Source organism: Hemiscyllium ocellatum, chromosome 19 (genome assembly GCF_020745735.1).
Source record: "Hemiscyllium ocellatum isolate sHemOce1 chromosome 19, sHemOce1.pat.X.cur, whole genome shotgun sequence".
Classification (NCBI taxonomy): Eukaryota; Metazoa; Chordata; class Chondrichthyes; order Orectolobiformes; family Hemiscylliidae; genus Hemiscyllium; species Hemiscyllium ocellatum.
This window is the reverse complement of record NC_083419.1, coordinates 23,588,627-23,660,715: the sequence shown is the minus strand read 5'-3', so window position 1 is coordinate 23,660,715 and position 72,089 is coordinate 23,588,627. Positions and strand designations below refer to the sequence as shown.

Genomic DNA, 72,089 nt, shown 5'->3' with positions numbered 1-72,089 from the left:
ACTCTGTCAATTATGGCTCTTGCCATGTGGGGACAAAGTGAGGGCTGGAGAGGAGAGTAAAATGCTCCTCCATTTACAGGCACTCAGCGTATAACTGACAACCAGTTGTTGGGTCACCCCTTGCACTTTCCTCAGAAGTTTCTGCTACCCTCTCCAGTGATACTTTCTTCCCACAGATCCCCAATCCACATCGCTTATTTTTCTCCAGGAATTAATGAGCAAAGATAGGCCTCAAAGCATCAAAGTTCGCAGTGACATTACTAACAATAGTGACAATATCTTCACCCATTGGGGCTTTTGTTCACATGGGTAGTCGAGTGCTGACCAGTTAAAGTGCCCGATGTTTCTTCCCATTTCAGGAGCAAGTTGGATTGTCCACCAGTTCACCATCTGGTGAAAAGAACTGGCACCACAGTTCCTGTACTCTGCCGTGGTTTGCAGTGGTCTGAAAAACCAACGTAAGCAGGCCAGTTTCAACTTGGATTTTATTTTGCCGAAGCATTCAAAAGTAACAATTTGTCATAGTAAGTTACAATAATTCCATGGGGGGGCCTGAATGTTATGGGTTCACTTCAAAATTAGACAGAAGCTCTGATGAAAGAACAGATAGTGCAAGTGTCACTTTTCACTTTAATATGGCTCCACTTTTGTGGGTGCAATTAATAACATCCAGGTCTTGGAAAAGATAGAATTGTGCTCTTAACTAAAATTGTTCCTATATGTGAACTTGATGTGATTCAAATAACATCAATCCTGCAATATCAAAATATATTCACTGGGAATTTCCTCAAGGTCTGCTTGTAGGTCTGAGTCTCATTAACAAAAACCCTGGACACTGGGCAAGGACATTTCTGATAAATACAGCTTACATCAAGCAGAGATTCAAACCATTCCAAATTAATTGCATTGAAATCCAGAATGAAACTAAATCTAACATAGAGATTACCTGGTTCAGCTTGTATATTTTACTCACATATCATGAGCATCAAATAAAGTTGAAGGAGGTGGTGCGGAAAAGATATTTAGGGAATTGAATAGTAATACTGGAAGCATAGGGGAGAAGCAGAATTGCTTTATTTGGAATGGATGCAACAGTTACAGATGATAATATTTTGATTTCAAACTAGAAAATGCTGGGTAGCCTTGCCCTCCACCTCCGTCTCAAACGTTACAAAATCACAGATGTACTGCTCACAATTTCCAGATGAACAAACTACCCAGACATGTTCTCCACTTCTATGCCCCTTCATTTTTGTCAGCCTAGCATAAAAATACAGTTTCAGCACATTAGTGTGTTATCAGAAATCTAACTCCAGTAATCTCTTTCACTATTTTTGGTTTTGTTGCTATGTAGCTTTTAGGATGATATCATTAAGTCACAATGTCTCCAACTGTGTAGCAAAAGGGAACTGATACGCCTGAGTTTTAAGAAAATAGCCTTGGGGCTAGTTTGACAGTTGTTTGAGAGATATCTTAAGTGATAACAGTTGTTGTGATACTAGGGAAACAAAGAGAAGTTGTAGTTAGAACAAGATACAGAACCATCACGTGATAGAGGCAGCAAAAGGTACAAAAGGTATTTGGGTCAGGAATTTGGATTCCGTTTGGGGAAGTGCTGGGTTTTACTTTGCAACTTGCTCATTTCACAAACAGGGCTTGCATTGGGCCTGACGTTATTTTGTTTCGATATACATTATCCACAAGCACACTTGTATTTGAAGCCTTCTATTGAGAAGGAGTGAAAGATCATTTTAGGAACAATAGCTTGTACATTTGCCATATTTGGTAGATGAATCCTAATGCTTAACACCCTTCGAAAACAGAAGTATTTTATTGTTTATGTTTAGCTCTATTGCCTTGATGTCTAGAGTTCGATTCAGAATAACACTAATGTCAACAGCATGGCTTTAATTCCCATTCCAACAGAATTAGACATGGGACCTACCTCCATACCTGCCCCTGACATTGGAAGATAATAGAAAACAAGCACTGGCAAATATTGCCAAGAGAAATGGATCAGGATAGCATTAAGATCTCTTGTGGCACAGTGGTAGTCTTCCTTCCTACCAATCCGCTGCACCCTCCTCTCTGACCTATCACAATCACCGCATCCCTCCTGCATCCACTATCACCTTCCCAGCCACCTCCCCCATCCAGCCCCAGCCCCACCCCCATCCTCCTATTTATCTCTCAGCCCGACCCTCCTTTCCCCCCAACCCACATTCCTGATGAAGGGCGTTTGCCCAAAATATTGACTTTTCTGGTCCTCAGATGCTGCCTGACCTGCTGTGCTTGTCCAGCACCACACCTTTTGGCACAGTGGTAAACAATAGACCTGTGTTCAAATTCCACAGTGGCAATTGATGGAATTTAACTTTAATAAATAAAAATCACTCTCAGTAACCAATCATGGATTGTCATAAAAACCTGTCTGATTCACTAAGCTCTTTTAGGGAAGGATATTTGCCATCGTTAACCAGTCTGGCCTGTGTGTAACTCCAGAATCTTGGAATGTGACTTTTCACTGACTTAGCAAGCCATAAGGAACAAACACTGGTCTTGCCAACCATACTATAATCTCATAAAAAAGAAGAATGAAGGAAAAAGTGTCAACTTGAATAAGTTGTGTTTTTATGATAATTTAATATATTTGGATGTAAAAGTTTAAATTTTAAGCATTCATTTCTCTGTTTTTTATGGTTTTAGGACTTGGCAAAATTTCCAACTTCATAAACTTCTCATTAGGTTCGAGGTACAGTAGTGTCTTATCTTCTCTGATGTCTCGATTTGGGAAGCAAGAGAGTCCCAGATCTAAGGTTGCCCCAGGGCTAGCTAAGAGAAAGTGAGGACTGCAGATGCTGGAGCTCAGAGCTGAAAAATGTGTTGCTGGAAAAGCGCAGCAGGTCAGACAGCATCCAAGGAGCAGGAAAATCGACGTTTTGGGCATAAGCCCTTCTTCAGGAATCATAAGCCTGAAGAAGGGCTTATGCCCGAAACGTCGATTCTTCTGCTCCTTGGATGCTGCCTGACCTGCTGCGCTTTTCCAGCAACACATTTTTCAGCTCAGGGCTAGCTAAGGAAGGTTTGCGAGAATGCAGTGACCAATTCACATTCAACTGACAAGGAGTTTTTGTGGATAATAATGTGTTTATATTGTTTCCATAGCTCCCATAGAAATAAAGCCTGGAGCAACAAATGCTATAAGCTAGTAAAGAATTGGCTTTGTGTTCTCCTCAGGGCTAACAAAGGAAAAAAAAGATCTATTTAACCAGATTATTTGCCCAAATGTTGTGATCTTCTTTAAAACAAAAGCAAATTATCAAAGTATTGCTATTAACCTTATTGCATACACTTCTGGAAAGCCTTCTGATAGGATGGATATTAAAACCACGTGAATGTTCAAAATGGTCACTGTGGCTGATGCAAAAAATGAAAAGCTACAATTAAAAAGGAGGACAAAAGAAAATTAGATTGGAACAGAACCAACAAAACTGCATACAATACAGTAACTCTTTTCAAAAACTGGCAAGATTTTGACGATAAAAGAGCAGTTTGTTTCAGCTGACTGCCAAATGAGTAATAAGAGGGCAGAGGCTTTAGAGATCATCATCATCAGGAAAATGAAGAAGAAAATTTACTTCCAGACAGAGTACCGTTAAAGTTTGGGGAGCATTGCCACAAGTGGTTACTGAGGCTGAGACTATAACATCTCTTCAAAAGAAACTGGTTAAATGTTCCAAGAGGCATATATAGTAAGAGACAGAGAAATGGAAATGAAACAGACAGCTCCTGTTGAAGCAACGCGATGCCACACGCTCAGTGGATTGAATGTGTTATGTGTTCCATTATTTCCCAACCTTATTGTTTTACTTATGAGGATAAAATTATCATTTACACATTCTGAGAAAATATTCAGGAAAAATCTATTCGGGGACAGACCAGCTAGTCAAATGCAGTATTTGTTAATAACTAAAAATGCTTGAAATTATGTGGAAAATTGTGCACATTCTTTTCAAATATAGAATAAGTCAATTTCTTTGCTAACTAAAAAGAACAGCATTGAACTGATGGAGTAAATTGAGTGTCAATCACACAAGGTAAATATAAACTTTAATATGAAAGAAGAGGAGAACATGGGCATGCATTAAGTACACTAAAATGTTGTAATGCTATAGAGTTGTTCAAATTTGTTGTTAGGGTAAAAAATTAGGTCTGCAGATGCTGGAGATCACAGCTGAAAATGTGTTGCTGGTTAAAGCACAGCAGGTTAGGCAGCATCCAAGGAATAGGAAATTCGACGTTTCGGACATAAGCCCTTCATCACTCATTCCTGATGAAGGGTTTATGCCCGAAACGTCGAATTTCCTATTCCTTGGATGCTGCCTAACCTGCTGTGCTTTAACCAGCAACACATTTTCAAATTTGTTGTTAAGCAACCTAGTCAAAGGAATATAAAACTACAATACTGTCGATGCTGGAAACCTGAAATAGAAACAGAAAATGCTAGGGCAACTCATAGTCCAGCTGTGAATGTGAAACAAAGTGAACATTTTGAGTCCAGAAGAGAATGGGGTCAGAAAATGCTTTTTTTAATGACTAGAATAAAGAGTGTACAGACATCTTGAACGGTTGAGAGGCTGGAGAAGATTACACATATGTGATAGAGAAAGATCATGGAGGGATTTGAAAACAGGAATGAGAATTTTAAAACCTAGCAATTGCTTTACTGGGTAATGATGTTGGTCAATCAGTGTAGGAATTATCCAGGTCAGAGACATCGACTATAAAGTTTTGATGACCTGAAGTTCACAGAGTGTAACACGTAGAAAGCCAGTTAAGAGTGCACTTGAAAAGTCAAGTCTATAGCTAGGGAGAAATTGAGGACTGCAGATGCTGGAGATCAGAGTCCAGTGTGTGGTGCTGGAAAAGCACAGCAGGTTAGACAGCATCCGAGGAGCAGGAGAATCAACGTTTCAGTCATAAGCCCTTCATCAGGAATGTGGAGTCTCCTGATCCTCCGATACTGCCTGACCTGGTGTGCTTTTCCAGTAACACGCTCTGAAGTCTATAGGTAACAAAGGCATGGATGGAAGTTTTTGTAGCAGTTATGCAGATTAATGGGTGGAACTGGCTGATACTATGGAGATGCAAGTTGGGGTTTTAGTGATGGTAAAGATATGTGATATCAGGAAACCATCTTTTGATCAAATATGACACCAAGGCTGTAAACAGTGTTGTTTAGCCACAGACAATCGTCGGTGTGGAGTCAATGACTAGGACTTGTCATATAAGTAGAAGATAATGGCTTCAGTCTTCCTAATTTAATGTAAGGAAATTTCATCTCATCCAGTATTTAATGTTGGGTGGGCATGGAAGAGTAAAGGGAGACAGCGAGGAAATGGAGCTCCGTGTTATCAGCATGTTTTTGGAAACAAATGCTATAGATTAGAAGTTGCTGGCAGGATGGTTGCTGCAGTGGGCAGTTTGGTGGGTGGGGGAGGGGGTGGGGGTGGGCCGGGCTGTAGGATGTGGTGGAAGGATAGAAGACATCCAGAAATAGATCCTTGGAGGATACCAAAGATAATGGTACATCATGAAAGTGATTCTTTAGCTATAATCATGGTTCTGGATTTGGATGAGAAGGATCACTTGACCAATATCTGCCCTGCATTATTGTCCTGTTTTCAAATAATTCTCCATTATCCCATCAATTTATTGATTATTTCAGTTATGGTGACATTCTCCAGATTTACTTTCTCTCCATAGTTGATTTTCCTGCTCCTTGGATGCTGCCTGACCTGCTGTGCTTTTCCAGCACCACGCTCTCGACTCTAATCTCCAGCATCGGCAGTCCTCACTTTCACCTATAATCTTATATAACGTTGTAACACCATCTCAGAATTTACTCCTTTCAGCCTATAGTTCAGGCTGTAGCTTCTTAATCAGAGAGTCATATTTTCAAGCTCCTGTCTGGAATGTAAAGAAGAAAATCAAGGTTGTCACTCCATTACAAACCCTGAGGATATCTTTACTTGTTGGAGTGCCAGCTGGCAGTTTTCAAGTGCAAATACGAAGTACATCTTCCCCAGCACCCTCATCTCCTGAGCAAACATTGTATCCCTACACTGTGGAAAGAGGTCACTCAGCCCATCACATCAGCGCTATCCTCCAAACAGCATTTCATAGAAGCCCAAAGGCCTACCCATAACCATGCATACACTATGGCCAAGATTAGAGGGGTGCTGGAAAAGCACAGCAGGTCAGGCAGCATCCGAGGAGCAGGAAACTTGACGTTTCGGGCAAAAGCCCTCAATCAGGATTCCTGATGAAGGGTTTTTGCCTAAAACATCGATTTTCCTGTTCCTTGGATGCAGACAGACCTGTTTTTTTTTCCAGCACCACTCTAATCTTGACTCTAATTTCCAGCATCTGCAGTACCCAATTTTGCCTAGTTGATATACACCATGGTCAATATACCTAACATGCATATCCTTAAATGCCACAAGATAGCATGGTCAATCCACCTAACCCACACATCCCTGAAAACTACGATGTAGCATGGTCAATCCACCTAACCTGCATATCCCTAAACACTACAATATAGCATAGCCAAACCACTTAACCTACACAGCCGTAAACACTACAATGTAGCATGGCCCATCCACCTAACCTGCACACATCCCTAAAAACTCCAATGTCACATGGTCAATCCACCTAACCTGCACATCCCTAAACACTACAATGTTGCATGATCAATCCACCTAACCTGCACATCCCTAAATACTAGAATGCAGCATGGCCAATCCACTTAACCTGCACATCCCTAAACATTACAATGTAGCATGGCCATTCCACCTAACCTGTACATCCCTAAACACTACAATGTACCATGGCCAATCTACCTAACTTGTACATCCCTAAATGTTACGATGTTGCATGGTTAATCCATCTAACCTGTACATCTCTAAACATTACGATGTAGCATGGCCAATCCATCTAACCTGCGCATCCCTAAACACTACAATGTAGCATGGCCAATCCACCTAACCTGCATATCCCTAAATATTATAATGTAGTATGGCTAAGCTACCCAATCCACAAAGGGCGACATGATGGCTCAGTGGTTAGCGCTGCTGCCTCACAGCGCCTGGAACCTGGGTTTGATTCCTGCCTCGGGCGACTGTCTGTGTGGAGTTTGCACATTCTCCCCATGTCTGAATGGGTTTCCTCCAAGTGCTCCAGTTTCCTCCCACATTCCAAAGAATGGCTATGCAACATTGAAGTGTTTAGGGATGTGCAGGTTAGACGGATTGGCTATGCGATATTGTAGTTTTTAGGGACGTGCAGGTCAGGTGAATTGGCCTTGCCAAATTGCCCATAGTGTTAGGTGCATTAATCAGGGGTAAACACGGGGTAGGGGGATGGATTTGGGTGGTTTCTTTTCAGAGGGGCGGTGTGGACTTGTTGGGCTGAAAGACCTGTTTCCATATTGTGGGGAATCTAATCTACTCCCTAAACACTACAATGTAGCATGGCCAATCCATCTAATCTATAAATCCCAAAACACTACAATGTGGCATGGCTAACCCACCTAATCTGCATATCCCAAAGCACTACAAAGTAGCATGGCCAATCCACCTAACCTACACATCCCTAAACACTGCAGTATAGCATGGCCATTCTCCTAACCTACACATCCCTAAACACTACAATTTAGAATGGCCAATCCACCTAACTTGCACATCTTTGGACTGTGTGATGAAACTAGAACACCTGGAGAAAACCCATGAAGACACGGGGAGAATGTGCAAACTCCACACAGACAGTCACCCATGGCAGGAATCAAACTGGATCCCTGGTGCAGCATTTCTAAGCACTGACCATCTGCATTGCCAGCAAGATGGTAAGGTCTTCCTTAAAGATACAGATTGCGTCCCAATGGTATTATCAGGTGTTGACCTGCCCCATTTACCCAAGACCTGAATGGTGGGCAGGAGCTTCCCCACAAGGGCAAGCGTCTGCTGGGAACAGAAGTAAGGATCAAGAGGATCCCAGAAAAGTAAATCCTTTCTGTTCTCTGTATGTTCTGTTTCTCCAGGTCACACAAGAAAACCTTTAGTTTCACTTCTCCAGAGAAAAGATTCCCATCTTCTAATCTCCAACCAGGCTTACCCTCCTGACATTTCCATGCACTATACTTGTGTCAGTGCCTATACCCCAGGGTCTAATCAGTTTCTTGCCACTTGAGTTTAATACCTTGACAGCTTCCTATCAACTTTGGTCAGCAAACATTATAAGATAAAGCATTAATCTCAGGTCTAGGCTGCCTTGCGCATTGCACAGACATGAAAAGAAGCATACTGCCATGCTCCCATCCAGGAGTTCAACTTGAACTCAGGATTTCTAATATAATTGTGAATTCACAGTTAAGTTGATAACTTGTGCTTGTATTCTTCTAACATGGCTAGTCTCTTGGTCCTAATACATTTGACTGAACTTGTGCATTGTGTGTCTTCTCAAATTCAAAATATAATCCAAATGTGCTTTATTTTTATTCTTACTTTAAAACAAGGAATTGGTTACTGTAAATTAATTCAGAAATATAATTTCACCCTTGCTTTGAACCACCCTTAAGCCCACCCAGGAAAGGGAGAATTTAGAGTAATTAGGATGCTTTAAACCAAAATGTATAGTTCCAAGTTAAGAAACAGATGGTTTAAGGCATTATCTTTACCATGTTATGCATGCTTGTTGCAGGTATCTTTATTTTGGCCACCACATTATTTCCCATTATTAGTGCAGCAGTATCTATTAAAGTGTTGCCCAAACATTTTCCCACTGGGACCCAACTTCAAGGTTTGGAAGTTGTTGTGATTCCCCTAGTGTAGAGGTCCATCAGTATGAGAGCGCAGCTGTTTGTAACTTTGTCAGAGCTTCACAGTGGTGGGTACTGCCTCAGATCACATGACCCCAAAATTCTGGCTTGTGATTGCTTTGACTCTGACTTTGGCAAACCTGATCTATTAGACCTGATGTAGCTTTAAGGATTATGGTAACCTGAATTAAAGTGGGCCATATCATGGTATTATCAATATCCTTACCTTCCTCCCTTGCCAATTAATGCTTTCATTTTGTTGTTTTTTCTTCCATATTTTTCAGACACCGTAGTGACATTTGAATTAAAACCTTTCTTTTGAGATTTTTTTCCTTTCTTACATTGCCTTTTCAAGAGACGTTCAGTTTTAATTTGATTTAATTTGCCTTAGTTTGGTTCTTCAAGTTTTACATAAAGGTAATTTCCATGGCCAGTACGTATTGTGGAGTGCATTGGTAGCCCTGAAAACAAAAGTTTGATTTCTTAAATTTCTATTGAAGGTTTGATTTGTATTGCAGTGCTTTGTTGAAAAGCAGTAATTAGTTACATTTATTTCTTGGGTAATTGGACCTTTCTCATTGTTTATATAAAGCAATATAAAGAGAAGTAACTAGGACACTGAGATGGTCAAAATAGCCCTATCTTTGCTTTTCCCTCATGCATGTATCTACCTTTTCCTTAAATACATCTAGACTAGACCATTTGCTTCAACTACTCTTCTGGTAGTGTGTCCAATAGGCATCACCAAACTTTGGGTAGAGATCCTTCCTCTGAGTTCCCTATTGTGTTTTTGGTGACCATCTTCTAATGATGCATGTCTTTCCCACAGGAGAAGCATTTTCTATGTACCCATTCTATAAAAGTCTTTCAAAATGTTAAAAACCTGAACCCTTTTTTAAGAGACTATCCCAGTACTTCCCAAGCTTTTTCTCACCCTGATCCCATTTCGGGACTTGAAAAATGTCTTGACTCCTCAGTGAGCTTTGGGAGCTCGAGGAGAAGACATACAGTCGGTTCTGATATAATGTGATAGTTCCCATTTCACGTTGTAAGAAAATTACAAAAAAGCCCCACCATTTAAACTATTTGGACTGGAATCGCATTATTGCCAATACAGGTAAGGAAAGTTTGTGTTCTACAAATAATGGTCTAAATTCTTCAATCGCATTAAAGCGGATTCGTGTTGAAGAAGCACACATTAGAGCAAGGTGAAAGGAGGTGATCATTGCTGCCTGTACGTTGCAATTCCCTGAGGGTCCCAACCTATACTTTGGGAAGTCCTGCGATAGACCATGTCAGTCCCTTTCTGATCTGCACACCAACATATTTCAGGATTTAATCGTTGTAAACTCTTCTCTGAACTTCTCTTGTGTCCCTATAGGATGAATTATACAGCTTTTTGGTTAGGTCTAAGTTGTACTGAGTTTTAAAAGGAATTTCCAACGCTGGGCCTAGCATTCTAGTTGAAGGGCTTTTGCCTGAAACATCGATGTTCCTGCTTCTCGGATGCTGCCTGACTTGCTGTCCTTTTCCAGCACCACACGCTTGACTTTTTTCTAGCTGTGTTGTGCTAAACTCAATGCATTAATTACCCGCTACTTTAGCATCCTACATGTCGGATTCCAGCCCCATCTTACCACAGACCATTCTCAGAACAATTCACCATTTAGCGCTGATCCCACAATTCACCATTATCCTTTGTACTCATGCCAGCTTTAAAAGTCTGATTGTCCAGGGTGATCAACTGACCATATCCAAGTCCCTGGACTGGTTACAGGAGCTACCCTTTACTGAATGTGTTGGAACTCCCTGAGCAAAGACTTTCTCCCCTTAATTCAGACCTAATGACAACCAGATCAAATATATTTCCTTTGTGCCTGCTCAAAAAGGCAGGATAGCACAGAAGTAATATGAGCCTGGTATCTCTTGCTGAGGGGATAAAGCACAGAAGGGCAAGGCAAGGTAGGGATGCTGTGAGCAAGCAGCTTGGCTTAGAGTGAGTACACATCAACAAAGACCCTGATGATGCAGCCTGGTCCAGCCCATGAACGGGATATACAACCCTGAGGATATGGTGTCCCTGCTGCAACATTGCAATAACAATTGCTGTTACGACCCCAAATGTGTGTCACTGAAGTGCAGAAGCTTCCTATAAATACATTGCAGATATGCCAGGAAGGTTCTTACAGGTTGGCACATATCAGCTGCCAATATCAGTGGATTTGGGCACCATGGAGCATAGGTCTTGGTGTCTGTTGTCCAACATGGAAGTCATTCAGAGCAAGCAGTGAGCTAAATTCACCAGGTAACCACTCACCTTGGTTTCCATGAGTTTCTTCAATGTCTACCTTGTTTGGTGAGTTTCATAAGAATATTAGTGAAGTTAATTGAGCCATCAATAAGACATTTTATTTGCAATTACCCCCTTAATTGCCATCTCGTCACTGCCTAGCAAAAGACACACCTCCTTGTTTGTGAAAAGTATGAGATAAAGCAAGATGCTCTCTGTGTCAACATTAACCTCGTCAGACTTCTCATTCGATTTTGCCACAAATTTTACCAGAACCCATGTCGCTCAGGACCCTAAAAGGTTTCACCTTCTGTGCCCCTTTTTTTTAGTTAATTAGTGTTTGTGCCCATGGGCAAAATGACATGCTTAGCAAAATGCTGGCACAGACATATTGCATTTAATGGCTTCTCTTGCTGTAAGTCATTTCCACTGCATCATGTAAACAGGCAATTCTGATATAAGTGAAAGAGAAAGCTACAATTAAATCATCACATGTGCACATCCACAGCAATTTAAATCTTCATATTCCCGTGAAAATGATCTCTCCTACTGGGGTGGGAAGGAGTGGGGAGTTGCATATTTGCCGTGAAATGCATGCGTCTAATGTAAAAGACCCTCAGAGATTGTTTAAAAATGAGCCGAGTGATTTGGCCTCTAATTGTCCTCCTCATTTTAGAGATATGTTCACTTGCCTGCTTAAAATGTGTGGTCAGAGAAGCAATCTTGCATTGTCACTCAGAATGGTGCATGAATTCGCTGATGAGTGTACAGTGTCAATGTTTCACTGTTAAAGATTTCAGAATGGTTTTGTCTACGGCACAGAATGCATGGATGGTGGGCATAGCAATCACATTGCCTATATGATGGTACCAGTGAGAGGGCCAAGACACATTCAAAGCTATGCCTCATTTGATTTGATGAACAAGCTGTCAGCACAAAAGTTTTTAAAAAGCCTCTTGCCAATTAGAGAGGGTAAGAGAAAATGCAATAGTTCAGCTATGGAGTCAAGCATGAAGAAAACTTTTAAAGTAGTGGGGTGGATGATTAGAATTTGAAAATGTTGGATGAACACAGTAATCAGTGTTCCAAGTTTTTTGGGGGGCTTTTCAGACCAGAAAGCTGCTCAATACTTAATTCTCCCAAGAAGCATACACATTCTGCCCTGGGAGCCACCAGAGCTGTGTTCGGTAGATTTCTAGAAACAGTGCAGGACCCCATATGAAATATTTTGCAGAATTACATGGCTGTTTTGTGCAGGATCACTGGTCACTTATTTACACTTTCACCAAAGTTGAACATCAGAGTAAGCACCACATTTTAATATTTTATCATTCCCTTTACTCCACATAAATGGGGTGGGAGCAGATGTCAATAGCATTTCTCCCCAATTTGATTTCAAAATGTGATATGTTGAAATTAATAAATTCATTTTCAGATGCTTTGCACTTGTTGAGGTATTTCCTCTTTAGTGACTTTGTATGTCTGCCCAATTTGAAATGAGGGGAACTATGAACCCAGCCCCACCCACCCAAAATGCTACTTCCCCCAGGAAATTGAAAGTGACGACTTTGGTGCGGGTGAGTCCAGCACACGCAGTGGAGGGACACAGACATCATTAGGCAACTCTCTCTGGGTGGAGGTGGCAGAACGAAGATGAACTTTCTTTCCGCTTGATCTTTTTATTCTTAAATTATTCAAATTGCACCAGATCATGGTGACAGTTGCCATTTTTTAACCGTATTTTGCCATGTTGTTCATTGTAGAGTACAGTGACCATTCACTCATTCTTTCAAATGCCAATAGTGCAGGTGAGGCTTATTGTTTGCAGGCTATGCCTGATACCTGCCATACAGCAATTAATAATGTTGGCTCTTATCTCCCAATCGCTTTACAAGATATAATTTCAATCAAAATAACAAACACAACTTTCGATAGATGCTTCAGCTTCTAAAGATGACAATACTATTTCATGAATGTCTGACATTTTCATGCTAATTTCTCTCTCAAAGTGCTGAATGTTTTTATTCAGTGGCTGTATAATAACACGCAATTAATAATTTGCACAATACTGCAGGTAACCATTTTAACCATTGAATTCATGTTAGCTTTTTGAACAGTTAAAGCCTGCAACCTTTTCCCACTCAGACATTCAATTCCCTTTTGAAAGCTAGTGTTGAACCTACATACAGCACTATGTCAGGCAGTGCATTCCACATCTTAAACCTTTATTGGAAATGTCTGTTCACTCACAGCAATATCAACAGTACTATCTAGTCTTGCGTAGCTGTGCCATTTTCTCCCAAATTTCAATATGCATTGATGCGAGGTAAGGCTAGAAAAGGTCATTTCCCAACTTTGTTCTCCTAGTCAGGAGTTGTAGCTTGCAAAGTTAAAATTACATGTGGAACTATATATCTTCACAACTCTTGCAAAATCATGTGCATAAATCCCCGGAAGCTTTTACAATAGATTACAGGGTAAGACAACACTGAATTATGACTGAATAGCTTCAAGCTTCACATATCCAATAAACAGGCCAAGCATTTGTCCTGCCAACTGCAAATCAGATGTAGAATGTAAGCATTATAAAAATTATAAAAGAGGACATGTATTGTTTAAGTTTGAATGCAAAGTCATTTAGACCACGTGAATAAAAATCACAAAATCACAATTACGCTTTATCACTGGGTGTTTAATTTCACATGAAACATAACAAAGGACTACAGAGCTCCAGAAGAACTCGAACCTCTCCTTCCTTTGCAGGAAAAGTCGTGGTACTTTTTCTATAATGAAACCAACTTAACCAAATTAACAAAGAATTTCATCGAAGGCTTATCAGTGCTGAAAAAAGCTTTTTTTTTGCATCAAAATGTTCAAACAAATCCAGGCAAATATACATATGTACACTTTGCAATATGCAATATAAATATATAACTTGTTCACTAAATATTCTAAACCACAATAAATATCTAAAATAATTAGGCACCAAATTAACTGTACTGATCAGTTTGATAGTACGAGTCAGTTTTGACTCTTCAAAATAGGACTTTACCTCTTCAAATTAATAATTGCAAACACTTTACACAAAATATATAGCCAGTTTTAAAATTACAACTCCCTCTAGCTACCTATAGCTCATGCCAGCCACTTACTTGTGGTCACACAGCAGAGAAGCAAATAATCTCCATTTTAGATACAACTGTTGAAAGGATCGATGCTGTAACCTGTGTGTTGAAGGATAAATTCTTCTCAAACGGGAGTATATCTGTTTTTCATCAGAATTAGCAAACAGCTAAAATAATTTGTAGCAATTCATGGGTCTGACATATGTAAGTTTTATAAGTATTTTGCTAGTTTATTCATAATGAAGTGCGATAGGAATTCATGATTCAGTCATTCCCCAGTTGGGTACTAGTTTAGAAATGCGACATCCCCAGAGTCTAAGACTTGATCTCATTGTAATGAACAGTGATGAGAGTGCTGTGAAGAATGAGAATGCTCCTCTAGAACTGATGGTAAATGACTCCAGAAAAAAAGCAACTGGGATGGGATTAAGAATCAGTGTAGGGAGTGCAGGGGATGAAGAGAAATATGAAACCAAGGAGCTCAGCCTGGTATGGGGACAGTATTGAGGATTGCAGTTGCCTGTACCTGGCATTGAGAGTATTAGTGATTCAGCGAGGAAGTGGAGTTGTGGGGGAGGTCATTTTTTTTTGAATGTAGATTGTTCTTTTCAGCTCAACAGCCAGGCTATTTCATTTATGTTCTTTTTTGTTACGTGGTCCAGCCCATAAAGTTTTGGCTGATTCAAAATAGACTAATTTTGGAAAGATGACTTCAGACTTGAACCGTGTGCACATCCAAATGACATACCTTTTTGTATTAATTTGTAAGATCAGTCAGTGAGTCTGTGAAACTCCTTGCCATAGAGGGCTGTGGAGGCAAGTCATTGAGTGCATTTAAGATAGAGACAGATAGGTTCTTGATTAGTATGGGGATGACGAGGTATGGGGAGAAGGCAGGAGAATGGGTTTGAGAAACAAAACAGTCATGATCGAATGGTGCAGATTCGATGGGCCAAATTGACTAGTTCTGCTCCTATACGTTATGGTCTTATGTGAGCATCACTTGTAAGGTCAACACTTATAATCCATCCTGAACTTTTCTTGAGAAGCTGAGGATGAGCCATGGTCTTTAATCATTTAATTGATGTGGTATTGGTACAGCGAAAAATGGTTTTGGAGAGAGAGGTCACCTCTTGTTAGTCATCTTAGCCGGTATGGCAGGTGAATTATTTCTAACTAGAAATGTGTGCATGCTTGCTGCCCACACGTTGGGCTTTAGCAGTCTAAACATCTTCCTAAATTCAGCACTGCATGAAGTACCACCTGGGTTTGTGTGTCAGGGAGCTGGGGCATTTATGCTGTAGCCACAATACTCATTGATGACTCCTATGGGCAAAAATGAGAAATGCCCCCTTACCGGACTAAAGAATGTTCTCTCTAAATGTTTTCTTTTTTAAAAAAAAATTTGAGAATGTATGTGGTTTGACAAGCTACTGAATAATTTAAGATAAAAATCAGTTTGTATGTTGATTCAGTGTTGAAATGCATTTTAAATATTTGTCGTAACTTACATAAAAGTTCAAGAATAAAAAAATCTCAAATTTGCTAGTCTCAGTGATGTAGTAAGAAAGAATGCTCTGATCTAGGAAGCAAATTGATGTCCTTTAAGAAAAACATTTTTTTTTTCTGGGAGGGATCACTGAATAAGATCTGTCAGATGCAGAAAAGTATAATGTTCAGCTTTGCTCGTAGCTACTTGTAGGCAACAATATTTCAGACAATATCATTAATATGGAAAAATATAGTCTATCTACAGGATATACATGATACATGTGCCACATCAGTACTTTGCGTGCTTTTTGAGTGGCAATTATGCTCAACGTAGCAACAGACACAAAGACAGGCAAAGCTTGTTCAGAAGCTACAAGTCTGATTCAGGCATGTCAGCCATTAAGTATCCAATGCCATAGCGGCCGTTTGGAGCTGTGTCTGCTTCCGGAGTGGGGGATCCATTTTGTTTTCGGTAAATGTTGTTTCCAACCATTGGCGAGTGCATCTCAGTTGGGGTCTTGCTGTGTAGAAGACTGGCATCATCTTCTTCCAAGTTGGAGTTCTCCTTCAGAATCCGTCCCTTTTTGTAAGAGACTGAGGCCAGAGAGTTGGAGCCATCATCCATTATGTTAAAATAACGGATGATGAAGATGACTGGGACAGGGAGTATGGCGACTAACACAAGGCCAATACAGACAGCCAAGCCCCACGTTGGGTAACTCAGAAATCTGTCGGTACCCTAGGAAAATAGACAGAAGAATTCTAAAACAGACGTATTTGAATAATTTGTAATTTGCTTGTACGATGGGTTCAGCACTTCTTGGATTTTGTTTCGAATTTGCACTAATTTTCACAGGGAGTGAAACTGGCCTCTGTCAGACCCCAAGCCAGTATGACAGGAAATAAGCAAACCCATTTCCTTCATTGGAAAATGTTGCAAAGTGGGCTTCCAATTGGTTTCACATTCTTGTGATAAATTAATATTGCCCAAACAAAATTTTGTATTTTTCAATCACACTTCTCGGAATCTCTAAGACTGAGACTGACTCATCAATTCAAGCAGCCATTTTTGCAATCTAAGTGACAATGATAGATATCCAAATGAGATGCAAAACACTTTTTTTTAAACAGATCTAAAGGATTTAATATAATTAATTAGATAATTTTTAAAAATCCCATGTTCAAAATTTGTCAGGGCTCAATCTTCAAGCAGACAACTATCATGGATGACCCATGGAGTTATATTTGACTCCAAGATCAGCTGCTGATTGCACAGCTCAGCTGTCATTACTTCCACCTCTGTAACATTTCCCAGCTCCATTCATTTTGTGCACAGCTGTTCTTTTACAACTTTAGGGGCAAAGCTTTTCCCTCGCTGAAAGTGGTGAAAAAGGTTATGAAAAGGATTGCGGGAGGAGGTGGCCCTGGAGAGATATTCAGCCCCTTCTTGCCTCAGCAACTGTGCTGGTAGAGCGGCTCCTTTGGGATCATTTTCTTAGGGGAGAAAGTGAGGTCTGCAGATGCTGGAGTATCAGAGCTGAAAATGTATTGCTGGAAAAGCGCAGGTCAGGCAGCATCCAAGGAACAGGAAATTCGACGTTTCGGGCATAAGCCCTTCCTGATGAAGGGCTTATGCCCAAAACGTCGAATTTCCTGTTCCTTGGATGCTGCCTGACCTGCTGCGCTTTTCCAGCAACACATCACTTTCTTAGGGACAAGTGTTTGTAAGTTGGTCATTTGTAAATTCGAGGACGTCTGTATTTTTAATGTAAATCTAGTGCCCTCGCTTCCTTTAACTTCAACAATTTCTCTTTCATTTTACAATAGTAGTAACTTCTGCTATTGACAAATGTAGCTTTCGACAATGTTTCTCAAATTGTTGGATGGAATTATTTGAACACCGATTTTTAGTCAACAAATGAGGAGCATTTTGGGGTGACAATAGTTCGGCCTGCACCTTTACCTCCTAAGCCATTAGTTTGCCGTCTCATTCCTGATAATCTGATGGACAGCATGTTATCATGCAGAGCTAGCTATTTTCAGGTTGTCCAGCTGACACTAGGGACTCCCACAGAAACAATTTCCAACAGGACAAGGGGGTGAGGAAGGAATTGGAAAAGTTTGCCGTTGGGAAAGACGAAACAGTGTACCAAGATACCTTTATGTGGTCAACAACAGCATTCCTGCTCCACTTGCCCAACAAGGAATTGCAACAGGTCAAACGTAAGGACTTGCCTGTGTGTTGTGGTCTTTTGCTACCTTTTCTCAGCATTAACAAACCCTGGTCAGCCAACAGGCAATTTAAAAAAAAATCCTGTACTGTTAGTATTAATGGCAGGGCCAGTATTTGTTGCCCCACCCTAGTTTTCCAGGTTCTCTAAGCCATTTCATAAGGCACTCAACCATCAACAACATCGCTGTGACCTGGAGTCACATGTAAATCAGACCAATTAAGTATGACAGATTTCCTTCACTCAGGGACATTAGTAAACCAGAATAGTTTTTACAACAATTGGCAATGGTTGTCTTTAGACCAGCTTTTGATTCCAGATTCTTTTTTTAATTGCTTTCAGATTTGACCATCTACCACAGTGGGATTCAAACCCATGTCCCAAAACATTAAGCTGACAATCTGAATTACCACTCCAGTGATTTCTCTGTTACACCACCACCTCCCCCAGTCACAGTGGTACACTCAATGTGATAACATCATCACAATGTGACTCAATCAATTTTACATTAGATCCTATCGCTGTGGCAGGTGATCGTTCCATGTCTGACATCGAGCCAAGTAGTGGAGGTTCCAGTGTTAGACAGGGATGACAAAGTCAAAAGTCACACAACACACCACGTTATAGCCCAATAGGATTATCTGAAATCACCAACTTTCAGAGCCTAGCCCCTTCACCAAGCTCTAAAGGTTTGTGATTTCAAATAAACCTGTTGGCTATAACTTGGTGTCATCTGGCTTTGGATTTCAGGCAAGTTGGTATTGTGGATACAATTTGTGAACACATGCAAAAACAATTGATGCTTCATAACTACCCTCAAGATTCTCATTTAAGTACCCATTTAGAACTCAAACTCCAAATAGAGTTTTTCTGGTTTGGATCTCTAGCTCATCTATCAGTTCTTTCCTCTAAGGGGATGGCAGTTTAAACATGACAATACTATGATTACAGCTGAAAATGTGTTGCTGGAAAAGCGCAGCAGGTCAGGCAGCATCCAAGGAACAGAAAATTTGACGTTTCGGGCATAAGCCCTTCATCAGGAATCAGGCTTATGCCCGAAACGTCGAATTGCCTGTTCCTTGGATGCTGCCTGACCTGCTGCGCTTTTCCAGCAACACATTTTCAGCTCTGATCTCCAGCATCTGCAGACCTCACTTTCTCCTCCAATACTATTACAGTCAATGTTGGTCCATGGCTGAACATATTGATCAATATTAATGTTGGTCTGATATTTTTTCCTCCTGCAATGACAGATTCTGAAGTTCTGGAGCAGAGAAGGCTAATTGGTACTTCTGATTGGGAATTGCATTAATTGTCTACATATCCTGCTGTTAACAATTCAATGTTATGACCCCAAATAACACATGTGCACATATATACGTAGAGAATCACAAAGCAGCATGATTATTGATGTACACAACACTCACCAATTCACTAATCCAGGCCTCGTAGCCTGGTGGACTCAAACACATCTGGACAATGCTTGCCACAAGCAAAGCAATCAAAATAAGTGGAGAAATGTATTTCCATGTGTAATAGTAATATCTGAAAGGAGTGAATCCAAGCATATCCTTCAAGTCCTCCATGAACCTGATAAAATTCAACAGAAAATCAAATGTTCTTTTTGTACAATTACTTTTATCAGTCTATAAAACAGAAAGTTCCGGAAGAAAGAGCCTCTTATCATGTTAGTTTTATTGTGGCAAATACACCTATGGCATGTTTCTTTTTAGGGTGAGTTCAGCAGCTTTGTAATATACTGAGTGGAGAAATATTTTGGCTCTTTGTTGAGGACGTAGAAAATCTGAGGGGAGAACTTCCAATTCTAGAGGCAGAGGGGCAACATAAACAGGTAGGATGATGGCAATACCAGAACAGTGCCATCTTCCAACTGGGATTGAATTCTGGGTTGAAAGGTCAAGTTTGGGTTTTCCTGTCCGGCTGCCAGTTGAGACTTTAAGTGATTTATTAATGATCGCTGTATGAGCTATTCTTGCTAAGGCTGCAATTATTTCAACATCAAGCTGGACAAGTAAGAGTCGGCCCAACCAAATGGCAAATCAGTGAAGGTGAATAAAATAACTTGTATCCTGTCACCAAACCACTCCTTATTTACATATGGAGTGCCCTTGATGCTGATCCAACTCCCTCAGAGCCAGCTCTCAAAGTGAACAGAACCTCTGACACTCCTGTTTATATCTGCCAGCCAGGGCTCCCTGATTGGAACTGATTTACAACCCCACTCCAAGGACTACCTGGCTGACCTGGTCACAATCACTACAACCCTCCCCTCTGAATCCCAGGACAATGGCCAGTTTCCTTTGTAGCTCCTCCTGGGGCAGTTTAGCACTGGGTCAGCTTCATCCAACTCTGCCTCTGACACAGGCAGCATGTCATGCACAGTAGCTCGCCTCTTGTGCCCGGAGTGTCTCAGAAGAAATTCATTCTCCTCTTCAGGTGACACATGTGCTGAGGAAGCGAGATATGCCATGTCTATCTCAGATTCCAAGGTATCTTCAACACCTGAAGTGGGAGAACCCACGGTTTAGGAACAGTCCGAAAGGCAGTTGAGGAGCTGGGCACATTTTACACACACACCGTTTTGCATGTTTGTAGCTTTCATATTGTCCATGTGCTTGTTCAGGATCGTCACACCTACTCGAACTTTATATGTCACTAGACCTGTCCTTGCATTGACCCCATGCCTCTTAACCATGCAGGGCCATTCCCATGGTCCCTACACCAAACTTTATCCTCTGAAGTAAACTTTAGCAGAATCTTGTGTCTGGCATGGCATTCCTGATGCCATTTCACCAACACTACCTCAGGTCCAGGAAGATCGGATTTAACCTGGCTTGGAGTCTTCTGCCCATTAGCAATTCTGCTGGAGTTATCCCTTTAGTTGCATGATGGGTGGTGCTTTTATCAAATCGGAACCGGGACAGTTTGGCATCGAGAGAAGCTGTAGGCTGTTTGTTCAAGCTTGCCTTCAAAGTTTGAACTTCTCTTTCAGAAGACCATTGGATAATGGATGGTATCCAGCTGTCCTTATGAGGAAAACCATTCGACTTTAGGAAATACTCAACTTCCCTGCTAGCAAATGATGGCCTATTATCTGTGACCAACACTTCCGGGAGTTCATGTATTGCAAAAGACACATTCAGTTTTTCTACTGTAGTCCCCGTGTGTGACAAATTAACTCTGACTCAAAGTAGCTGGATGAGCAGCGTCCACAATGACTAAGAATATGAAGTCCATGAAAGGACCTACATAGCTGATGTGTAACTGACTCCTGGGTTTATCCAGCAACTCCCATGAATGTGAGGGTGCTAATTTATAATGCATAAATGAAGAGCTTTGTTAACGTCACTCCAATAAGGTGTTTTTGAATCTGAATTCAGAATGGTCAAGCATAAATATTAATCTTCACTCAGATGATCTCCAAGTTCTCCTTTAAGAGGTAATTCACTATCACTAACTCTCATTTGTGTCACTAGATGGCGTAGTATAGAGTACAAAGCTCACAAAGAATAACTGCTGCCTGTACTATGGAATAAAAACCTTGCATAACAAAACTAGAATATAACTTGATGGGAAATTATAATTGGCAGAACCAATATTTTTCAGTCACTTCTTGTTACACCACTTTTAGTAAGTTTTGAAGTATCACAGGACTGTTGGTACATACTTATCTGTGCCATAAACCCAAGCGACAACAATATTTTCCAGGATGACCACAATTAGCAGGGGTAGTGTGGCGGAGTAATCATCAAACATGGTTACAAAGTAGTTTCCAGAGCGCTGCACAAAGAGGAGACCTACACTGAAAGCCACGAGACAACAGCCAACTAGAGTAAAGGAAAATATATATTACAGACCTGACAGATGGCCAAAGTACATTGCAAATCACCTACAAATAAGCTGACTGTAATCCTGTAATTGCTAGCAGAGTAAGCATGAAAAGGAAGCAGAGTTTTAAAATTGTAAGACTTTTCCACAATGTGATACTACAAGCAATGCTCATTGAATAAAGGCACCAGTGTTCCCTGTCCAAAGCCTTTCATGGGTCCACATTGAAAATAAAATTTATACATTGTCCACTGTGAGAGTTTCAATATTTATTTCTTTCACGTACAAAGTCAGAGACAGAGAACTTGCTTGTTGGCCGATTTTGTATTTGAAGAATTGCCCTGAAGTCAAAGCTCCACAATGAAATGCTGAATCTTTCATACAATTCCCAGGCAAGATTGAGCCACTGAGTCAAAATGTATGCTGAGTAAGCAAACTTTCTATTAGCTCAGTTGTGGCTCTTAACAATTTTTCTTTTTAATAATAACAGGGGAGAAAGAACTGTTAGATTAACCATAATTTCTCAAGCTGTCAGTCGCAGTCTGCAGTCAGCATGTGTGGCTGAGTAAGGGAATTGCATTTGAGGGTTTCCATCATTGACAAATCCTGGTGAAGTTAAGTTTCAGTTTCTGAAAGCAGTGAGGCATGGATCATGGTGAAAACAGAGGAGGCAGTATTAAACATGTAACACTGCCTGCAAGCTGTTTTAGACATTTTGAACTTTAAACTACAGACTGTTGGTAATAAACTCAAAGGGCATTGATAGGGTTGATAATAGGAAACTTTTTCCCATAGTAGAGGGATCAATAGCTGGGGAATAAGTTCAAAGTAATGGGTTGGAGGATTAGAGGAGATTCAAAGAAGAATGCTTTCACCCAGTAGGTGGTGGGTTTCTGGAACTCACTGTTTGGAAGGGTCGTAGAGGTAAGTGCCATAACAGCATTTAATAAATATTTAGATGACCATTTAAAGAGCCATTGTTTATCAGACTACAGACTAAGTGTTGGTAAATTGAACTGGGAAAAGTAGATTCTTGATGACCAGCATGAACACAATGAACTGAAGGACTTCTTCGTAAAACTCTATGGCTATGATTCAAGAGGAGTCTGTTTCTGCAGTAAGTTCCAAGCAGGTTAATATCATAAGGGGTCAATCTATCCACCCAAAGAAACTTTGGTACCGATGAATTTCTCTTCTATCTAAATATGACTTTGTTTTTTGACAGCGTTATGTGACCAATCAAATATTATAAGAAAATCGACTGTTGAAAACATAACCTCTAAATGTGCAATTTTAAATGGAATGATAAAGCCGAGCCTTCCTAAATCCTGTTCACTCGTATACAACCAAATGTTAACTGTCCTGGTAAAATTATCAAAGAGCAAAATCACAGCTTATTTTGGAACAAGATGAAATGTTTCACAAAATTACTTACTGGTGAGAATTTCTTTGCGCATTTTGAATGTGTCTACAAGAGGGGTGAGTATTCCTTCAATGGTGCCAAACATGCTGCCCAAGCCCAGATTTACTAACATCAGGAAGAACAACACTGACCAGAAGGGTGATGCTGGGAAGTGCGTCATGGCCTCAGTGAAGGCAATGAAGGCTAAGCCTGTTCCCTGCACAGCCTGCAAAACAGAAAGCGAATAAAGAACATGTTAAGAATCAGGTTGTATGCATGATAAAACATTGCAGAATTATGCTCCAGGATCTCGGATCCATGGGTAAATTTGGAATTTTTCAGCCTGTCTACAGTAAAGGTTTGTTGGTGGTTCCAGAGACTGTACTCATTCAAGTATAAGGAATCTTCAGAACCCGAATCATTCACTGTGACTTCAGAATGTCATGTTCAGAATGCATCAGTTACTGACTACGTATGGCAAGAACAGATATCTCTTTTATTCAGGCAGATGTACCAGAGAGCACATGGCAGATGGAAATAATGAAATTTGGGATGGCTTATATTTCCCTTTTATTCCAATAATCTCATCATTTCCAAACACTCGCTAGGGTTGAGTGAGTTCTGCTTACACCTGCCCTCAGATTCAAAAGAATCTTTGACAGATGTTAAATCAATCAGTGTCCTACAATAAATAACTCCATTACCCAGATAAGCTTTCCTTTATCCAGAAAAGCTCTATTCTTAGATTTACTGTAGACTTACCTGGTTAAGTTCATCCTCTAATTGACATGAATCCAGGCCTAACTTTGGAAATTCCTCTTCCTTCACCTCCTTTATAATGTTGTACATCTGATGATAATCCGTTGCTGAAACATCTGATAAATTAACATGATGAGGAATGAGATCATGACTGACTGCACCTACTTTAAGCATTTCCAGGATCTTGTCTGTGTTTCTGCAATGTAACACATGGAGCCACATCACTGTGAGTAACAACATGCAATCCTTGGGTGAAACTGGTATGGAATAGGGAATCAATACCCACCTCACAATACATTTTTCATTGATAATATTCGCTTTAAAGCCCAAGACAGCAAACACTACCAGTGTTGCTAACACAGATGTAAAGAAGTTGATGAAGGAGACAAGGACAGCATCAAAATGGCAGTTGTTATCTCGTTTGTTGTAACTGGAGAAAGCAATCACACCGCCAAACCCTAGCCCGAGGGCAAAGAATACTTGGGTTGCAGCCCCTCTCCAGACCTGAGGGTCCAACATAATTTCCAACTGTGAGGTAAGAAAAGAGATTGTCATTAGTGCTCTGTGCAGACTCAGCCAATTCCATCATATACTCAAAGTACAGCAAAGTTTTTTTGCTTACAAAGCACTACAGACCATCCCCAAGATTTGCTACTGTAACATAAACAAGCTCAAACACATTCACCTTGCAGCCTTGGCATGACCATTGCCACAGGGCACTCTAAATGAACATTCAAGATATTGCCATAAAAACCAATCTAAAATTAGCTGGTGACTGCCACAGAAGGTTCCACATAAACTTCTACCTATTATTACATTTTCTGATATATCTCCCCTCTTTTCACTCATATGGTACTGCGAGTTATTTCTGCATTTTCTCTGCAGCTTTCTTATTTGCTATTCATCTGTTTAGATATCAACTGTGTTCAAACTACTGTAATGACACACCAAATGTGTTCAAATGGCTTCCAATATCATGACAACTACCATCTAGAAGGAGTAGGGAAGCAGATATGTGAGAATATCACAACTGCAAATTCCCCTCAAAGTCACTCACTATCCTGATGTGGAAATAAATCCCCAATCCTTCAGAATCACTAGGTCAAAATCCTGGAAATCCTTCCCAGTACTCTGCAGTGACAAAAGGAAGCAGCTCACTACCACCTTCTTAAGGGCAACTTGTGATGGGGCAATGAATGCTAGCCCACCCAGCAATGCTCATATCCAATGAATAAATGAACAAAAGGAGGGGATATTGGAATAAGGAGAAAGAGAACAGACATATAAATAGAGGTTTTAAATAGTGGTGCTAGGTGCCATTTCTACAAGTGAGAACTAATCGGAATTGGGACAACAGACAATCTTTCACTATGGTCTCTTTAATTAGATTGGATTTATGATGTATTTTGTAGATAACTAATTGCAGTACAATTTAAATGGTAAAATTATGTATAATTTACAATACAGAAGCATGCTATTCAAAGAAACTGGTCTTTTCTGGTGCTTATGCTTGTATACTCTACTTCCTCTAACCTCACCAGCATATTAATTTAGTCCTTTCTCCTCTCTTGCCTCTCCTTACAGACATCAATACTAATCACCTCATTTGCTCCACATAATAGCAAGTTCTACATCATAACCACACTCTGGATAATGAGGTTCCAAATTATTTACTGGTGGCTGTCTTATATGTAAGTGCTTGAGAACTTGGCCTCTTGTAACTGTTGTAACTATTTATGTTTGTCCATTTAAGTATTGCAACCTTTATAATAAGGAATATTTTGCTGATGTAGCTTTTTAATACTGTCCACAATATAACTAGTGTCTGTTGTTGAAACTGCAAACTATACCAACCATTAATTATATTGACAGATTCATTAATCACATAACCTGTACATATCTAAGCAATAAATCTTGTTTGTAATTCTTTTGCTGAGTTTTGGAATAAAATTCCCTTGTGAGGGAAATAAATTAAAATTTTAGATCTTTTTTATGATTATTGTATTAGCTTGAGTGCATAGTTTGATCTGAATAGATTTATTCCAGGACTGGAATAAACGAAGTTAAAAATCACACAACACCAGGTTATAGTCCAACAGGTTTAATTGGAAGCACGCTAGCTTTCGGTGATACCTGATGAAGGAGCGTCGCTCTGAAAGCTAGTGCGCTTCCAATTAAACCTGTTGGACTATAACCTGGTGTTGTATGATTTTTAACTTTGTACACACCAGTCCAACACCGGCATCTCCAAATCATGGAATAAACTAGTTTGTGATCACCATGAAGCTACTGGTACACTCTACCACTAGGTGGCATGCAATATAACAATTGTGTGCGCTTATCTGGAATTTCAGCACAACGTGGTACTGACAGAGTCATTATGAAGCATTTTTAAATTGAACAATAAAACTGAGCAGACCATACCTTAGGGGTAAACATGTAACGGATTCCATCCAAAGAACCTTTCAGGAGAAGACCTCGAACCAGGAAGCAGATAAGTACAACATAGGGAAACAGAGAACTAAAATACATCACCTGAAAAATATGTGGAGGTCAATTATTTTCAACAAAAGAATAAAAAGAAATCCTTTTCACTTATAGAAAATATGTGGACACTTAACAATTTCATTACTGCATTTCAACCAATCTGCATGATTGAAACTTTGTTAAATGAAAGGGTTTTTCAGTTGTAATCAGTATTGGCCTTTATTGTATTTTTAGCGTAATAATAGATTTTAATAAAGCTGGACAGTAGAAAATGTGCAGTTGACAACATTAATTAGATCCATACTAAACTAAATATGCAAGATGATCTGCAATTAAAATTACAAGATAAGGTAGCTGATTAGGAACTCTAACCTCCTTGGCTGCATGATGGCTCAGTGGTTAGCACCGTTGCCTTACCACACCAGGGACCCAGGATCGATTCCACCCTCAAGGAATTGTCTGTGTGCAATGTGCACATTCTCCTTATGTCTGCATGGGTTTCCTCTGGGTGCTCCTTCCACTCTTCAAAGCTGAGCAGGTTAAATGGGTTGGCCATGCTAAATTGCCCATAGTGTTCAAACATGTGCAGGTTAGGTGAGTTAGCCATGGGAAATGCAGGGTTACAGTAATAGGGTAGGGGAGGGGAGTCTGTGTAGGATACTCTTTGGAGGACTGGTGTGGATTTGATGGGATAAATTGTCTTCTTCAGCACTGTAGGGATTCTATGGTGAATGACTCACTTCCTGCCTTCCAAAGTCTATCTACCATTGACAAAGTTTAAGTCAAGAGTTTATTGGAAAACTCTCTACTTGCCTGGATAAGTGCAGCTCAAACAACACTTCAAAAAGCTGGCCCATCTGGCCTGCTTCATTGGCACCATGTCTACCACCTGCAACATTCATTCCTTCATTACTGACACACAGTAGCATCAGTGTGTCCCACCTGCAAGATGCAAAAGTTTAGCTCGCCTCCTTCGACAGCACCTTGCAAACTCATGACCTGGACCATATAGAAGGCCAAGGACAGCAGATGCTTGGGAACACTAGCATCTGCAAGTTACGATTCAAGCCAATCATCATTCTGGCATGTAAGTTTATCTCTGTTCCTTCACTGCTGCTGGGTCAAAATCCTGGAACTTCCATCCTAACAGCACTGGGTGTCCCTTCACCCCAAGAACTGCAGAATTCAAGAAGGCAGACCACCTTCTCCAGAGCAATTAGAGATGGGGAATAAATTCACAGGCGACTGACTGTGTGGAGTTTGCATGTTCTCCCCGTGTCTGCATGGGTTTCCTCTGGGTGCTCCGATTTCCTCCCACAATCCAAAGATGTGCGGGTCAGGTGAATTGGCCATGCTAAAATTGCCCATAGTGTTAGGTAGGGGTAAACGTAGGGGTATGGGTATGGGTGGGTTGCGCTTCGGTGGGTCGGTGTGGACTTGTTGGGCCGAAGGGCCTGTTTCCACACTGTAAGTCTAGTCTAGTCTAGTCTAGTCAAATCTTGGTCTAGCCAGTGATACTCATATTTCATGATTGAATAAAATGATTATAGCTTACTTTTTTTAGAACCTCAGCAATTTTTTCTTCCTGGAAGAAAGTGAGGACTGCAGACTCTGATCTCCAGAGTCACAAAGTGTGGTGCTAGAAAAGCATAGCCGGCCAGGCTGCATCCAAGGAGCAGGAGAGTTGACATTTCCTGATGAAGTGCTTATGCATAAAACATCGACTCTCCTGCTCCTCGGATGCTGTCTGACCTACTGTGCTTTTCTAGCACCACACTTTTAGACTCTGATCTCCAGCATCTGCAGTCTTCACTTTCTCCTAGTTGATTTTAAGCTTACTATGAGGCCTCTTCCAAGGATGCTTACTCCTTAGAAGTTCTCCTCTTCCCTCTACAACTCCTTTCTTCCTGTCAACATCTTATAAATCTCTAGACAGTAATGGGCTCTCTAACTGGTGGACACTGCTAAACCTGCCAGTCATCCTTTGACATGTTCTTCAAAATGAGCTTCACCAGCAGATTTTCCTGAGGGGGTCAGATTGTTTCCTCACCAGAAGCTCACTCTAAAACAACTAGCTGAATTTGTATCGTCCTGTTAATAAACTGCCATGTTTTCAGTCCGGTATGTTTGAAAGCAAATCATTTCTGGATTTCAGAGGTTTGTGGATTAAGGAATGATAAGGGCAAAATTAATTGCAGCCACTGTAGAGATCAGTAGTAGAGAAGCAGGAGGCTGGAAGAACTCAGCAAGCCAGGCAGCATCAGGAGGTGGAGAAGTTAACATTTCAGTTATAACCTTTCAGAGCAAATATTTACAGTTATATTGATATCAAAGTGATAGAAATGGGTAAGCTGAAAGATATCTGACATTTAAAACATAGCAGCCTGAATAAAAAGCTTTCAGCAGCTTCTGGCTACTTGCATTACATGAACAGTTGGAATGGGTAGTTCATGAATTGAGTGGGTCCAGTCAAAGAAATTCCAGCCAGTGGTGTTTCTGAAAAATAGACTTCCAGAATATAGAGGTCACAGGATATAGGTACATATTTCAAGGTTGCTTCCAGAAATTTAATTCGACAAACATTAACATCAGTCCAAAAAGGTATAACCAAAAGCCAAACCAACGAATGGATTTTAAAGAACTCCAATTAGGGCATCTTTGGCTGAAAATGTGGTTGTCAACAGTGAGGTGAAGAAACCTTGTGGGGAACAATGCAGAACTCTTAGAAGATGAACAGGTTACAGAGACAGGGAGGGATCATGCTGTGGGAGATCTGAGGTCAGTATAAATCAATAAGCATAGGCTAATGGGTGAATGGGTCTTTAGTTTCCATAGGATATGAACAGTAGCAGAACATGGATAAGGAAAAGATAGGATAGAACGATAAAAAGCAGAAGACATGCCTAGAAACTTCTAGAATCGTTCAGGTTATAAGTGACTGAAGATTTGGATGAGAGTTTTGGCAGCAATTAAGATAACGATGGAAAGGGACAAATGACACTTTGGTGCTGGGGGTGGATAGAGAGTGTAGGGTTTGAAGCCTTTTATGGTGCCAGGGAAAATGAGGGGCTCAGTGCAGACTGTATGGATTTTGCAGAGGGACTAGACAAAGATCAATGACTTTTGTCTTCCCATCATTTTACTGGAGGAAAAGGAGATTACTGAGAATGCATATTTTACAAGCAACCTCATAATAGGCAGAGCAGGAGATGAGATGGATGATACTGGATGAAGCCTATATATGTGTGAAACCCAACTCCATCTCTTTGGACGCTGATAGCTTAAAGCTGTATGTAGATAAAGATGAGAAGGCAACTTGATGCCTTATGGGTATCAAAATGTAATTATCTCAAAGTGTGTCATGAAGCCATCGATAATTAGAGTCATATAGATGGAAAAAGACCTAGTGGTCTAATTCATCCATACTGACTACGTTTCCCAAACTAAACTATTCCAATTTGCGTTTGATCCATATCCCTCCAAACCATTTCCAATCACGTACTTGTCCAATTGTCTTTTAAATGTTGTAACTGGACCAATTTCTTGGCAGTTCTTTCTACATATGAACCACACACTGTGTGAAAAGGTTGCCCCTCAGCTCCCTTTTGAATCTTTCTCCGCTCATCTTAAAAATATGCCCTCGAGTTCTGAAGTCCCCTACCTTTTGCTCTTCACATTATCTATGCTCATGATTTAAAAAAACTCCATAAAGGCATCCCGCAATCTCCTACAGTCCAGTGAAAAAAGTCCTAGGCTGTCCAGCCTTTCCTTATAACTCACCCCACCAGTCCCAGTAACATCTTTGTCATTGTTTTCTGCACCCACTCCAATTTAATAACATTCTTCTTATAACAGTGCCACCAGAATAGGACACAGTATCCCAGAAGTGGCCTCATGTATTTAGATAAGTCAGAGTGCACTGCCCTGAGGACTTCACAGACTTCACTGTCAGCCTGGATTATAGGTTCAAGACAAATAAGGTGGGGTGGGGGGGGGGGGGGGGGGGGGGGGGCGTGGGTTTGGAAAAAGTTGGGTTGTAAGTTAGGGATAGGAAGCTTTGACAGCTTGGAGGGCAATGACTGTGGCACAAGCAACTAAATAGATAGCCTATGAAAGAGTTTCTGGTGACCTTTGCATTTGCTGGTGCTGTGAGCAGTTGGAGATGCTGTGGAGAAAATATGGAGATTGTTGATCAAATGGAGAACAGGGAGAGAGCTTATTTGGGTATCCAAGGTTGATCTAGAATAATAAAATGTTTTGAAGAGTATAGAGACTCAATAGTGTCTGATGCAATTCAGCAATACCTGACAACAGATAGTTAGAGCAATTGAGAGGAAGTAACTGAACCTAGAAGATTTTTAGGGTTACAATGGCAACCAATATGCACACATGAATGGACATACTAGAAATACAAGTTACAAAGGCATAGCAAAGGTTAGAGGAAATATGACTTAGTTGTGAGCAGACAATAGAGAGGAGACAGCCCCAAATTAAAGCCTGATGTCATCTGATGGGATGATGGTACCTTTAAAGTTGGCTTGGAGCATGACTGAAAAAATGTCCACTTTGGACACACTTGTCAACTTAGGTGGTCTTTTATCAGACACTGCTTGCGTAATGGAATCTCCAGCACCAGGTGGCAACAGACAGGGAGCATACTAGACAGGGCAGCTACAGCAGTTATACCAGGACCTCCACTGAGCAGGTGGCAACAATGAGGGAACATAGCTTGAGTAGTCAAATTGACCCTCTCTGAAAAAGAAGGTGTCTTTGGGGAAGAAGGTCTCATAGGAAAAAGGAGCAGACAAGCAAAGGATTCCTCAAGCTGATGTGAACCATGTTTTCATTCATGTGCAGACAGCATCTGCTTCCTGGATAACTTTAATTTCCCTTCATGTTTGTGATGACCTGATGCTTTTAGAATAATAAATCCATGCTTCATGATTTTTGGACTGTGTGTGTGCATTCAAGTCTTAGGTTATATTTCATTTCAATAAGGAGTGTCAAAAATAGCTGTGCTGCCCTCACCATGCCACTAACTTTAGTCTCGCTATGCTAGTGCACTCTGGGAGGTCAAACTCAGTCCTTTCAGCTCTGCATGTCTAGTTATTCAATCATCTTTTTAGACTGATCTTCAACATTGTGTTGACCTCTGAATTTCTGCCGACTTATCTGCAAAATATATCTTTCTACTCTTTATTTTTTCTAGTGCTTTTTAAATGTTATGGCTTATTTTAAAAACATTGATAATGGATCACTGTCACAGTTTTATGTTGAATAAACATACCCTAGAAAGAACCAACGGTTCCACATCAGTAACTTAATTTGGGGAACAGCATGCTCTCTTCTAACATCTCCTAACCATAACAAAGGTCATCAAGATCAAGTGATCCTTCGAACTTCTCTAATGACATTTTGAGAAATCCCAAAAATATCTACTCAGCCTCAGGAACCTGGAGCCAGTTCAGTTTATGTTAAATCAACTTATATTATTATTTTCATTGAATGGCAACTTTGAAAAGTTAGCTCAGTTTAGGGCTGTTCACTATAGGTGCATGAAGGACTCACTGCATTACAGGCAGAAGAATCTCTCTATAACCAAACTTTTCATTTAAATGAAGTTCTCAGGTCTCACAAGGAGTTTCTTATTTTCATGAATTCAATGCTCCTGAAATATCTTGGACATCTTTTTCCTGTGACTATGTTCGTTCCACAATTTTCAAAATATTAGTAATTAACAGGTGTATGACAGCAATCAAACCACTTTCCAGATATGGACTTCCACAAATGTTAATCTGATGGTGGTTCTAGTGGTGTTTGACTCAATAATCTTTTCAACATATCAAAAATGGCAGAACTACTCAATGACATCCATTGGGCATGGCTAATTCACGCAAAACAAGTAGTGCTCACCAAAGGACAATGCTGGTGATGTTACAAGCATGTTTTTCTAAAATCACATAATATATTTTTTGTAGCTCCACAAATTAAGTTACTGGTTGTTTTCAACCATAGAATTGTGAGGTACTTTAATACAGTGTTGAAAATAAAGGCAACTCTAAAGGTTGGACAGTGTAAATGGATACCAGACAATTGAAAGGTCTCCAAATTTGAACTTGTTTATTGGTGCAGCAATATTATTGAGCTGGCTATGAAGAAAAACATAATTTAAAGGCGATCTATCTTCAATTATTTGGTTGACCTATGCTAAACAGAACATGAGTGCTATTGCAGGCAGGCAATACTTGAAAGGTTGTGTGAGCTTAGGGTCGTTAATGGCTTGGATTCAGTGTATTAAAGGAAGATGGGATAGAGTTCGTTTTCAAGCTCCATTAGAGAACAGGGGGTGAGGGATGGGGGGGAATTCACAATTTTGAGATGACACCAAACTTAAGAGGTGTGGTAAACAAGTGGTATAAATCACCTGCAACAGGTTAGCAGAATGGGGAGACAAGTGGCAAATGAAAGGTGATGCAATTTGGCAAAAGAGATCAGAAGAGGCGATCTCAGCTTAGTAAATGATTCTAAAAAGACTGCAGGAACAGAGGGACTTGTAGGTGCATGCATATTGATTTTTCAAGGTGTAAGGAGGACATATGAAGAGAGTGGTTAGCACAGCATATAGAAGCTTGTCGTCATAAAGATAGGACTGAGTACAAAAACATGGCTATACTGAAATTGTATATCCAACTAGGCTGTAGCATCCAGACTGATCACTGCACCTTGGGAAAGGTATGAAGCACCTTGACGGGTTGCGGAGGAGAAGACCAAACTTGTTATAGAGTTGGAGGGTTTTAGTTTCAAGGTTCAATTGGAAAGGTCAGTGTTTTCCTTGGAGACAGAGAGAATAGGGTTGATTGATAGAGATGTCCACAACTATAACAAGTTTCGACTGAATGTAAAAGGAATAGCTCTTCAACATCGGCTAACGGTCAAAGGTCTGGGACTCAAATAAGATTCCAGGCAAGGCACACAGGACAAGAAAAGGAAGAAAACTTTTGACATGTTTTCCAATCAAACTGTTTAGATATATTATTAAATGCCTTTGGACCATAGGCCTCTTGAACTCAGGCCTCCTGGCCAGAGGCAGGGGCACTACCACATTGCCACAAGAGCCTTTAGAGCAATTTTTCCACAGAGAGTGTTTATCACCTTAAAATCACTTCCAATCAGAGTGGCAGAAGCAGAAACAAATCAATTATTTCAACAGGAAGTAAACCTGTAAGGCTATAGGAAAGGAGTGGATGAGTGGGACAAACTTGATAGCCCAGCTGAGATTTGTAGAATTTCAATAGACCAAATGGCTTCCTTCTGTGTCCCAAATGATGATGATCATGGCAGCAACAAAGCTGGGGACAATTCCACAATAATCATTTCCCCCCAACCAAAGTTGACATTCTTCAGGCACTACCTGGTGGGTGACTGGGTCCAAGGCATCTTCAAAGCAGATGATCCACCTCCAAGACCTGCCAGCTCATCAGAGGCTAGCAGCTCTCTATTACCAATGGCACTACCATGAGCAATAGCCACTGATATCACTCCTGTCACATCTAGAAGTAAACTTATAACTGAACGCTTTGAGGAATATAGGGAGGATCCAACAGGAAGGAAGTGGGTCTGTTTAAAAGGAAAGTGGAGTCTTCTCATATGAGTCTTCCTTGCCATATGATCGTTCCTTTGTTTGAAAAGAACTATCCAGGTAATAAAGAATTCCCCCTTAGCTGCATGTTTGCTTTGCAGGACTTTTCTGGCAGTTTATACTCATGCATGACCCCTTCTGGCTGCTGGGTGAATGCCAGCTACAATACAATGAGGCCAGTTCAGGCTTCAATTTGCGTCCTTCTTCCCAAATCTTAATCAGGGTAGCTGAGAAGACAAAACGGTCTCCACACTTCTCTTTCTCATTCCATTATACACCAGCCTCACAATACACCAGCCTCCTTGCCTCAATCAGGAGGGTGTATTTACAGTCCATCTATTCTTGCTACATTCTGAGATTAACCTGAAAGAAATCTGATGTAAAACAAGGGAGAGAATAACTGGTTATCTCAATTTCTCATCAATTTTAGGGTCTAGAAATCAGACTGCTCGTTTTTTCATCTGTTTAGACATTTCTATAATTACAGGCATATTATTGAAACTGCATCCACATGAATATTTATAATATTGTTAGGGCAAGGAAGGGTGTTTTATCGATGTAGTACATTTTCCTCGGGGAGCTGAGTAAGAGCTAATTAATTCTGCAAGTAAATGAATAATGCAGCTTACTGTATAATACACACTGAAGTGCATTTGAGAGGGATAAGGAAGCACATTTCTAATAATGTCATTCTTAAAGGCTGCTGTGTGGCTGGTTGTTCACTTAGTTTTAAATTACCCGACGCATGTTTAAGGGAGTGGTAAATGCAAGACGACCACTCTAGGTTTCAACTGAGCAAGCGGTTCAGCTCGAATTTCAAGAAATTAAAACCCAAAAGACAAAACAGGAGCACACGAAAAAAATTTTGTAGAAATTCCCAGAGACATACACAAAAGAATCATCAGTTTGATGTTTTAGTAAACATATTCCCTTAACTTGTGTATGAAATGAGATTTGCCAACTAATACATGCATGGTTAAAAATTATATTTTTTTAAATTATGAATTTAAAAAGTTTCTTTTTAACTGATCCAGCCATAAATTTGTCATATGCAAGAAATTGGGTGTATGATTAAATAAGCATCAGTGGAGTGATTTAGCAATACCGGGCAGATGGCATCATTAATGAACTGACTAGATTGTGACCTTACAAGCAGACATCTGAGCTAATCTCATTTAAATCCAGCCTACTTCACTGTGTATGCTTTCACAGCCAGGTAACTCAGGAGCTCCTTTGAGTCAAAACATAACGGACAATTATGATCAGATTTATTGTTTTGAGGGGAAAATTAAACTTTGGAAATTTCAGAATCCAAATCATTAGAAATGCTGGAAATACTCAGCAGTCAGGCAGCAGCTGTGGAGAAAGACAGATGTTTGGGGGTCTGTGACTCAAAATGCTGTGTGACCTGCTGAGTATTACCAACATTTTCTGTTTTTACTTCAGATTTGCAATGTTTGCAGTATTTTGCTTTTGCCTTGAGAATGGCAAAGGAGGATTTTCAGGTGAATTAATAATTGGACTTTGCTGAGTTATTCGAATTATTTTATAGATGAGAACGAGGAGCAAAATGAGCCCATATACTAGTTTAACAAAGATGTTATTTAAGCAATTAAATCCATTTTTTCTCCAAAATCACAGACTTCCATCATGGTTTATTTTAAAAAGTCATTATAAAGTCTGGATGTTAGAATACATATTGCTAATTATCTTTTTTTAAAATCAAAGTACAGCTTTTACAAGACAGCAGATGAACAAATCAATCCTATTGTTGAAAATGAAGACAATGGAAAAGTGCATTTCTGCTAACTCTGTGAAGACAGATCCCAGATCATTAGAACCTGTTTGTTTTGTTATATCATGGGAATATCATGCTGGAAAACAAAACTCCTTCACAGGCCCATTGCTTACCCTGTTTGTTTAGAGTAGGTTTCCTTTTGTTTACCATGTGTAGCCAGGCTATCATGTATGTTATGACTTCCATATCTTTCTGTTAATTTGCTTCTTTGTGTGGTCTAATTGTCGTGTTTTATATTTTATAAATATTCATCCACCATGCTGCACAAAGTAATTCTTATCACACCCCCTAACCAATCACTTGCAAGGGAAAATAACTTTTAATAAAAAAAACAAACGGGATATTTTCTTATCCCCATGCACTGCCCCCTATATCCCCTTCAAAGAAAAGGCAAACACTGAATCGTCACACAAATCATAAATATATCTAGCATTCCAGCTCCAATTCCCCTGCCTTAATTGGTGTTCTGAACTTGGGATAGAGCCTTCCTTCCTCCCTCCCACATTCCACGGACTTCATGATTGTCACACAATTACCTGTCAGAGATGTTCAGAAACTCCACCATAATCAAAGACAAAATGCATTTTCAGGGGAAACATTCCAATCCTTTGAACTAGTGCACTGCTGGGATTCAGATCCATTAAAAAGTGATGCATTTCTTTTTTTCATGTAACACAGACTCCCTGAGGCATACATGCTTGGGGATTTTGTCTCCATTGAATGAGCTCCTGATTTTATTTTAGTAAAGCTGCTGTCGGGTAATCAGAGAGACACACACACATACGAAAAGGTAAATTTTCATCTTCAATGCCAGTGTGATTTTCCGATGAGACCAAACTCCCATCCTCTGTAAAACCTCTCTTGCTTTTCTTATTTGCCTGGTTTTCCCTCCAGGTATTATTCCATGATGTTAAATGAAGGTAAAGGAATTGATCCAACTGAGTTTGGGTGGGAGGAAGAGTGTGCAGGGGACGGTTGAGTGAGGGGGTGGGTGTGATGGAGGGAGGAGCTGGATCTGTGAGAGTCTAGAACCAGGGTCACAGTCTCAGAATGAGGACCAACCCATTTAGGAAAGATAGGAGAATGAATTTCTTCATCCAGTTGGAATGGTCTAAACCAGGGAGCTTTGACTGAGTATGTTGATGTCAGTGAGTATGTCAAAGACAGGGATTGAGATTTCTAGTTACTCAGGATATCAAGCAAGTTACAGATAGAACTGGAAAACGGTGTCTGTAGATGATCAGCCATGATCTAGAATGGTGAAAGAGACTTGAGATGAATGGTGCATTCCTGTTCCTAAGTCCTAGCAGAAAGTGAGCACTGCAGATGCTGGAGATCAGAGCTGAAAATGAGTTGCTGGAAAAGCGCAGCAGGTCAGGCAGCATCCAAGGAGCAGGAGAATCGATGTATCGGGCATAAGCCCTTCTTCAGGAATGAGGAGGGTGTGCCAAGCAGGCTAAGATAAAAGGTAGGGAGGATGGACTTGGGGAGGGACGTTGGAAATGTGATAGGTGGAAGGAGTTTAAGGTGAGGGTAATAGGCCGGAGAGGGGTGGGGGCGGAGAGGTCAGGAAGAAAATTGCAGGTTAGGAATGTGGTGCTGAGTTCGAGGGTTGGGACTGAGACAAGATGGGGGGAGAGGAAATGTGGAAACTGGAGAAATCTGAGTTCATCCCTTGTGGTTGGAGGGTTCCTAGGCGGAAGATGAGGCGCTCTTCCTCCAGCCATGATGTTGCTATGGTCTGGTGATGGAGGAGTCCAAGGACCTGCATGTCCTTGGTGGATTGGAAGGGGGAGTTGAAGTGTTGAGCCACAGGGTGGTTGGGTTGGTTGGTCCGGGTGTCCTAGAGGTATTCTCTGAAACGTTCCACAAGTAGCCGGCCTGTCTCCCCAGTATAGAGGAGGCCACATCATTTACTGCAACCGCTGCACCCGATGTGTGTGGAGGTGCAGGTGAATTTGTGGTGGATATGGAAGGATCCCTTGGGGCCTTGGAGGGAAGTGAGGGGGAAGGTGTGGGCGCAAGTTTTGCATTTCTTGCGGTTGCAGGGGAAGGTGCCAGGAGTGGAGATTCGGTTGTTGGGGGGTGTGGACCTGACAAGGGAGTCACAGAGGAGTGGTCTTTTCGGAACGCTGATAGGGGAGGGGAGGGAAATATATCCCTGGTGGTGGGGTCCATTAGGAGGTGGCAGAAATGACGACGGATGATACGATGCATATGGTGGTTGGTGGGGTGGTAGGTGAGGACCAGTGGGGTTCTGTCCTGGTGGTAATTGGAGGAGCGGGGCTCAAGGGTGGAGGAGCGGGATGTGGAGGAGATGCGGTGGAGGGCATCGTTGATCACGTCTGGGGGGACATTGTGGTCTTTGAAGAAGGAGGCCATCTGGGTTGTACGGTATTGGAACTGGTCCTCCTGGAAGCAGATGCGGCAGAGACAAAGGAATTGGGAATATGGGATGGCGTTTTTACAGGGGACAGGGTGGGAGAAGATATAGTCTAGGTAGCTGTGGGAGTTGTTCGGTTTATAGTAAATGTCCGTGTTGATTCGGTTGCCCGAGATAGAAATGGAGAGGTCTAGGAAGGGGAGGGAGGAGTCTGAGACAGTCCAGGTGAATTTGAGGTCGGGGTGGAAGGTGTTGGTAAAGTGGATGAACTGTCCAACCTCCTCATGGGAGCACGAGGCAGCGCCGATACAGTCATTGATGTAGCGGAGGAAAAGGTGGGGGGTAGTGCCAGTCCTGAGTTGGGGTAGGGCTAATTGCAAGGAATGTAGGTAGCGGCACATGGCTGCCAGCGTGGAGCGGAGGATCCGGAGGGAGGTCTGTTGCTGGAGGCTTCGGATTTGTTGTAGGTACTGGTTGTCCTGGTTGGATCCACATTTTGTTGATCTGAACATAGTCCTGAGTCCGTGCAGGGTCAGTCGGTTCCGTACTGGTCCTCACTCTGAACAACTTCTCTTTCCAATCCTCCCACTTCCTCCAAACCAAAGGAGGAGCCATGGGCATCCACATGGGCCCCAGCTATGCCTGCCTCTTCGCAAGATATGTGGAACAGTCCATCTTCCGCAGTTACACTGGCACCACCCCCGACTTTTTCCTCCGCTACATCAATGACTGTATCCGCTCAGCCTAGTGCTCCCACGAGGAGGTTGGACAGTTCATCCACTTTACTGACACCTTCCACCCCGACCTCAAATTTACTTGGACCATCTCAGACTCCTCCCTCCCCTTCCTAGACCTCTCCATTTCTACCTCGGCCGACCGAATCAATACGGACATTTACTATAAACCGACCGACTCCCACAGCTACCTAGACTACACCTCCTCCCACCCTGTCCCCTGTAAAAACGTCATCCCACATTCCCAATTACTTCGCCTCCGCCGCATCTGCTTCCAGGAGGACCAGTTCCAATACCTCAATGTTCCCCCAGACGTGATCGCCGATGCTCTCCACTACATCTCCACTTCCCGCTCCTCCACCCTTGAGCCCCACTCCTCCAATCACCACCAGGACAGAACCCCACTGGTCCTCACCTACCACCCCACCAACCTCCATATGCATCATATCATCCGTTGTCATTTCCGCCACCTCCAAAAGGACCCCATCACCAGAGATATATTTCCCTCCCCTCCCCTATCAGCGTTCCGAAAAGACCACTCCCTCCGTGACTCCGTTGGTGACCCTCCAACCCAATCTCCACTCCCGGCATCTTCCCCTGCAACCGCAAGAAGTGCAAAACTTGCACCCACACCTCCTCCCTTACTTCCCTCCAAGGCTCCAAGAGATCCTTCCATATCCGCCACAAATTCACCTGCACCTCTTCACACATCATTTACTGCATCCGCTGCACCCGATGTGGCCTCCTCTATATTGGGGAGACAGGCCACCTACTTGCGGAACGTTTCAGAGAACACCTCTGGTACACCCGCACCAACCAATCCAACCACCCGTGGTTCAACACTTCAACTTCCCCTTCCCACTCCACCAAGGACATGCAGGTTCTTGGATTCCTCCATCGCCAGACCATAGCAACACGACGGGTAGAGGAAGAACGCCTCATCTTCCGCCTAGGAACCCTCCAACAACAAGGGATGAATGCAGATTTCTCCAGTTTCCTCATTTCCCCATCCCCCACCTTGTCTCAGTCCTAACCCTCGAACTCAGCACAACCTTCCTAACCTGCAATCTTCTTCCTGACCTCTCTGCCCCCACCCCGGCCTATCACCCTCACCTTAAACTCCTTCCACCTATCGCATTTCCAATGCCCCTCCCCCAAGTCCCTCCTCTCTACCTTTTATCTTAGCCTGCTTGGCACACTTTCCTCATTCCTGAAGAGGTGCTCATGCCCGAAATGTCAATTCTCCTGCTCCTTGGATGCTGGCTGACCTGCTGCACTTTTCCAGCGACACATTTTCAGTCCTATCTCCTAGAGCCAAAGACACAATGGTGGTTTGGAGTCCAGAGGGAAAATAAGCAACCAGATGTCTTTGCTGCTGCCTAAAAACATTTCAGAGACACCTGGCTTATTTTAGGTGTTACCACCACATTCAAAGAAAGAAGGTGCACAATTGGTGAACTGATTGGCAGCTTGTCATTTGGTAAGGTGGAAAACCTGGCAGTACAGGTATCTCACAAGGGCATACAGTTTAAGGAAAGCAATGGGAGCTAAATAGAATAGCAGATTTGAACAGCATGCAAAGCAGCAAAGAGATGGACTTTATAGCAAACTTTAACGCTCGGAACTCTCAAGAGACTAAGAAAACCTGTGTGAAATGCTTCCCTTTAAAGGATCCCAAATAAACAGTGTTACAATAGACTCTTCCTGACTTATGTCATCTATGGTTTATGGGCAAATTAAGAAAATACGAGCAGTCCCTGGGTAGTGAATAGGTTCCACGCTGAAATCCATTTCCTAGGAAGTTTATTTACAAGTTGGAGCACAATTCAGGATAATAGAGAACAACTGTTCATAAGTAAGGAAATGTCTATATGTCCCATCTTTAAACTTTAAAACCATGTCACATTTGTGAGAATGGGCATTTGTGAGTCAGATGTCTATAAATTGGGGAGATCTTCTAATCCAACAGTGCAAATTAAAAAATAATGGTTCATATCATTTGACTTCTTCTTGAATATTTTAATTACTTTTCTCTCTGCTTGCATCTAGAGTTATAATGTACTGACATGAACATTGATTCCACTTTTCTGGGAGGCTGGAAAATTACTGTTTGAAATACAGAAATAAGAAAGGTACATTATTTTGATGGACACTTTTGTACCGTGTTCTATGAGACAGAAACAGAAAAACAGCTTGGAAGTAGAAGAAGCTAAAGTCAAACACTTAATTCAGGGAACTAGAAATGTTAAAGTAAGGTTATATCATGACCCCAAGAGCCGAAGCTGCAGCTGAGGTATTCTAAGTAAACAAAGCACATAGTAACATCAATTCTTGTTAGTGAAGTCTGGAATGATAATGTAGTGGTCAACTTTACATGCCATCTTTATTGTCATTCAAATTAAAATGGATCTGTGATTTAGTAACAAGTCAATGAAAAGAAGCTGAAAAATTACCAAGGGTAGTAGGGTACAAATAGTATGTGTCTTCAGCAACTCTTCCATTTCAGTGTAACAATTGCTTGATACCTCCTGTGATGAAATTTTGTGTACTTCATCCCAGGTTGAAACCAAGAACCTACCATAAACTGATTGAAGCATGATGTTGTGACTTTTTTTCCTAACTGCATTATATATATTAAACTTTTCTGAGTCCAGGTCATGAAAAGTCAGGAAAAGTTTTTTTTTCACCGTTTGGCTAGATTGTGTCAAAAACACATCACATCAACATGAAAGGCTTGAATTTGAAGTGTGTTTTGGATTGATTAATTCTCTGTTAAGAAATAGGGAAATATTCTTGTTCCAAAGATCAAAAAATTTAACCAGTTTCACAATTCTTTGTGTTAAATGAAGTTTGGATTCTTACGAGTAATGACTACAACATAGGCAGTGCTCTGAATCAAGCACAATGATCTAATCTGTATGTCTCTTAAGCAAGACTCAAAATTTTCAGGACTGTAATTTTTACTTGAGAATAAAAGAGTAAATACAATTTCTCATATTTTCAAATGTGACCAGAAATAAGTTGACTCACTGCAAAAATAGGCAGATCGGAGGCAATCTGGGAAAAGATGGAAAACTTAATACTGACAGAGTCAAGAAAAGCACTAACCTTTCCTGAAGATTGAATGCCTTTGATCATGGCAAGACAAACCATAAGCCAGGCTATGAAGAGGCAGATAGTCATTTTCCAGTTCAGACCCCCACTCTCTGAGATAGAGTTAGATATATTCAGCGCCTCTCGGTACCAGAAATATGTAGTGGCAGAGCTTTTCTCACATTCAGGCACAACAACTGAAAAGACAGGAAGACATCCACATTTGTTCAAAAGAGTCATAAAAGGTGTACAACTCGGAAACAGACCCTTCGGTCCAAATCTTCCATGTGGACCAGATATCCGAACCTATTCTAGTCCCATTTGCCAGCACTTGAGCCATATTCCTCTAAACCCTTCCTATTCATATACCCAATTAGATGCCTTTTAAATGCTATAATTGTAATAGCCTCCACCACTTCCTCTGGCAGCTCATTTAATACAGGCACCACCCTTTGTATGAAGAAGTTGCCCCATAGATTCCTTTTAAATCTTTCCCCTTTCACCCTAAACCTATGCCCGCTAGTCTGGACTCCCCCATCCCAGGGAAAAGAGCTTGTCTATTTCCCTATCCATGCCCCTCATGATTTTATAAACCACTATAAAGTAACCCCTCAACTTCTAATGCTCCCAGGAAAACAGCCCCAGCCTTTTCAACCTCTCCCTATAGTTCAAACTTTCCAACCCTAGCAACATTCGTGGCAATATTTTCTGAACACAATGCCATCTCCTAACAGTAGGATATTATTCAGTCCACTGTGTCTGTTCAAGCTCTTCAAATGAGAAACATTAACTAGAGCCAATCTCCTGCTTTTATCCCATCACCCTTGAACACATGCTCAAATAATCATCCAATACTCTCTTCAAATCCTCTCATGAACATGCCTCCACCACAATTTCAAGCAGTGCTTTCCATATCCTAACTATTTGCTACCTTTTCTCACGTTGTAGCCATGATATGGAGGTGCTGGCATTGGACATGGGTGGACAAGGTCACAGGTCACACGACACCAGGTTATAGTCCAACAAGTTGATTTGAACTCTCAGGTTTTTGGAGCATTGCCCCTTCATCAGATGACCTGACAAAGGAGCAGTGCTCCAAAACCTTGTGATTTCAAATAAACCTGTTGGACTATAACCTGGTGTCAGGTGACCTCTGACCTTTTCTCACATCACCTTTGCTCTTTTTGCACAAAGTTTTGTTGGATACTCACAGGTCTGGCTGCCATTTTTTTCCAAGGGACATTGATCCCAGGGCAATGGATGCTGAAAGGACTTTGACAAATAAAAGAAGCTCCACCCAATAATAACATTATAGTACAGAGCGACAAAGAAGCACACCTACAATGAAAACAGCAAGAAGTATTTTATAATCCTTTCAGTGGCCTGAATACAAGACATCCCACTGATTTTTTCTTATTAACAATATTTTCAAAAAATTCCTTTCCATTTAGACCAATTATAATCTGCAAATCATGCTGTGCTGAAATAGCATTTAATTGTAAACATCAAATTCCTTTCACGGCATAGTTAACACTGTTGGAGATTTGATGTGAATGCATTCAATTAACGCATTCTATGTTATTCCAATTTTCTAGGTTGAAAGTTATTCGAGCCTGTCAAGTATGTAGCTGAGTCATGACCATCAAATCTTTGAGTATGTTTTCTACCCTATAACTTTCAATGATTGAAAAGAAATTTCCGAAGTAATTTGTTTCACTTGTTTAATGACTAGTCATTGACGAAAGAAGGACAGCAATTGTATTAGCTTGAATCAGATCTCACATGTTTAAGTGTAGAAAAGCAATAAGAATTCTGTGGGCCTTATGCTTTTTAATCAAATGTGATTCATTGAATAGGTCAGTGTGGAAGTGTGAAAATAAAGCTGGGTTGTGTCAGTATAGATGAAATTGGTGCTGTGTATTGTGTATATGAAGGACCACTAACAGAATGAAGTCGCAGTACAGATTAAACAGGAATCTCCAATTTGTATCTCTTCTGTAACTAACATCTTGGGAAAAATTCAATTTCCTTCCCCTGTCATTATATCAAACATGCACACTTAAAAATAATTCATTCTGTCATTGTCAACGGAACATATTTCCTAATTAAGTTCAGGATTTACAGCAAAACAAAAGCCGTCTGGCCGGTAATTGACCTCTTGGTCTGTGTCATACAATAAGTTTCTAATTGGTCAGGAAGGCATGAAGAATCAAAGCCATCATTTTTCCTTAAAGGTACATACAGAACTCTCAATATTTATTTGATCTTGGAAGAAAGTGTTGGAGTCCAACTGTTTTTTGGACTTTTCAGGCAAGGAACTTATAGATTTCCTTGACGTCCTGCAGAAATTAACTGCAAGATGTTTAACATTTTTTCAATATTTTTCTCATTTCAACCTTTGTTCAGGGTTCAGTTGACCTGTTAGGCAGGGAAGCAAATGCCATGTAATGTGAGCATTCTGACCAGACAGGAGAGGGCCAAGTTGGACATCATGAGGAACTTAATTATGAGAGTCAAAGTGGAGGAGTCAGCCCATTTCTTTAACATTCTTTCACAGGATATGGGCATAACCTGTTAGACCACCATTTATCAACGACAGCTCACTGTCAGTGAAAAGGAGGTGATAAACAATGGGAGTCTGTGCCAAAATGTGCTTGTTGGAATTGAAGAAGAGTCCTGTTTCTCCTAACTCCATGATGCAGAGGTGCCGGTGTTGGACTGGGATGGACAAAGTTAAAAATCATACAACACCAGGTTACACGCCAACAGGTTTATTTGGAAGTACCAGTGTTCAAAGTGCTGCTCCCTCATCTGGTAGCTAGTGGGGCAGGATCATAAGACACAGAACTTATAGCAAAAGTTCAGTGCCACGCAATTAAAACGAGATATTGAACAAACCTAGATTGTTATTAAGTCTTTCATCTTTTAGAATGAGCGTTGCAGGTTTCAGTTCATTAATACGTAAATCCCAGAACTTCTTTTAAGTCACATTCTTGAGATAACTTAAGGTTATCTAGGCTTATTCAATATATCGTTTTAATTGCATGACACTGTGATCTTTTGCTATAAATTCTGTGTCTTATGATTCTGCTCCACTAGTTATCTGATGAAGGAGCAGCGTTCTGAGATCTAGTACTTCCAAATAAATCTGCTGGACTATAACCTGGTGTTGTTTGATTTTTAAACTTTCTCCTTTCTCCTGCAGTGCAATGAAAATACCTGCCTCAGGCATCTCACCTCCTTTCAATTTCAAGGCTCCTGAGACACAGAATTCATGGCAAAAAAATAACAATCAGGTGAAATGGAAACAGATGTACTCCTCACCCATCTCTATTAAAAGCAAAAGTGGAACAGCTAGGTCTGGATTTGAAAATTTAAAAGCTTTGTTATCTTCCCACCCACCTTTAGAAAGTTAAAATTGATTAAGTTGCACACAGCTGTACTTCAACAGCAAAACAATACTATTTCCTGCCTTTCACATTAATTCATTATTTCAAGAAATGCATGAATGTACCTGGATTACTGATTTATGGTTCTGAAACTAATTAAACTATATTTTTATTGCAACCAAAAATGGAAGGTTTTCCCATTGGAATGGTTGGGTCGTGACTTTCCTGAAGCTGTAAATAGTGAAGCTCAATAATTATATCTGTTTAGCTATGCCTTAAAGATTTTAAAATACAGAAAATACGGAGAGGTATGAGAGACAGTAACCCAGATTATAGACAGTCAAGGATATTAGGAGTGTGGTTCTAGAGTCTGGGGCTCCAGGATTGGGAATATTGGTGATGGGTTCCTGGGTTTGGAAGTAAAGGGACTCGGGTATGGAATTTATGGAACCAAAATCTGGAAGCAGTGGGAGGATGCTCTGAAGCTGAACTGTATTGGAATACAGACTTGTGACCTTGGATGTAATATAATTGAGTGTGAAAGCATGGAAGAGGATCTTTGCGGTAAGATTCTGGGAAGTGGGGGTGACTGAAAAGTCACTGGACTTTCCAGTGTCTGGAATCAATGGGAAGAGCATGCTGACCTTATATCAATTAATAAAGTAGTAACATTTTATATATGCACACTGACATAAAATCAACAAATAAAGTATACAAGCTCTAAATGCTCAGAAAACTTTTAATGACAACCTGCCCCTGCTTGTAGCATGGCTCATTGCCACACTCCTTTGTAACCATGACCTGTACTACTTCAAGGTTCCTTAAAGTACTTCAAATACTTTTACTTTTAAATAAAACAACATTACAAATGACTTGAATAAATTAATGCTGACTCCTAGGTCACAGCTAAGAATGTACCAATCTGCTATTCCTTGAAAATAGGGAAAGGGGGATGTGAAAACAGCAAAAGTTCAAATCAGAGCTTGACCTTCATATGTTTCAGCCAAATGCAAGCAGTGCAAACTGTATTTCAGGTTACTGGGTTAAGCGAGTCACACAAAAAGGAGAAATCCATCAGATGTAACGAGAAGAAATAGGGAAGTTTAAGCAAGAAAGCTTGAGAATTATTCTGCTTTGCATTCAGGACCTTGTGTTTCTATCTGTCACCTTTGATACATTATGAATGACTCCTGATAATTCTCATAATGGTAGAGTAAAACTGCAAAGCTGATAACAAATGTAAAAATGAAGTCTCTGATGAATGGTAAACTCGGCTCTGTTTCTGATATCATTATGCAACAATCTTGAGGAACCGCAGAGTGAGAAAGTGAAGTCTTGGCCCCTCCCGTCCCTGGAGAAGAAAAGGGAGAAGTTAGATATTTAAAGCAAAACCTCAAAGGCTCTGGGGTGAAAGTGCTACGGCACACACTGACTTGTGTCAAAGTTCCTGCTAAATTCACTCCACTCTGTCAACAATGTCCTACGTTGGATTTTATCAGCCCCTTGGGGATGAGCTGTGAGGCAAGAAGTCCGGCAAATCTTAGAAAACATCACGTGGTGAAGGCATCATATTCCTACTGCTTTGCCATCTTTCCATCGGTGGGAAAGGTGGCATTTGGTCTGTTCACTCAAGGCCTATTTAAGTAAATAATTAGGGCCTCTTCCTTCCCCCCGTGGCATTTTGCAAGCATCCAGGTTTCCTCTATCATGTGCAGCAAGTGCCATATACACTCTGGCAACGGTCTCTGGGAAGGTACTGCCTTCTTTTGCTGGCTAAGCATTGCCAACATTCAGCAACCCCATAAACCTCCAGGAGTCTGCATTATTTGCCCCAGTAATCTCCAGACAATGCATAACCATTGATGCACACTCATCCTGGAGATGTAATCCCAGCAATGGCCACCATTAGTACTGGCAGCACTGATGCTGCTGAGCTGTTGGCCTTCTGGTTGGGCAGCAACTCTTGAGGGCGATCTGCCATCTTTAACAGGTAGAGTGGGCCACTGACAGGGTGTGAGCCAGGCTCCAGGCTGACTGCCAAGACAGATTTGCCCCTCCTCCTCTACCCCTTTTCAGCTCCACTGAATGGGACCTTTGATGTCTCCATAAAATTCAGTCCCAAGCTTGAAGCTTTGACTGAACAAAGTTGGTTTGGACCACGACCACAACAAGCATTCCTTTGCAGAACAAACAGAATTAAACCTGTTTTGTTCCATGCTGTAAACAAATTTTTCCTGCCCCCAAAAATATCAAAGAAGATAATATATTTAATATCAATACTTTTGATGAATTATAGTTCATAAAATAACTAATGCTCTTTTTTCAAATGGACACAAGACTCATGTATTAAACATCTGGTTGAGAAACAGACTTTGCAGAGAGGCTCGGGGTTATGGGCTTACAGTCCCACTTCCCATTTGTGCAATTTTCTTTCATGCGTTAATTCTCATTATTGTTTAAAATTGGTCTCTTGAAGTTCAAGACTTTGAAAAAACTAATTTCCCCTCAATCAGTGGTATTTTATGGAAAAGCAGAGGCAGCCAATTGAAATATAGGAAAATCTCCATTAGGCTACAAGCAGAACTTAAAAATACTCAGAGGTCAGGATTTTTCTCGCTCCTGTCAATCATGACAGCCACACAGTTACACAATGCTCTAGATGGTTTCCACCTCTCATTTGGGGGGCAAGTCTTACCTCAGAGAGCTGCCAGTTGATCTGATTGGTCAGCAACTCTGTTGCCCAGACAACATGGTCAGTTAGTTCAGTTGACTGGATAGATGCTTTGTAATGTGGAGTGATATCAACACTGTCTGAGGTTACCATGAATATCTCTCCTTCTCAACTGCTCCCCTTGTCTGGGGCACGGTGACTCGCAGGTTAAAGCATCACCAGTCATCTCTCTTTAATGAGAGAGCAGTCCTATGATTTGGTAAGGCTATGGTTACTTTACCTTTAATCCAAGCAGCACCTGTAATTGTCATGACCATGACTGGGACTACAATAATTTGCCAAATTCTAAAACTCCAGAGCCCAGGAATCAGATACGAGCTGGGGAGAGAAGGTGAGTGCAAGAGCACTGGAAATGTCAAAGCAGATGTCAGCAATGTGAGTGATTACCCACAGGAGGCAGACATTAGCGGAAGGGGAGAGTGTTGATATGCCTTTCCACCTCCAATGTGTGAGCAGGCTGATCTGCTAGGCTGTATTCCTACCCATGAACCCTTCCAGCCACCTTTCAAATTGAGGGTGGGTGAGATGCAGCCATGAAGTGTCTAATAATTGCAGTGGATCAAAGGCAGAATATTATGGTCCACTCACTCCCTTCCCCCACCCCCTTCCCACCGCCTCCTCCCCCCCACCGGCGCCAATCATCCCACCTGCGTTTTCAGTTGAGGACGTTGGTAAAATTCCCCTCTGCTATCATCACTGCCTTCCCACCTGGCCTCAATCAATCCCAACTGTATGCAGGGCAGTGGATGAAGACAACCTGCCCTTGTCCCATAAAATATGCCAAGTGAACAACCACTAATGTGTTAAATAACTTATTAACGCCTTCTATTTGCCTCCCACTCTTTCCTTCTTGCTCTTGATTCTCTCATTAGCTGGTTTTCACTTCTTGCCTTTGTCCCGGTCACTGAATTGCCAACTCGCTGCCTCTTTCCTGCTCACCACCCCTCCTGGTGACTGCTTTCCTCTCCCATTCCTTTTTGTTTACTGTCACTTTCTCCTGAATCCTGGCTGTGAGTAAGGGCTCAAGAAGTGAGTGGGGTGAGGGGGTGGTGCAAGTGGGAGGAAGTTAGGGGGGGGGGGGGTTGGGAATGTCAAATAGGAGGACCAGCAAGTGTGAGAGAGACAGTTGCAAGGGAGATGGTGAGCTGGTCTTAGAAAAGATAACTATCTGCATAGTGATTCTGAATTTTTATTTGGCTGCAACAACAGTGAAGCTGCTAAAAAAAAGGGCAATGCATTTCACATCAGAAGAGTTGCCAATGGAAGGCCAAATATATAGCGAATTGTCCAAATGGCCTGACTCCACATCTCTGCAGCTAATTGCCTTAGCGCACTTTTAACCAATATTGTACAGAGAGTTAGCCATTAAATTAGAGCTTATAATTACACATACAGTGAGTTTTAATTATACTTGCTGCTGACCTGTAATTTTCAAATAACTGTAAGAAATGCTGAGATTTTATGTTCCTTCAAAATAGCTCAAAGCAGTGCATCAAGGAAAAGGTGCAATGTTTGCCAATTATTCCAATATTTGATGAGTCCGTTTAAAACACCAATATTTCAATCATCTCTTTTGATGCTCTAAAAATGCTCATGAGATTGGATCAGAACAAAGCAACCTTTCTGTCCAATTAGAGACGAATTGGAAATGTGGGGAAATTGAATTACTTCCTCAGGCATCATTCACTAATTCTTTGTGACCTTGCAAGATAAAACATTTAAAAACATACAATGCAGCTTGAAAATCCAATTCCTCCAAGTCTGGGGCTGATGAAATTCCATACACCAATACTGCCACGTCGGATCCTTTGGCCCACAGCAAGCTCCAAGAAAAACAGTGGGATCCCAATAATGAGCAGTAAAATCAAATAAGGCACGAGGTAAGCACCTAAAAAAGACAGAAAATGGTTTTAGAATACACTAACATTTTTGTACAGTTGTTTTAATTAATCCAGCAGCATGCGCAATTTGGACTGAAGGGCCTGTTTCTATGCTTTATACCTCCATGACTTCATTCAATACAAAGTCGTAAAGATTTGTGATACATTTGGTGGGTGGCACAGTGGCACAGTGGTCAGCACTGCTGTCTCACAGCGCCTGAGACCCCGGTTCAATTCCCGACTCAGGTGACTGACTGTGTGGAGTTTGTACGTTCTCCCCGTGTCTGCGTGGGTTTCCTCCGGGTGCTCCGGTTTCCTCCCACAGTCCAAAGATATGCGGGTCAGGTGAATTGGCCATGTTAAATTGCCCATAGTGTTAGGTAAGGGGTAAATGTATGGGTGGGTTGCGCTTCGGCGGGTCGGTGTGGACTTGTTGGGCCAAAGGGCCTGTTTCCACACTGTAAGTAATCTAATATAATTTATTGCTTATGAAACACATGAATTTTGATTCATCAATTTTGTGGCATACTTTTCAAACTGGTGGACGTTAATTATATTGAGATCATATTTTCAGGCTTTTGTTTCAAACAGATGCACCTTAATCAATATTTTTAAAAATCATTTTACTTTACTGCACTAAGTAAGATATATTCATTCAATCTGTTTTTCTAAACTATGTGTATAAATGTTCATAAATGTGCAACTCAGCCTGACAGCCAGTGTCACTACACAATAAATGAGCTTCATGCTACACTTCTGCTCGAACCGATCACAAAACCCCAAATTATTAGACATGGCTGCGCATAAATTTGAGAATGGAATGCAAACGATAATCCCTCAAGTCATAAGAAAAGTAATTATACTTAATTATAAAATAACATAATCAGTTTCCTAATTTTCAAACACAGCACCCACTGGTCACGGTAATTACAAAGTTTTGAAAACTACAAAGAATTAAAATGATACAAACTAATCCTGTCTTAATTAAGGAAAGCATTGAGTTATTGTTCAGTGCGTGTTCTAGCTCTAAGGAGAATATTTTGGTTGTTGTGCACTTACCTCCACCATTTTTTTGGCATAAATATGGGAATCGCCATACATTGCCTAAGCCAACTGAGAATCCAACCTGTGCCAGAATGTACTGAAGTTTGCTATTCCAGGCTGGCCTTTCTTCTTCAATATCAGATCCTTCTTCAATGTCCACATCTTTGTCAGTTTGGGAGTCATCTACATATAATGCACTCCTTTTAAATTGATCGTCATTCATGTCCTCATTGGAAAGAAGGTCCTTGACAGACTCTGTGACATCTTCATCAAGTTCCCTCTTTGCAACTTTGCTATTTTTAGGCATTGGAAATGCTAGATCACTGATTCTGTAACACTGTACGAAAGTCTAGCAGCAATACATTCAGTCAAATGTAACTTGATGCAAACAAGCAAGCAGTGACACCAACAGACAAGCTGATCAATAGTTATTGAAGTCCTGAGATGATGTGAGTCTGACAGAGAATTCTGTAGTTCAAAATCTGCTGAAGAAAAACATTCATACTTCATCACAAGTAGAACAAATATTAGAAGCAACAGTTTATTCAGCTTTTTAAAGATCGGTTGTTTTATTCTATAACTTGTCTTATTATTCAGAACCGCCCACAAAGAAATAGCATTGCATTTGTGTAACACCCTTCATTTAGCATAACATTTCAGATACAAGATAAGGAGGATACTACACAGTAGCATTAGATATTAAGGAAATAGACAAAAATGGTCCATAAGTTTTAACCAACATTTGAGAACAAGAGGGAGTGTGGAGAATGGAGAAGGAACTGTAATTTGGATGGATTTCCCAAGGACAGAGGTTTAGTGACTAAAACATCCATATCAAATGAAAGTGGATCAAAGGAGTCAGAGGATTGAAAAATGAACATAGAGTTACATACTCAGAATATATTGTTCATCTTGAACTGTTTAAGTTCGCGAGAGATTTCAAGATGGTTTTCTTGAAAATAACATTCTGGAGGTCAGTAAGCCATTTGAGATTGATAGAGATGGACATATACTTCAGTAAGAGGACATAAACCATATAAATTTGATTCACCAAAGTTTGGTGAATTGTCAGTCAGCCAGAGGATATTTAAGAATTTGATGTTTGATGCAGTGAAGGCAGGGTAAATTCAAAAAAAGTACAGAACCGTGTAAAAAAACAATAAATGCACATTGTGCTAAATAGTTCCTGCTCCATGTATGCATAGTGAATGTGGCTGCAACTTATGAACTAATTAGACTAAAGCAGTTTAGTCATATTCTCTAAGATGCAACATCTCACTGGCTTTGGGTGCACAAAATGATGGGATAAATATACAGCCATATAGTTCCCAATATTAGGAATAGAACTCTGATATGAAAAGAACTATAATATCTTAGTAAACTAACCTTCAAAAGCTGTGAGATGAAAAACCTCAGAGCAAGTTCTCATTTCTATTCAATCAAGGTGTGTTTTACAATTAGTAAGAAAATAAGGAAATAAAAGAGCTGCATTCTCCAATATTGGACAAGTCTGAGGCAATTCAATCAAAGGTCCAACAGAGAAAAATCATGCAAATTAATGGAGGTTGTTCTTGCCAAGAAACTGCAGTCCTTTATTCTAAATTGAACTACCTGTGGACTGAACAATCCCTGCAGCTTCTAAGAGACGTAATCCCCTAGGTAATGAAAATGGTCTAAAATAAAAATAATTTTCTGACATTGCAAACATTTCTGCGATGGAAGCAAAAGGAATAATTTTGCTGATGGAAATGTTATACACATTATTGTAAGTTATAAAGTGTTTTGCTTTGAGTTCCTGATAAAAATATAAATCTGTTTTGCTTCTGTACTGCAGATGTAAAAAAAACTCATACAATTTACCCAATCAGCCAGCTTCTTAGCATCGATGGAAAATCTTCTTTATCAGAAGTTCCACCGAGCTGGTTAATAAAATGTCTCACTGTATGAGGTCAAGAAAGGTGCATTCCATTGATTACTCCCTCCTTGCTTGTGAAGCTACTGTACTGTATTGTGCCAAACGCAGTGCTAGTGTAACCATGTAATGAAAATTTTAACAAGTTGAGACTCAGTCCAAATTATGTTACAGTTGTAAGTTCTCCTCACTTGAATTAGTGTCAGATTTCTTAACTTAATTTCTGTGTGAACTAAGGTTGGACAACCAACATTAAATGTGCGTATTGAAGAATGATGATGATTAAGAATGCAACAGTTTTCTACTGTAAAATGTATGGTGAAATAAATGAAAACAAACTGTTTGTGGAATAAATGTCCTTATACGTCCATAATTCAATTGATATTGTAAAAGGGAAATTGACACTTATTTGAGAATAAGGAGAGATTTTGGGGAACTGGGATTTAATAGATAAAGGCCACAAATGACAAACACCATGGTCAATCTGACTCAAGATACTGAAATCCTAGTCCTTCCTTTATCTTTCTAAATTTCATTTTGGTGAAAGAACATTACTGCTGTATTGAGAGTATTAGTTTTGAAGCAATGGCATCCAATCTGAACAATGACATAGTTTAGTAACAGCATACGCAAAAAGCAGTTATGTGAGCAGAGTATCATCCTAAACAAATATTTGCTACTAGTACTTATTTTTATCTTTTTTGTGCCAACTTTACCAGAAATTTTAATAGAAAAAAAGTTATTCCTGCAGCATATGCTTGAGGTTTTTCACTTTCTGCAGTCATAAGTTTTTAAAAGTATGAAACTCTTAATTTGAGAATCTTAAAATGAGATCTGACATAGGCTTACACTAAAGAGTAGTTTTGAAAAGATTTATAGGAAAAACAAACTATTTCCACTGGTTGGGAACTCACAAGCCAGTGGGTTTGAATTTCACACTGTCACCAAAGTTTGGATTTCTAATGCAGAGGGTTATTATAACATAATATTATTTGAAGGAAAATGCATATAATTGGTGAAAAAATGTAAAAGTTTATAGGGAAAGAGAGCAGATTGGGTTGAAATGCAAAACACTTTCAGGTCTGATGGGTAAAATGTTTCCTGCAGTGCCCCCAAGTAAATGAGGATCTAAACCTCCTCCAGATCTTCGAAGGCAGTTGCAATGTAATGAATGGCATTCCAAGATGAACCACACCTTATTGTTACTGGTGGATAGGGTTTTCACTATTTTTATATTAAAATTAAGATAACTAATCATCTGTTGACTGTGCTTTAGGCTTTGAAATAAAAAGTAGGAATTTGTCTTTACCTGTCAGTGTTATGCATATGTATCAGTTTTTCATGCAAAACAGCAACCACAGATATATTTCTTCTATAGTGTTATCCTTTCTCTTATTGTGCTGAAAAATCAGTGTTGCAATTTATCACAGCTTGCTATCAATTTCTTAAAAATTGTGTCAGAAAAATGTAGTGATGTCCTACTACCTCCAAGACTCCATGGCCGATATGCAAGTTGGTTCTTCACCTTCCATATTGTAAAGGATGACAGATTACGTTAAAAATGCTAAATAAACTTTATTGTCCTGATTGCTGTGGAGGATCAGTGAGCTCAGTTAATTGGATGGCTGGTTTACAATTCAGAGTAATACCAACAGCACAAGTTAAATTTCTGTATTAGTTGAAGCCACCATCAAGGTCCCACATTTTTAACCCCACCCTCCACTTGAGGTGCAGTGATCCTCAGGTCAAACTCACCACCAGTTGTGGCTCTCCAATGAGCAAATTGGCCTATGTAACTTTATCTTTTATTGTCCTGGTTGTGGTTCTAAATATATGATGCCCATTTCTGATAACGTTGCTCTATAATCTCATGGCCTTAAACCTGGAACAAAGGAATAATCCATAGAACAATGGCTCCATGTCAATGAACAAGAGATATTCTTTGAATGAACAAACTGAAGGTTTTTGTTCTCTTCTATACATGCAATCCCTGAGTCTTTCAGATTTTCACAATTGGATACAATTCTTATATGGGTTGCATGGTGGCTCAGTGGTTAGCACTGCTGCCTCACAGCACCACAGTCCTGGGTTCAATCCCAACCTCAGGGTGACTCTGTGGAGTTTGCACATTCTCTCCATGTCTGCCTGGATTTCCTCGAGGTGCTCTGGTTTCCTCCAAAAATGAGTTAGCTCAATTGCCCAGTATCCAGGGATGTGCAGGCTAGGTGTGTTAGCCATTGGATATGTGGGGTTACAGGGATTTAATTACAGAGTGTGTCTGGATAGGATACTCTTCGGAGTGTCGGTGTGGATTCATTGGGCTGAATGGGCTGTTTCCACACTCTAGGGTTTCTATGATGGAAAGAGGTGAATCAATTCGGAAGAACCAGCATGGATTTGTTAAGGGGAAAATCAAGTCTAACTTTCTGGTAGTTGTCTGAAGAGACAACAGAAAGTGCTGTTGAGGGAAAGGTTGATGGTGTTGTGTACATCAGCTTCCAAAAAGTTTTGACACAATGCCAGACTACAGACTTGTGAGGAAAGTTATAGATCTTTGAATAAAAGGGACAGTACTAACATGGATTTAAAAAAAAACTGGGATAGAAAACAGAGGGTATGGCTACTGAGTATTTTTTGGGCTAGAAGAAAGTTTTGACTGGAGTTCCCAAGGGATCAATATTGCTTTTACTGATATACTTCTAGGTCACTTATCTATAGCTTGATGAGTAGAGACTAGTTTTGAAATTTGCAGATGACACAAAATTTAGGAGAATTATAAACTGTCATTAGGACAATGGTGAATTTCAAAGTGATATTGAGACATTTGTGGAGTCGGCAGGTAGGTGGCAGATGAAGTTCAATGTGTTGAGGAGTGAGGTAAAGCACTTTGCTACATTACCTCAGACAAGACAGTATAAAGGATTATATTCTAAATGGTGTGCAGGAGCAGAGAGATCCAGGCATGACTGACATAAATCACAGACATAATTTAGAGGGCAGATGACGACTCAGTGGATAGCAATCCTGCCTCACAGTGCCAGGTTCAATCCCAGCTTTGGGTGACTGCCTGTATGGAGTGTGCACATTTTCCCTGTGTCTTTGAGGACTTCCACCAGGGCGTTGGTTTCTTCTCACAGTCCATGATGTGCAGGTTAGGTGGATTGGGTGGGGATGCTTGAGTCTGGGTGGGATGCTGTTCAAAGGATTGGTGCACAGTTAATGGGCCAACTGGCCTCTTTCCACACATAGAAGATAGGAGCACAAGAAGGCCATTTGGCCTTTCAAGCCTACTCCACCATTCATCATGATCATGGCTGATCGTCCAACTCAATAGCCTAATCCTGCTTTCTCCCCATAATCTTCAGTCCCATTCACCCCAAGTGCTATATCTATTTGCTTCTTGAATATGTTCAATATTTTGACATCAACTACTTCCTGTGCTAATGAATTCCCCAGGCTTACCACTCTTAGGGTAAAGAAATGTTTCATCTCCATCCAAAATGGTCTACCTGGAATCTTCAGGCTATGACCCTGGTTCTGGACACACCCAGCATTGGGAACATCCTCCTTGCATCTACCCTCTCTAGTCCTGTTAGAATTTTATAAATGTCCATGAGATCCCTGCAGGGATTTGATGATTAAAGGTGCAGGACAAGTAGACAGAGCTAAAGATCAAGCAGACAATATTCTAGATTTCTTAAATAATGAGAAAGTGTACAAGAGCAGGGAGGTTATGATGACATTAGATAAAACACTGGTTAGATCTCAGATGGAGTACTGTGAACAGATCTGGGTTCCAAGCTACAGGAAGGATGTGAATACATTGGACAGAGTACATGAGGGATGTACAATGAGATACCTCAGTTATGAGGGAGGAAATGAGAACTGCAGATGCTGGAGATCAGAGTCAAAAAGTGTGGTGCTGGAAAAACACAGCCAGTCAGGCAGCATCCGAGCAACAGCAGAGTTGGTGCTTCAAGCATAAGAGCTTATGCTTGAAATGTCGACTCTCCTGCTGCCTGACCAGTTGTGCTTTTCCAGCGCCACACCTTTTGACTACAACCAGTTGTGAGGAAAGATTGAAGAAGCTGGAATTGTTTTCCTTGGAACCTAGATACAAGAGGAGATTTGATGGAAGTTTGGAAGTACAGTGTCAAGTGAGGCACTGGATGCTTGCTTCTATTTAAACAAAGTGCAAGGTTACAGGGAAAAGACAGCACGTTAGCAATAGAAATGATCAGATAGCCAAAGCAGATATGACTGGATCGAATGACTTCTTCTGTGATTTTGTGGCTCAAACCCACTTCCAATCACTGTGGAACACCTGCAAAGAAATGACACAGTTTAAAGGAAATTTTGAAACAGACAGACCAGAGGGATTAGGCCCCTGCAGTTCTGATGATGCTTGGTGAAGTTAAAAAAAAAGCACACAAGGTCCTTGGCTTTATAGAAGAAACTGCAGAATATTAGAACACAAGAAATGATGGTAAACCATTATTAAACTGCTGAGGCCTGAGCTAGAATATTGTGGGTAAAAAATGAGGTCTGCAGATGCTGGAGATCACAGCTGAAAATATGTTGCTGGTTGAAGCACAGCAGGTCAGGCAGCATCCAAGGAATAGGAAATTCCTTTCCAGGTGAGGCAAGACAACGCATCTTTGGAAAGATGTGAAGGTTTGGTGGAGAAACAAAAGAGAGTCCAGACTGGGATGAGAGAGTTCAGTTATGGGAAGAAGGTCCATATTTATCCTAAAACAGAAATGGTTAAGGAGATATTGATAAATGTATATAAAATATCAGGCTTTTAAAAATTCATTCAGGGGCATTGTTGAATCAACCATAACGTCCATTTCTAAATGTTCCATAGAATGTGGTAGTGAGATGCCTTCTTGAATTGCTGCAGTCAATGTGGCTTAGGTACATGCAGAATCTAGTTAGGGAGGGAGTTTAAGTGACAGTGAAACAATGATGACAGTTCCAAGTCGGCATGATGTGTGCCTTGGAAGTAACCTGAAGGTGGTGATATTTCCATACATTTGCTGCTCTTGTCCTTCTGGTAATAGAGATTTTGGGATTGGAAGGTGCCGCTGAAAGAGCTTTGGTGAACTGTTGCTGGAGGGATGTAACCAAAATTTCAGATTTAAGAAAACAAGTAATAAAAATCCCAGGGATGGTTGAGATTTCTTTTAATACAGGGTTCTTTTAATCTGGAATAGTTAAAAAGATGATGGAAGCAGATTGAATCATAAATTTGACCTGGGAATTGGAGTTGAGATTAGCCATGATCTTTTTAAATGACACAGCAAGGCTGAGGGGATGAATGGCTTACTCTTGCTTCTAGTTCCTATTTAAAATGTACGTATTTTGACTTCCTGCTATTACGAAGTGAATAGAAGAACAGATTAGCAACTGTCAAATTGCTCACTGCAATTATCCTGTGCTTGGGTCTTTTGGAGAGTGGAATCTTTACCACAAAGGGCTGTTGAGGCTGGGACATCTTGCATATTCTAAACTAACATAGATAGATTTTTCACCAGTGCAGCAATCAAGCGTAACAGGGAAAAGGCAGTGGAGTTGAGGATTATCAGATCAGCCATGATCTCATTGAATGGTGGAGTGGACTCGATGGGCTGAATGGCCTACTTCTACTCCTTTGTCTTATGGTCATATATATACCTGAAAAGGAGAAAGTTACAAGACTATGAAGAAACACCAAGTGGATCATAAGAAACAGACAACTCTTCAAAAATTATTCTTCACTGAGACACAATGGGTTAATTGACCTCCCTTTGAACCCAATGTGGAAGATGATCACCACTTTTGCACAGGAGGAATCAGCAGCTTTTCAGTTCAGCAGAAAACACGCTCCCTCACTACTTTGTCTAACAACATTTATGATGAACGAGTATATAGTTTAAAACATAGAACCCCAGCCCACCAATCATCATAATAAATAAAAATGTATGAATCAAATTTCCATTAGGATATCAGCATTACTTAGTTATAGTTTCTGAAACATTCCCCAACATGGAAATTTCCAGCAATATTAGACCTAAGCAACTGACTTCATTTGTAAATAGAATAATGTCTAAAAAGTTGTGTCAAGATTTGATGAAAAAAAGGGTATTAGGTATCATGTTCCATTGAGGATTAATCAGCCTGTAGCACAGTCACTTAACCATAATTGTCACTAGGAAACAAATTCCTAAAATACAGAGTTTCACTTGTAAATCTGTATTAAAGGAAGACGTCGAGTCAATTAACGTTTGGCAAGATTTTTAATATTTGGGATTTCGTTTATGGAAAAAGGGAATACAAGCAGCTAACGCCTTTAACAAATTCGATAGCCTTTGCAAACGCAATCTCAAATCTGAATATGAATGATTCTGAATGTTAATCTGGATCACAGAATCTTGTGGCGCGGGCGGCGACCATTCGGCCCATCTGCTCCATGTTAGCAACAGAGACGGGGTAGGCTATGTGTGTTAACCATCCATAATTTTAAAACAATTGCTAGCTACCGTTGGATTGTCAAATCTTCTTTCCAATTTAATTTGCGATCCTCACACAAGGGTACGTTGAGATCTCGTCTGAAAACCTGCTAAAAAGCCAAACCAGCAGCAGCCAGCGCCAGTGTTCAACATCTGACATGTCAGCGGGCATGATGCAAAAGCGGGATTGGCCATTCGAGATGGCGGTTTGCGGCTTTAAAGTAGAATGCTGTAACTTTATATTTCCAGCTGGCGTCTTATTTAACCAAAATAAATGAGTCAGTATTCAAAATATCCAGAAAGACGATGCCGTTATTTCAGATTAATTTCATTTTTGCCTCAGCGACCTCTCCAGAGAGGAATCAAACAGATTGCTCTCCAATGCCTATCAAGCTGTCCCCATGAAATCAATAGCGACTCAAAAGTAGACATCCCACCTCCGCATTACACCAGCTGCCTGGCAAATCATTTCATGGACATTAGGCTGGTGTGTGGAATTAAAATGAAATACAAAGCACACACACAGGCAGATGTCAGATTGAGATACTCAATAATTCCTGTTGCATCACTCTGACACAACCAGGGGTGAGTCATTTTATTCAATAAACCGATTACAAGATTGACTGCTCCCCACAGTCACGGGATGCTGAAAGATGAGAGTGTGGCTGGATGTGGATCATCGTGTCCTTCAGCAGCCTCCCCCACCCCTGGCAGCAAGTTTTATCTCCCCATCACAACCTCTTCTACATCTACACACATTACAACAGCCCCATCATTCTCAACAAGAGCTGGGGTTCCATCCTCTCAACCACAGAAATACGGTGATTCTGGAGAGTTATTTCATTGACAATAATATTCCCTCTATCCATCAAATATGAAGCGAGAGGAAGCCAACGTGAAACCGTTATCCATTAAACTCGACAGGTGTGGGTCGAACAAACTGACAGGAGGGGCGTGTGGAGGTGGGTCGCAGGACACACTTTAAACGACCTTGGAATGAAACTTGTCAATACAGACTGCAGCAGATTAAATGCAGCGCACACTGCAGCACCACGCAGCGTTATCGTGCACTGCATATAAAGAAATAAACTCCTGTGCAGTCTGGTGGGTTTGTGTTTACATTGACATGCCAGCATTTCCATGTGTGTCGATGTATTTGTGCGTGTTTGCATTAGTGCCTGCTTGTATCTGAATGTCTGTGTATATTATTATTGTATGTGCGGCACATACAGACGCAGTGGGCCGCGCAGACACAACCCGCGAGATGAAATTTGCATACAAACCCAAACATACGCAAATCCCATCCTCTCTCCGACAGCCGCCATCCAGCCAACTCCGCCAAGTTACCAACCAAATAAAATCAAAGAACTGATTTCGCCGGTCTCTGTTCCGCCCCCGTCTACAACACCGTTTGCTTTTTGCAATGTAATAAGTGCAGGGACTGCAGCACCATGAATGAAATGCTCCCGAGCTGAGCGAACGTCTCCGCGTATTATTTTCTTCACAATTCTCAAACGCACGGACCTATTCCAATAGACTTACCCTACCTTCACTGGAACATATCCAAATTACAAATCGTTCTCAATTAGAATTACGTTACAAATTACAATCGATTTTTTTTAAAACAAAGGTAAATACAATTTGTGGCTATGACTTATAATGCTGCACATCATCTTACCTTCTCGCAACGCAAGTGAAATGACTGAAGGCTCTGTGTTGCCTTGCTGAGGGACTGAAGATGTGCCTTTCACATGATGAGAGACTTGAATGTTTCTAACAGAGAGCCGCACCTTCACTGAACACCCACCCTCCAGTGACGACAGTCAATAACACAAGCTGTTCACTTAAAGGGATTTTCTCGGTCGACTTCCAATAAGGTTCCACCTCCCCCCGATTTCCAATTTCGTGATAAAAGAGATTTTGTTTTATTTTATGCAGTTTACACCTCCCCAGATTAGTATTGTTTAGATCGAAGATTTACCCAAGGGCCAAAAACGTGGACCGGATTAAGATCGCATTGTGGCAATGTACAGTGTGCCTCATTATACTTTGGGTGATATCTCAGGATCTATTCATCCTCCAAAAACAGTTCAGCCGGGCATAAGGTCGCACCTTTCCCTTCAATCTCAGTAAAGCTCTTTAATTTAACCTACTAATTATCTATATAGTACTTGGCCAAACAGTTTGAAGACTTCAAACTCAAAGGGGCGTTGACGCAAAAATTGAGAAAAAGGATTGTGCATTTTCCAATAATCAATGCAATGTCTTTGATTGCTATCGCGAACAGTAAGAAACGGCATGAAAGTGATGGGCAGCATCACGGTCACACTAATGTTATTGATCTGGCTTCCCTTTTTCAGACCTGTTCCTGGTGCTGTATCTTCGTCCGTACTTCAGTTATTAAAACTCACAGATGTCCAGTTTCCTGCTGCAGTCAGATTTACAATTAAAGTCCCGGAGCACTGCGGCAACGATCAAGATTGTCACACTTTGCTCAAGTCTCATTCTGACGAAGCCGAGGCGATTATTGCCCGATTGCTCGATATGTCGCGCAGTCTTCAAGGATACATCCCTAATATTGTCTTTCCCAGGGCATCTTGATTTAGAGAATATGATAGGTCTCTAGCACCCTAATCTGAACTATGCATCAGAAGATTACCAGTACCTACTGTCAGACAAGAGAACCGGCGACCAAGTTTTGGGGATGTGATGGCCTAGTATGGCTAGACTATTAATCCAGAGACCCAGGTAATGTTTTAGGGATCAGGGTTCAAACTATGCTATGGCTGATGTTGGAATTTAAATTCAATTTAAAAAACTAGAATTAGGAATCTAATGCTAACCATTGTCACTTGTCAGAAAAACCTACTTGGTTCATCACCACCTTTTAGGGAAGGAAACTTTACCTGGTCCTACTTACATGTGTCTCCAGACTCACAACAATGTGATTGACCTCTGAAATGACTTAACAGGCCATTCCATTGTATCAACTGCTCGGAAAAAAGTGAAAACGAACCACTTGGCACATGGACTGCAGCATTTTAGGAAGGGAACTCAAGGGCAACTAGGTATGAGCAATAATACTAGCCCAACCAATATCCCATGAGTGAATATATAACAAAAGTCTTTACATGGAGCTATTTACAAAAATTCAATTCTGATATGTAACCTGATAAAGTCACCTTAGTTCCATAGGGATCCATCTCAAAAGAGAGGGACAATCAGTGGTAGTTTCATGACACCTCAGGCATGGTGAGAGTTGAGGGTAGGGTTGAGAAATGGGAACCTTTGTGGTAATTTCAGCTGGTATGGGAACAGAACCCACACTGTTGGCATCACTCTGCATTGGTATACAGGACTCCACTACTAAACAGGTACTGTAATTTAGGTTGCCACACACCTTGATAGAGGTCATTCCAAAACTTAAAAGATGCTTGATGCTTTAGTGGCATCATTCTCTTCATGATAAAATGCTTATTATTTGCTTATTTCCAATGAGAACTTACATATCCTCTGTTTTCTCTTAGTCATACTCTCCCTTTTATCACACCTGAAACCTTTAGCTTTTGCATCTCATCATATTTCAAGTCCCGATATTCTCCAACTCAAATATGTGTCTCTGAGGTGTTTCCCAATGGAGAGGATATTGTATTTAGCAATCTCTCAGAGGAAAGAACAACATCAATTTGTTTTACGATGGCATAACCATTTTTCTTACTTTTCAACTGCTATGTGGCTTTTTAAAAACAGAAGCAGCAGCTGACAAACATATCGAAAAATCCATATGAATATTTTAAAAGACTCTTTCAAACTTAGTGAAGGGACATTTCCATCCTCACTTGCTAGCTGAGAGTAGAAGCCATTTTATGGCCATTACTTTCTGTTTGTTTGGTGCCATATGTCAAATGTTTGTATATTGTGTGCTGTCTTCTGCAGGACGAATGAATAGTGTCAACTGGCTGCTGCAGTCTCCAGGTCCTACACTCACAATCAAAATTAATGATGGAAATAATAGGAAGAGTGGAGCTGGGTTTTGCTCACATGGATAACAGCATGTGAGATATAAAAATGTTGTCAAGTGACCTTACGTCCGTGGCAAGGAGTCAGGTGTCATGTGGGATACTTTAAAAAAGTAATCCTTGACTGTTGTGATTGTGTTGAAAATCACAGAACACCAGGTTATAGTCCAACAGGTTTATTTGGAAGTGCAATCTTTCAGAGCACTGCTCCTTCATTAGGTACTGAGTGGGGCAGGATCATAGGACACAGAATTTACAGTAAAAGATCAATGTGTCATACAACTGATGCGATGTATTGAACAAACCTAGGTTACTGTTAAATCTTTAATCACTGAGAATGGGTTACAGGTTTTAATTCAGTAATATGTAAATCCCAGAACTTTTTTCAAGTAACATTTCCAAAATAACTTTAGATTTTTGAAAAAAGGTGACAGTTCCGACAATGCATTAAAGTTTTTATGAAATCTTAAGTTATCTCAGGAATGTGGCTTGAAAGAAGTTCTGGAATTTACATATTAATGAATCGAAACCTGCAACCCATTCTAAGTGATTAAAGACTTCACAGTAATCAAGCTTTGTTCAATACATCGCATCAGTTGTATGATATTTTGATCTTTTACAGTAAATCCTGTGTCCTATGATCCTGCCCCACTAGCTACCTGATGATGGTGCAGCGCTCCAAAAGCTTGTACTTCCTAATAGACCTGTTGGAGTATAACCTGTGTTGTGTGATTTTTAACTTTGTCCATCCCAGCCCAACGCCAGCACCTCCACATCGTGGCCGTGATTATAGATAATTATTTTGCTTTCCTGCAATTTACTAAACTCCCTTATTATTCATCTTTAAATACTCTTGTCCATGTTGATCTATGAAGTTATAAGACAGTCCTCTTAGTTTATGGACTGATCACTCACAGCCACTTCCATTTCTTTCTGATGTCTTTAGCAGTTACGCATGATGCCTATTTCCTGGAAACCCAACAAGGGGCTTACCAGTTTCATTCTCCAGCTTCTTGGCTCAAGTTACTTAGTCCCTTTTCTAAGAACTGCTTAGCCATTTAACTCCATGATGTTCTTTAAGAGTAGAGGTCTTGCCCTTAGTAGCTGAACATACAAGTTCTGACAGTTTCTCCAATTTATTTGACATAAATTCCACTTGATCGCACTTACACCCATGAAATGGGCCCCCAGGAATTTACAGTCAAGCATTTCCAAACCTTTGTTGTAGCCAACATTTATCCTTCAACTGTTACCGCACTAAAACAAATTAACAATTTATTATATTTTATCTGCACCTTGCTGTGAACAGATTGGTTGATGCATTTATTTATATCACATCAGTGACTACCATTCAAACCTAGTTCATTATTATGAAGTGCTTTAAGCTGTCAGGAAATACAATATATTAATACAATTTCCTTCTTTCCCTATTGACTTATCAATTACATTTTCTGAGTATATCGTTTTTATTCCAAAACTATAAATACACTCTTTCTTTACTAACCCTTTTATCAAGGCATCTTGTCGAATTAAACCAGATTTCTGTTTCTACTAGATTCATGCTCAAGAGATTTATTTTGAAGTTTGTCATACTGCCCATCTCTTATGAGTAATCCTAGGCTACTACTTTTCATGCTTTTTCTTTGTACTGCAAGTTTGATTTCTCATGCTTCAAGACATCTAATATTGTCTGTGCAGACCTTGCTGTTTTTCACTAACAGTGATCTACTGATCAAAATTCCCCAATTGTTTTTTTGAAGTTATATACTTGCAGTTCTACTTTTTTTCAGAAATGAAGATATATTTCATTCTGCAACTTCTTAGAGATTCAATGGCTCTCATACTTCAGCTTCTCACCAAAATGGTTCTCTAACCAACTTCATCTCTGGCATTCCTGTTAATATAGGCATTCTACACTGTTGATTGCAAAAATCACAGATGAATGAAATCAATCTATGAAATTAGCATTGACAAGAAACCCAAAGGATATCATGGATAATTAGTAAGAAACTTTGTGATGAATGAAATCAGGAAATTTCAAATGTGGCATTGAACTACAAATAAGTGCTAGACTGGTGACAAAAATATCTGTGTAATTTTAGTTAACTCAATCGTATCAGAAGTCAATTGATGCATTAATGTTGTGATCAGTGTAGTAAGTTGCAATGTAGATGTTTTGCATACAAATGAAAACATTTCTAAACTCACAGATAACCAATTACTTTACTTAACAAACTGGATTGCCCAGAGTATTACCAGTATAATTCTTTAATTATATGCCTACAAAATATGTAACATATAGCTATAATATTTATTTAATGTACATGTTTCAAAACTCTGTGGCTAAAATGTAGATTGAGATGTGCAATTTGTTATTTCAACTGCACTGTTAAAACAATACAGCAAATGGCAGCATTGGCGAGTTCCTTATTATGAGTATGTTAAATACAGCAAATCACCAGTATTAGCAAAATCATGAATCATGTATTCACCTATCCTCACCAAAAAAGTAAGAACAAAATTCAATATCCTCAGGCAAAACTTGTGTATCTGCCATTTCTAACCTATTTTTAATCTATTTTTAAATGAGCTCTGCACTCTCAAATTTCATTATTTGTGGGGATTCTCAGGTACAGAACTCTTCTGGGTCAAGAAGAATGATTATCTTTTTTATGGGAGGTACTTTATATAATATGTTTTTTTTATTTGAATGCAGTTTTCTTAGATCTCAAGCAAAGTTAATTTTAATTGGAAAATACAAACATACAATTAACAGAAATGTTAAGTTGACATTGACAATATGAAGTAGCAGATGTATAATCTCCCCAAATCTTCCTTGAACAAAGTGACAATTATTCCCGATTTTTTTCTTGTAAAATTCTAGATCTGGTGGTAGACATGCTGTTTTCTTAGGTGGAGAAATAGTCCATTATCTCCTGAGTACCCAGTTTGTATTCCATTGTATTGATTTGAATTGAATTGAATTTATTGTTACATGTACCAAGACACAGTGAAAAACATTGTCTTGCTAGCAATACAAGCAGATCACGGAGTTAAGTAGCACAGCATAGGTAAACAGCAGCAAAAACAAAAACACAGGTACAGTCAAACATTAAGAGTTTATGAGTCAATTCAGTATTCTAACAACAGTAGAGCAGAAATTGTTTCGAAATCGGCTGTTGTGTATGTTTAGGCTTTAGTACCTTCTCCCTGATGGTAGAGGTTGGAGAAAAACATTGCCAGGGTGGAATGGATCTTTGAGAATGCTGGCAGCCTTTCCTTGACAGCTGGCCTGATAGGTGGATTCTATAGATGGGAGGTTGGCATTTGTGATTGTATGGACTGAGTTCACCACTCTCTGTAACTGTCTCCGAACACATAGTGTCATAGAGTCATGGAGATGTACAGCATGAAAACAGACCCTTCGGTCCAACCCGTCCATGCTGAGCAGATATCCTAACTCAATCTAGTCCCACCTGCCAGCACCTGGCCCATATCCCTCCAAACCCTTCCTATTCATATACCCATCCAAATGCCTCTTAAATGTTGCAATTGTACCAGCCTCCACCACATCCTCTGGCAGCTCATTCCATACACATACCACCCTCTGTGTGAAAAAGTTGCCCTGTAGATCTCTTTTATATCTTTCCCCTCTCACTCTGAACCTATGCCCTCTAGTTCTGGACTCCCCGATCCCAGGGAAAAGACTTTGCCTATTTATCCTGTCCATGCCCCTCATAATTTTCTAAACCTCTATAAGGTCACCCCTCAGCCTCCAACGTTCCAGAGAAAACAGCCCCAGGCTGTTCAGCCTCTCCCTATAGCTCAAATCTCCAACCATGGCAACATCCTTGTAAATCTTTCCGAACCCTTTCAAGTTTCACAACATCTTCCCAATAGGAAGAGACCAGAATTGTTCGCAATATTCCAACAGTGGCCTAATCAATGTCCTGTACAGTCGCAACATGACCTCCCAACTCCTGTACTCAATACTCTGACCAATAAAGGAAAGCATACCAAATGCCTTCTTCACTATCCTATCTACCTGCAATTCCATTTTCAAGGAGCTATGAACCTGCACGCCAAGGTCTCTTTGTTCAGCAACACTCCTTAGGACCTTACCATTAAGTGTATAAGTCCTGCTAAGATTTGCTTTCCCAAAATGCAGCACCTCGCATTTGTTTGAATTAAACTCCATCTGCCACTTCTCAGCCCATTGGCCCATCTGGTCAAGATCCTGTTGTAATCTGAGCTAGCCTTCTTTGCTGTCGTTGCCATACCAGGTAGTGATACATCCAGACAGAATGCTTTCAATTGCACACCTATAAAAGTTGGCAAGGTTATTCGCCATCATGCCAAATTTCCTTAGCTGCCTGAGGAAGAAGAGGTGTTGTTGGACCTTTGTAACTAGTGCATCCACTTGAAGAGTCCAAGAAAGCTTTTTGTGGATGACCACTCACAGGAGCTTGACACTCTCCACTCATTCCACTCTTGTGCTGTTAATGGGGGGCATGATTAATATCCTGCCGAAAGTCAATAATGAATTCCTTGGTTTTGCCAACATTGAGAGCTAGGTTGTTCTCAGTGCACCATTTTTCCAGGCCTTCCACCTCTCCTCTATATTCTGTTTCATTGCTATCTGAGATTCGACCGATTATAGCGGTGTCATCAGCAAACTTGTAAATGGCATTAGTCAGGTATTTGGTGATGCAGTCATGGGTATACAGTGAGTACAGTAGGAGGCTGAATATGCATCCCTGGAGGGCTCCAGTGTTGTGTGTTAGTCAGGATGAAGTATTGTCCCCAACCTTCACTTATTATGGCCTGTGGGTCAGGAAACTGAGGATCAAGTTGCAGCGAGTGGGGCTCAGTCTGAGATCACTAAGTTTAGTAATCAGTCTCAAGGGAATAATAGCATTGAAGGCTGAACTGTAGTCAATGACTAGCAGTTCTTGGTATCAAAATATTCTAAGGAGGAGTGAAGGGCAAGTGATATGGCATCTGACGTGGATCTGTTGGTCCGATAGGCAAACTGGAGTGGGTCAAGAATAGTGGGGAGGCTGGAGTTGATTAATGCCATGACCAGCCTTTCAACAAACTTCATGACCACTGAAGTTAGGGCCACTGGACGGTAGTCATTGAGACATGCTGCATGACATCCCTTCTTAGGCACAGGGATGATGTCGGCCCTCTTGCAGCAGGCAGGGACATGTTCTGCTGCAGGGAGAGATTTAAGATGCCCGAGAAGACCTCTGCCAGTTGCTCTGCGCATGCTCTGATCGCTTTCCTTGGATTCACACAAAGGAAAACTGATCTAACCTCTGATGCAGTGACTGTTGGGATAGATTCATTAGGACTGGTCAGAATAGGTGTTACCTCTCCACCAAAGTTCTGCTCAAAGCGAGTGTGGAAGGTGTTGAGATAATTTGGGAGAGACATGTCATTGTCTGCTATCTTGCACTTCTCTTTTTAGAACCTGTGATGTCAGACAGTCCTTGCCATAGTCGCCGGGTCTGTCTGGGTCTCTTGTTTGGATTGGTATTGGTCCTTGGCTGTCTTAATGGTTCTGCGAATGTCATACTTCAATTCCTTATATTTGAGTGGGTCTCCTGATCTGAAGGCCTCACTCCTGGTTTTTAGCAGGTTCTGTACTTGCCATTTAGCTTTGAATAGTAATTCAAAGTTATCAGTAGGCATGTTAGCAGTATTATTTAGATGGCAGAATATTAGCTAGAATATCAAACTAATACAGCAGTGAGTGCCTTTGCACAATAGCCATAACCTGTTTTATTCACAAAACAAAATCAAAGAATAAATTAAAAGTAAAATTCAAGATTCGGCATGTTACTAGTATATGATGAATACTTTGTATTTGAATAGACCATCAAATCTCGGTAGAAAAAGTTGTCATAGCAATTAATTAAACTTCAAGGGGAACACAATTCAAACACATTAAACTCCTCAATTTGAGAGCAGTAAATTAGCATGTTTTAAGTTATAATCTCACATATCATTTGTTAAAATGTTACACAATGTAGCTATAATGCTTGTGCTTATCACATAAACCTCTATAAGATTACTCCTCAGCCTCTTACGCTCCAGGGCAAAAAGTCCCAATGTATTCAGCCTCTCCTACAACTCAAACTCTCCAGTCCCACTAACATCCTTGTAAATCCTTTTTCACCTTTTCCAGTTTTAGTAACATCTTTCCTATAGCAAGGCAACCTGAATTGTATGCAGTACTCCAAATGTGGCTTTACCAATGTCTTGTACATACTTGATGCTGTGACCAGTGAAGGCAAGCATGCCAAACACCTTCTTTATCATCTTGTTTACCTGTGATACCACTTTCAAGGAACTATGTACCTGCACCCTCTAGGACTTTGTTCGACAACATTCCCCAGGACCCTACTATCAATTGTGTAAATCCTGCCTGGTTTGTCTTACCAAAATGCAACACCTCACATTTATCTAAATTAAACTCTACCTGCCATTCCTTGGACCATTGGACCAGTTGATCAAGATGCCATTGTACTCTTAGATAACCTTCTCTACTTTCCACTGCACCACCATATTTTGGTGTAATCTGCAAAATTTACTAACCATGCCTTCATGTTTTCATCCAAATCATTTATATAAATAACAAACAACAGTGGGTGCAGCACCCATCTCTGGTCACAGCCCTCTATTCTGAACAACAACCCGCTACACCACACTCTGTCTCCTACCATAAAGCCAATTTGTATCTAATTGGCTAGATGTCCCACCAGTCTACCATATGGAATCTTGTCAAAGGTCTTGCTAAAACCCATGTAAAACGACGTCCACCATTCAGTCTTCATGTATTTTCTTGATCATCTCTTCAAAAAACTCAATCAAATTTATAAGACACGATTTCCAACACACAAAGCTGTTTTGAACCTTACAGAGGTTTATAAAATCACGAGGGGCATAGGTAAGGTGAATAGCCAGGGTTTTACCCCCAGGGTAGGGTGAATAGCTCAGGTTTGTCCCCCAAACTAGAGGGCACAGTTTAAGGTAAGAAGGAAAAGATTTGGAAAGGACCTGAGAGGTAACTTTTTCACAAAGAGGACGGTGTATATATATATATATATATATATAGGCGAGAAAGTGGTAGAGGCGGGTACTATTACAACATTTAAAAGACATTTGGACAAGTACTTGGTTAGGAAAGGTTTAGAGGAATATTGGCCAAGAACAACAAATGGGAATAGTACAGGTTAGGAAACCTCAGTTGGGCCGAAGGTTGTGTTTCCATGCTGTATGACTCTATGACCCTTGTTAGGTTCACCGTCCCCACCAATCCACCCTCCAAACCTGGCACCAATCCTTGCTACCTCACAAGGTGCAAAGTCCATTCCCCCTCAACTCCGTTCAAGGCCCTAAAGGATCATTTCAAATCCGGCAGAGATTTTCCTGGGCATCCACTCCCTCACTTACTGAATTTTGCACTCGATGTGATGTCCTGTGCATCGGGGAGACTGAATGCCAACTTGGAGCAGTTCAGGGAATATCTCTGGTCCACACGCACCAAACAACCCCGACTCCCTGTCGTTAACCACTTCAACTCGCCCTCATCTTCCGCCTCAGAACCAGACAACCACACGGCATCAACAATGACTTCACCAGTTTCTAAACCACCCTACCTTATCCCAGATCCAACCCTCCACCTCAGCACAACCCTTTTGACCTGTCTACCTTCCTTCTTACCTATGCGTTCCACCCTCCCCACCAACTTATCACAATTATCCCCCACCTACATCCACTTATTACCATCCCACCTACCCTCCCCCAGCCCCAACCCACTCCTCTATTTATCTCACAGCCCCGTTCCCCCTCTCAATTCCTGATGAAGGTCATTCACCTGAAGCGTTGACTCTCCTGCTCCTCGAATGCTGCCTGACCTGCTGTGCTATTTCCAGCATCACAGTTTTCGCCTCTGATTCTCCAGCATCTGCAGTCCCCACTTTCTCGTCTCTGACTCTATATGGTCATTAGAAAGTGGGATGCTACCAGCACAAACTAATTAAATGAAACAAAAGGATGGAAAATTATGGGTATTGTGGATGTCATTTCATATGTGAACAACCTCAGGAACATTACTTTGCAAAATAGCATCATTTAAATCAAGTTTAATAATCTTGCATTCATAAAGCAACATTCAGAAGCGCAGGATGGTACATAGTATTTAACTGCTAATGAAGTACTTTTGAAATGTAGTGCTTCTTATAATGTAGAGCATGAGGTAACTGTTGTATGTGTTGCAATAACAAGCACCACCAGCTTGTGAGTTTGCTATCACCAGCATTTTTCCTTGACTATTTACCATTACAGGGAAATAATACTGAATTTGAAGAAGCACTTGTCTGAAATGAATTGTTATTTATTGCATGATAAAAGTCAGCTTCAAGTTAGAAGAGTAAGTTTGTTATTATTAATTCATGGG

General features: G+C 40.6%; 1 protein-coding gene across 1 annotated transcript; it reads right to left on the bottom strand.

The window, feature by feature from the left end:
* Positions 1-16,151: 16,151 nt before the first annotated feature.
* On the bottom strand, positions 16,152-51,507 carry slc6a15 (solute carrier family 6 member 15). Its single transcript, XM_060839301.1, has 11 exons — positions 51,216-51,507; positions 50,007-50,164; positions 43,368-43,494; positions 42,172-42,353; positions 26,447-26,557; positions 24,309-24,550; positions 24,026-24,218; positions 23,297-23,489; positions 21,701-21,860; positions 19,440-19,602; positions 16,152-16,520 (listed from the first exon to the last, which is right to left on the bottom strand). Exons 1-11 carry the CDS (start codon positions 51,505-51,507, stop codon positions 16,152-16,154), a joined length of 2,190 nt encoding a protein of 729 aa, XP_060695284.1.
* Positions 51,508-72,089: the final 20,582 nt, after the last annotated feature.

What these genes read in the sequence shown, in the direction of transcription:
- slc6a15 (XM_060839301.1), bottom strand. Translation starts at nt 51,507, where the DNA reads ATGCCTAAAAATAGCAAAGTTGCAAAGAGGGAACTTGATGAAGATGTC. An exon ending in TTGGATTTTCAAGCTGCATT is followed by an intron (nt 43,495 to 50,006) that starts GTATGTTTTTAA and finishes TTTTCATTGTAG; the next exon opens with GTGTGCTTCTTTGTCGCTCT. An exon ending in TAGAGGATGAACTTAACCAG is followed by an intron (nt 23,490 to 24,025) that starts GTAAGTCTACAG and finishes TCTGTTTTGCAG; the next exon opens with GCTGTGCAGGGAACAGGCTT.